At 33.1% G+C, this 54,004-nt stretch overlaps 2 protein-coding genes across 4 annotated transcripts; one reads left to right on the top strand and one right to left on the bottom strand.

The window, feature by feature from the left end:
• Nucleotides 1–437: 437 nt before the first annotated feature.
• LOC117316258 (carbohydrate sulfotransferase 15-like) lies at nt 438–9,632 on the bottom strand. The gene is made up of 8 exons (XM_033870797.1): nt 9,607–9,632; nt 8,813–8,990; nt 7,549–7,759; nt 6,703–6,828; nt 5,856–6,015; nt 4,907–5,060; nt 589–736; nt 438–466 (listed from the first exon to the last, which is right to left on the bottom strand). The coding sequence occupies exons 1-8, from the start codon at nt 9,630–9,632 to the stop codon at nt 438–440; spliced, it is 1,032 nt and encodes a 343-aa protein (XP_033726688.1).
• A 16,863-nt stretch (nt 9,633–26,495) lies between these two features.
• Nucleotides 26,496–52,113, top strand: LOC117316382 (ras-related protein Rab-38-like). 3 transcript variants are annotated; one of them, XM_033870922.1, is made up of 6 exons: nt 26,496–26,591; nt 41,118–41,249; nt 41,787–41,865; nt 43,819–44,000; nt 44,630–44,773; nt 45,250–52,113. In XM_033870922.1, the coding sequence occupies exons 1-6, from the start codon at nt 26,586–26,588 to the stop codon at nt 45,367–45,369; spliced, it is 663 nt and encodes a 220-aa protein (XP_033726813.1). In that variant the 5' UTR covers nt 26,496–26,585; the 3' UTR covers nt 45,370–52,113. The 3 variants fall into 3 exon arrangements, with proteins under 3 accessions (XP_033726813.1, XP_033726812.1, XP_033726811.1); XM_033870921.1 differs by lacking the exon at nt 26,496–26,591 and adding an exon at nt 32,694–33,084; XM_033870920.1 differs by lacking the exon at nt 26,496–26,591 and adding an exon at nt 36,669–37,100.
• The last annotated feature ends 1,891 nt before the right edge of the window (nt 52,114–54,004 follow it).

Genomic DNA, 54,004 nt, shown 5'->3' with positions numbered 1-54,004 from the left:
GAATGTAACATTTTGTCAAAAGTACTCAAAAATGTTATAGTATAATATATATTACTAGTTCAAAACAGTAGAAAATGATAATTTTTTTCTGACTTGGCTTTTTATAACACAATATGCAAAATCTCAATCAAAAAAGGTCTTCTTAATTCAAATAAATAAGGCTAGTATGCTTCATTTCTAAATTGAAAAAAATGTCTAAGTAAATAAATGTGCATATATCTTAATAAGGTTGATAATGAAGTTTACATTATATTCGTGGAGGAAGACAGAATATTGAGAAAATATACATCGACATGGAGTCCAGTACAAAGCGCCGTGAGAATAACACCTGGTGTACCGGAAATATAAGCTTCTTCCTTATTATCAAAGACACTCAACTTGCAAATTCAATCTTAAACAGAATGTCATGCCAAACAAGACGAAACCAAGTAAACATGCTACTGCATGAACACATTATCTGCATTGTCTGCAAATGATAAATGCATATAGCAATTCTTACATTAGGAGTAAAATTAAAGATAGAGGAGAGACTAGAGACACAACTTTTAAAGAGGTGAAATCTGGTTTTCTAGTTATTTTTACACCTACCGACATTTAGAAACGAGAAGACATCCTGTAATGTACGAGAAATGTTTGCTCTGTAGTCTTCGCTCCGTATGATGTGAAGTTGATGTCGTGAAAAAACCTTCAGCCATTCCTGGAGATGTACATGATATAAGCTGGCAGATATTGGCACCTGTTATGACAAAAACAACAAATAAGCTGGCAGATATTGGCACCTGTTATGACAAAAACAACAAATAACAGCGATATAATAACTGATAATTCAAATTCAATATAGATTAACTGAGAGCAAAATTAAAACAAAAACAAAGATTTGTTTGGAGACTACTGACAAAACTACAAAGATATCAAGATCATGCGCTCTGGAAGAGTAAGCGTTTCATGCCTCGTCGACGTCACCAACCATACAAATCTAGGTCAAAGTCGGATAAAGTCACATTCACTCAAATGAAAATTGGGGTGGTGACAACGGAACCACTGGACATATCTACAAGCTTGAAATATGCCTGACTTCATATCGCATAGGGAACCAGATAATTTCAAATGGGATCATGATGTCGATCGTAACAAGAGGCCCCTGGGCCTTAACGGCCATCTGACAAACATTTACAGCAGGGAACATCCCTCAATCCAGCATCATTACCATCAATTATCTATACGCAGCCAGTTATGTTTCAGATCAAATCTGGTTTTTATCCTTTTATCTTAAAGGAGGAGCAGCATCTTAAAGCAAAATGTCTGCCAAGTTCCCATTTTTGGGGCATGTCACTCTGTCCCAATGGGTGGGACAAGCCTCATTTATATCAATTAGGGATTTCCCTTCCCCGATGATGTTTCATACTGAATGTTATTTTAATCAATTAAGGCATTAATGAGGAGAAGCATTTTAAAGCAAAATTTAATCTAAGTGCTCCTTTTGGGACAGGGTGCCCCACCCTTCTTTCCAAAGGACTCAGACCTGTCTCATTTATATAAATTATGATTGCTGCTCCCTTAAGATGTTTCAAACCAAATTTGGTTGTAATCAATAAAGGCATTAAGAAAGAGTACGATTTTAAAACAAAAGTTTTGCTAAGTTCTCCTTTTGGCGCCTCGCTCCTCTGTCCCCAGGGGGCCCACAAGCCTCCTCTATATAAATTGTGATTGCCATCCCCTTATAATGTTTCAAACCAAATCTGGATGTTATCCGCCCAATGGTAGAAGAAGAGTAGGGTTTAAAATCAATAATTCCCCCGCCACTGTGGCCACAAGGGTCAGACCTGCCTCATTTCTATAAAATATGATTGACCTCCCCAAATGATTTTTCACACCAAATTTGGATGATTTCCACCAAAGGGTAAAGGAGGAGTAGTATTTTAAAGCAAAATTTCAGCAAAGTTCCCTTTTTGGGGCCCCGCCCCTGTGTACCTAGGACTCGGACAAGCCGCATGTATAAAGAATATGATTGCCCTCCCAAAAATGATTTTTCACACCAAATTTGGATGAAATCCGCCCAAGGGTTACGGATGAGTAGGATTTTAAAGCAAAAAATTCACCAAAGTTCCCCTTTTTGGGACCCTCCCCTCTGGCCCTAGAGGTCAGGCCAGCTTCATTTATATAAAATGTTAATGCCCTTCCGCAGTTTTGTTTCACACCAGATTTGGTTGTAATCCACCAAAATGTTAAGATGTAGTAAATGTAGGGGTTTTCAGCAAAAAATCACCAAAGTTCCCCTTTTTGGGCCCCGCCCCACCGGCCCCAGTGGTCATAAACGCCTCATTTATATAAAATATGATCGCCCTTCCCCAATGATATGTCACACCAAATTTGGTTGTAATGTACCAAAGGGTTAGGGAGAAGTAGGATTTTATGGCAAAATTTCACCATAGTTCCCCCTTTGGGGCCCCGCCCCTCGGACCCCAGGTGTCACATTTCATTTATATAAAATATGACTACCTTCAACCGAAGATGTTTCACACCAGATTTGGTTGTAATCCATCAATATGTTAAGATGTAGTAGGGTTTTTCAGCAACATTTCACCAAAGTTCCACTTTTGGGGCCACGCGTCTCCGGCCCCAGGAGTCACCAAGCCTCATTTATATAAAATATGATTGCCCTCCCAAATGATGTTTCACAACAAATTTGGTTGTAATCCGCCAAAGGGTTAAGGAGGAGTAGAATTTTAGAGCAAACATTCACCAGAGTTCCCCTTTTTTGGCCACGCCTCTCTGGCCCTAAGGGTTGGACCAGCTTCATTTATATAAGATATGACTGCCCAACCCCAAAAGATGTTTCACACCAAATTTGGTTGTAATCCACCCAAATGTTAGGATGTAGTAGGGTTTTCAGCAAAAAATTACCAAAGTTCCCCTTTTGGGGCCCCGCCCCTCCGGCCCCAGGGGTCACATAAGCCTCATTTATATAACATATGTTTGCCCTCCCAAATGATGTTTCACACCAAATGTGGTTGAAATCCACCAAAGGGTTAAGGAGAAGTAGGATTTTAAAGCAAAAAATTCACCAAAGTTCCCCTTTTTGGGACCCTCCCCTCTGGCCCTAGAGGTCAGGCCAGCTTCATTTATATAAAATGTTAATGCCCTTCCGCAATTATGTTTCACACCAGATTTGGTTGTAATCCACCAAAATGTTAAGATGTAGTAAATGTAGGGGTTTTCAGCAAAAAATCACCAAAGTTCCCCTTTTTGGGCCCCGCCCCACCGGCCCCAGTGGTCATATACGCCTCATTTATATAGAATATGATCGCCCTTCCCCAATGATATGTCACACCAAATTTGGTTGTAATGTACCAAAGGGTTAGGGAGAAGTAGGATTTTATGGCAAAATTTCACCATAGTTCCCCCTTTGGGGCCCCGCCCCTCGGACCCCAGGTGTCACACTTCATTTATATAAAATATGACTACCTTCAACCGAAGATGTTTCACACCAGATTTGGTTGTAATCCATCAATATGTTAAGATGTAGTAGGGTTTTTCAGCAACATTTCACCAAAGTTCCACTTTTGGGGCCACGCGTCTCCGGCCCCAGGAGTCACCAAGCCTCATTTATATAAAATATGATTGCCCTCCCAAATGATGTTTCACAACAAATTTGGTTGTAATCCGCCAAAGGGTTAAGGAGGAGTAGAATTTTAGAGCAAACATTCACCAAAGTTCCCCTTTTTTTGGCCACGCCTCTCTGGCCCTAAGGGTTGGACCAGCTTCATTTATATAAGATATGACTGCCCAACCCCAAAAGATGTTTCACACCAAATTTGGTTGTAATCCACCCAAATGTTAGGATGTAGTAGGGTTTTCAGCAAAAAATTACCAAAGTTCCCCTTTTGGGGCCCCGCCCCTCCGGCCCCAGGGGTCACATAAGCCTCATTTATATAACATATGTTTGCCCTCCCAAATGATGTTTCACACCAAATGTGGTTGAAATCCACCAAAGGGTTAAGGAGAAGTAGAATTTTAAAGCAAACATTCACCAAAATTTCCCATTTTGGGCCCCGCCTCTCAGGCCCTAGGGGTCAGACCAGCTTCGTTTATATAAAATATTAATGCCCTCCTCCAATGATGTTTCACACAAAATTTGGTTGTCATCCACCCAAAGGTTAAGATGGAGTATGGTTTTTAAGCAAATATTCACCAAAGTTCCCCTTTTGGGCTCCGCCCCTCGGACCCCAGGGGTCAGACATGCCTCATTTATATAAAATATGATCGCCCTCCCCCAATTCACCCAAGGGTTAAGAGGAGTAGTGTTTTAAAATAAAAAGTCGTACGCACGGCGGACGGCGGACGACGACGGACGGAACACGATGGTTATAGGTCAAAGGGTCAGATGACCTAAAAATAGAACTGACGATAACCAAAGAATTGAGAACCATCATATACCGCACTAAGGTATGTAGGCAATTTATTATGTATATTATTACAAAAGACCCTTAATTCATTTTCTATAATCACGGAAAATATATTCAGAGGTATTTAATTCCATAAACACCGGAGTTTGTTTAATGCCTGTTCTACATATCAAAATGAATTTAACGTAGGTGACATGCTATTTGGTATATATCAAAATGATTACTTTATATATATATTGATTAAATAAAGATTATATTTTTGGATTCTTAACGTGTTTTATGAGTAAAAAATATTAAGAATGTCAACTAATTCCATGAGTGAACAATATTTGCCTAGAAATAAGATATTAGGAAAACATATTTAACACAAGTGAATATGTAACTATTAAATCATGTTGTAAAATTGGAAAGTAATATTGCAATGTGTACCTGCTTCGAAATCCATATTTTGTTTTCTGTAAAAAATACAGTTTCTATCTACATGATGGTCATACGCCAACCTTGAATTTCTCCTTATGGTCCTGGTCATACAGACATGATCTCAATGTGCGGTTCTTTTGACACGCTTGTAAGTCTCTAATGGTTTGTAAAACGTCCATGTGAAACTGATCCGTGTTGTTACCATAGTTACCATGGAGGTAGTGACTGTATAACCTACAAGTAAGATACATTTTATGACTTTGCAGTGGTCAGAATATTTTAAAAGTCCATCTCCTATGCCGTAACATTGTTTCACTTGCATTTTTTGGAAAACACTCTACAGTGTACGTAGAATGTTTCCTAAATCTACCATAAATAGAAGATATCGAAAAATGGAATACATTCTAAAACTCCCAGAACAATTTTATAAGTAAAATTTAAAAAAAAAAAAAAATAGAACGAAACTCTGGTTAAACGTAAATACTCAGGGAGCTGGCCTCGTATGACACTGACTTGTATTTGACAAACATGTGCTCAAATGACATCTACATACTAAATTTAAATACAAAATGTACATAGTTGTACGGAATAATCTCCTTTTAAAGTAGAAAGTCGTTTTTAATCGTTCTGAACCTTTTTGAAAATTGTGTTTTAATGCTTAATCTAGGTCAGGGGAAGGCGAAAAAATTAGATATATTCTCATAGTCAGATTGCGAAATTTTTATTCGTTAAAATTAAATCTTTCGTTTTGCATTAAAATTGCGAATACATTCGGCTAAACAGTATTTGGTGTGTTTGGCGTACACAATGTTTTCCGCATGATCCAATATCAACGAATTAGCGCAATGTTAAATTGACCCATCTACATGATTTCTTTTTTAAAAGCGTACATGAAGAAATAGTAACTAGTGCAATCATAATCCAGCGCTTATTTCAGTGCTTTTCAAAAAGAAGAGCGAGTAAATGGTGCAAAATTTACCAGCCAGTGCAGTGTGTTCGTTTACAGTAGTTTTGCTTCAAATGCTTTACCTCTCTACCGGATTCCTGAGAATTAGTATAAGTTTGATTGATGGATTGACATATTTGATGAGGAAGGGTGTGGTTATATTAGGCTCCTTCCCTTCGGGGTCATTCTGAGGAATTAGTTTCCAGTATGATTGGTCCCAGAGATCCATCGGTTCACCATGCCCTATATGTATGGTATAACAACTAAACAAATCAGCACATATTTCCGTAATCTAATCAAGTTACTGTCTGGTAAATTGTTTTTCATATCAAATTATTTTGTTACATAACTAACGAGGGTTACATAACTACAAATGTAACGAACAATCCATATTTTAAGAAATACATTATGTTGTTTATTTGACGATATTGAAGATTGCGAGTTTCCTGAGTATTAGTATGTTTTTTTTTGTGATCGTACATTACATATTATTACACATTACATTACGATGTTCTCTAACTTTTGCTGTCTAGTGTACTTTCTAATTTGATTTAAACAAAAATAAGTGAGTAATAATTAATTACTTAATGAGTTAATGTTAGTTAATCAAATAAAACTTGCTTGGGATGGAACAGTTATTTTGACGGTGAAATATCGCCGTTTCCAAGGCTGTATTTATTACATCGTAACGAGAATGTGATGGTTGTTATTTACCGTCTTTTAAATCATACTTCTGTTTGGTCACATGATGAAGTAGTATTATAATAATGTAAATAACAATAATAAATGATTGTATAAGTATACGTATTTCGAATACGGTGGTATTATTCCTTTTCATCACGTGAGTCAATACTATTAGATATGCACATGTAACCAGGATATAAACAATCCCAATAAATAAGAAATGAATTACTTATATCAGTAGCATACCTGTGATAAGGTGGTGGTAGGGAGATCCATCCGAGCGTAACATTTTATCTCGAGATATCGACTCGGAATCGAACAGTTTAGTGAATTGGCTCAAATACATTGTGCCTCCGGGCATATTCCCGTTGCCTAGAAACAAAATAATAATGCAAAAATAATATCATGAATAAGATCAAAATTATATTGTGTCCAATCAGGCAGACTTACTGTTCCTGACTCTTGGTTCAGAATATAGTTTAAATAATAGGTAATCCCTACATGACACTGATTTGGGCAAGGACCGGTTAGCCTGTTGTAACAGAAATGTGGCCAGTGTGATGGCATGCTGCTGTAACAAGGTGAAATGACACTATAGAATCTACACATGTTCATATAACCTAACGCGGAGCTAGTTGCACGGACGTTAAGCTCTAAACAAACATAGTGGCAGTGATCAAATGACTAAACAATTAAGTTGAAAGTAAACTATACACCAGATCATGTGTTGAATGTCAAAACCAAGAACAATTTCATATTAATTAGAATTTTTATCTACAGACACTAAGAATCACCAGAAGATTCAAAGGTACCTTTTAATGGGATGGTATCAATGATCTTAACATAGATATATACCCCCGCAACAAAAGTGTATCATATTGACCAAGGTATCAATAAAATATTCTTGCTAATTCTAACCATTTTCGTTGATGCCAAATTTAATTTATGATCATACCAACGATTTCTTATTTCTTCAAGTGGTTGTTTTTGTTATTCCCGCCGCTGATACTTCGATAAAGAAAGCATGTAGGACATAGCAATATATTCAATACGAAAAGAAATATTTATTTATTTAAATTCCTTTGCCATTACCGTATCGACGCCAGCTCCAGAACCAAGTTTCTTTTCCCATAATGCCCTTGTTCTTTAGTATATGCGGATGTTGAGTAATCCGATAGAAGAGATCAGTAGTTCCACTTTTGCAGGCACCAAAGAGGTGAAAATAAGGAAGGCAGCTCACTTTTCCTTCCGATTCTTCATACCAACATGGATTTTTAAACTGCTTTAAAAATGTCTTTTGTTTCTGAAGAAAAATATAATTGCAGACTTACAATTTGCAGTCCTTAGTTGTCATTGACAATTATTTTTGCTGATCATTTGAATTACGTTGAAGAGTAGCATCTACCGAGTGATTCAAATATAGAAAATGGTGGAATATGTATTGCTTCTGAATAATTGTAGTAGCAGACATCATAATAATTACTTCCGAATTCCTAAAAACAGAACTTAGTTTGTGTCCGTAACGATTAAGATGTTTACCAAACTATTTATGTAAGACAACTATAGATAGGCGATCACGGCATGTGTACAGACTAAATGGAAAGAAAATCAACACGAATCGCAAAAACCTGCAGGTTGATGTAGGTTTCGGAATAGTTCCTCACCCGAGAAAGAACGAATTATGGCCAATTGTATATTAATACACATATTCTGGACAAACAAAACCCAACGTCTATCATGGTTCTTCGAACTCCTCGAAAACGAATAACGATAGCTAAAGTCACGGCTTCTCATTGTGTTTTCTTCGAGGGATATACTAGAAATAAAAGCCACTTTGTAATGCTGTTAAGAACAATCTTCTGGAAGGCTACATGTTAATTGTTTAAATCAATTATTTTAGCAGTATAAACGTACGAGATATCTACCAAGTAAGAAGAGGCAAATGCACTGGCAGGCTTGATCGGGATCAGTGCCCACACCGGCTAATATGACTGTGTTTTCATTGTCAAGTGAAACAATAAAGATTTTTTATTTAACTTTAAATAGATCCATATTCATTTAAAATCATTCTTACTTACTTTAGATAATATATTCTAATTCTCTGACTTACTTTACATAATATATCCTCTGAAAATGTCGCCAACTTCCGTCGCGTACAATCAATTGACAGAATGTTTGATTTATTCGTGTCCCCATTAAGATATATCTTCGAACAATTAATCCAATCATTCCGCTTTTCTTTAAAATATTTCCTGAAACGTTTAGTGGTTTTCTCGTTTATTAGCCTCTTCGTCGTCATCGTAATTTTTGGTGATGTCACTTCCGGTGCCCTGTCTAGAAGATGGCGCCATTGAACCTTCCATGATGCACCTGCATTGTAACTCAATCTCTGTTTATCTACGACCACAAACGAAGGGTAAAGCCTTATGGCCGGAATGTGATATGCCAGAAGGAATAACTGCAAGAACCATATTCCGACTCCAATACTGCTAGTCACAGCTATAGCTGACAATAGAAGAGCTTGATCGGTGGTTCTGAAATAAATATGTACATAATTATAATTATAGTCTGAAGGAAAGATTATAAAAATAGCCAAGATTATCAACTCTGAATGACGTAACTTCTAAGTATAAAAATGTGGAGACATGAGATTCAGAACAGGTACATTGTACCTACATATAGGAAGGGAATTGGTAGAAGGACGGGAAAACAGTGAAACCGAATATTGACTTAGATTGCTAAAGCATGTATATAATTGTTGATGTCATTAGATTTCCTACCAGTAAAAAACATCATGTTAGTGAAACAAGAAATGTACTAAGTAAGAGAGTTGGAATGCATAAGCAATTAATACATTAACTAGAAACGCTTAAGATTCCACTGATTGTATAACTAGACACGTGTGGAAAAGGTCCTTTCTCCATATTCTCCTTTTACGGGATAGCAGATGCCAATATCACGTATAAGACTTAACAAAGAGGAGATATTTGTTAAATTAGTTAAACTCCTTTTATGTCATAATGTCGTTAGGAAATCCTTAAAGCAATCTCATGAATATAGCCGCTAGGCTTGAAAATGTTGACAAAACGTAAATGCAATTTAAGTGTATGTGAGAACACCACAAGATTAATTAACGTACCGAATACGTACTTGTATCCCAAACTACCCGCGGTCATTGTTTCTCGTACCATATATGATCGAATCCAGATTCATTGGCCAAACCTTCAGGTTGTAGGGCCTTGGAAGGTTAACATATTGCCACATGTAGATTATTGTCCCAATGTGGTATGCAATCATTGTTGATGTCGTAGTTATTTGTGGAATGATTGATGGAATGGTGTGGTCTTTTTAAAAGTATTTGTTTTTTAAACAACAAACGTCTTTAGTTGAATGCACATATTCTAATGTTTTATATAACATACTACATGTATATGCAGAAAAAGGTGCATTCACGTGAACGAAAGCCTGTGTAATGTAGATACCGACGTAATAATAAACATACATATATCTATATATACATTGTACTTATGCATACTAGTCCATTTTTACGTATCGCCCTTGCATAAAGGGATACTGCAGGCAAAATTCTTCACGTAAAATTCATGAGAAATTTTTCATGTGAAATTCACGTGAAGTTCATCTGAAATTCACGTACATTTCACATGAATTTCACTTGAACGAATTCTGCCTGTGTAATGTAAATGTAATAATAAAGCTTTTCATACATTGTACATCTTAGGCAGTATTCCAGGACGCATCATCGATGTTTTGTGGTTGCTATTAATATACTCGTATCTAAATTCGTTACACATGGGTCTCATGATATTTACAACATAACCTCAACGCAATCAATGTGAAAAGAGCAAATATGGAACAAATACATAACTTCTGATACAAGGTAGGACAGTAAGTCTATGGTTAGGTATATTTGATACTGTTTGTTAAGTGGGAGGTCTGAAACACAACCTTCTAGCACCTGATTATTGTGTAATCGAGCATGCTATGTAATGTGCAATACACAAGCTCTGATTCTTTATACGGCAGTTTGATAAAAAGTGACAAAAAATGAACTGCGAACGCTATATATAACTGGAATGTATGATGGGCTCATACTATATCTAATAAAAATTGCTTAGTTGTAGAAATTTTAATTTGGTGAAATATCAACATGCGCTAATATATATGTTATTGTTTAAAGGTTTGCTGAAAATTATACAGTATGATTTTAATTACTCCAATATATACCATATCTTAACGTTTTGACCTAACACCAATCGAACAGGTTAATGCATTCAGACACGCACATATGGGTAAATTCAGGGGTAATGAAATTGTGTTTTGTTCCGTTTTAATGAAAAAAACGTTACCAATTAAAGGTTATCGCAACTCGTTGAAATCTCCCTGCTTTATTCTAATAAAAAAAGTACAATATGGACCCCAGTTTACCAGTATACATATGTTAAAGTTTAAACGCATTGTCAGGGTTAATGGATACGGACACGCACGAGGGTTAACTAAGATATCGATGGTAAATGTGTTTCATTTCAAAAAAGGTCATTATTAGAAAGAAAATCAAGATAAAGTTTTGATTCCAATTTATGGTGATCAAAGCACTTTTAACCTCTCCGATTTATTTAAGCAGTGCAAATGTATAAATAATTCATTGTACTAGTATGCTAATATATCAAAGATCTGACATATGATCAAAAATGGATAAAAGTAAGTTTTATTTAAAATGTTAAAATGACATTATGGTATCATTTAACATACGTTAATTTAAGTGTAGTTAAATTATTTTACTCTTTATCTTTACTTTGATGTTATGCATAAAAAAATGTCCACTTTTGTAGTTATTGACACAGAGATAAAACAACCATAAAGAAAAATATAATTCCAATGGAGCTAGGGAAGTATAGGTTGTTTAACAAGATAGAATAATTGTTTTGTTTAGTTTTGTTAATTTAACGTCTAACCAACAACTAGTTTAATTTGAGGACGCTCATCCTGTCTATGAGATACATGCGTGTACTCTTTCATTAAACTTTTATTTCCTTCAAAATAATTAAGAGTGCAATGAAAAAAAAATGAATTAAATGCAGATAGATATTCAAAAATTAAAAGTTGCAGACATACATTGACATAAACATTGGATCATTAATGATAGTTATTATGAATGGCAAGCTATGATGGCCTGGTATAAGATTACATACTTTTATATAAATGACAGTGTGTTGAAAATGTACACAACATTCACTGAAATGTCATATTACAATGTATGTGCCTTTTCAGAAAAAAATTAGGCTATCTTTAGTTAAGGATATAATGAATATTTCATCATACTGAAATGCAGCACATCCAGCTCCACTTGGGACACCCAATAAATTAGAAATTTGAACACCTCTGTCCGCTAGATCGACGGTCGCATATACATGAATGGGATATTTGTTGGCAATTTTTTTTAAACAATCCATCTCGCAAATTAGTAATGTTTGACTCTCTGCAGTCTAATAAACAGTGAACAACTGCATCCTCATAAAAACCATTACTACGTGTGCACATAAAAGTTCACAATCTGGAGGAGTTATCCACATTTTACTTAAGAATATATATATTTACATTTGATGAAATTATCATACGGGCGACATGAAATATTTATCTGTCACCCAAATTGTAATAATGGTAAATAAATAAATGGTAATAATACACCCGTAATTATTGCTCATCAGTATTATAACAATTAGATGCTATATTGTCCTTTGACACCGCTTTACGATAAAAACCACAATATCTATATTTGGAATATCCAGAAAACAAGAGATTAACAAAAAGTCATTAGATACAGTATGTTAATCAAACATTAGAATTGTGAAAAAGTTGCATGCTGCACGTTCTATTTTAAGCCTAAAAAATGCCTGTCCAAAATGATAAAATTGATTATGTCATATAAAAAAACAAAGTGATTACAATGACAACAAATTAGATCAAAACAGGAAATATATTTCAAAAAGATAAACGGCATAGTTTTAATGCTGGTGGTTATAATTTAAAACTGCTGGTGAAATCAATTAACGAACTAATCAATAAATGCGTTTCAGCACGGATAACAAAACTATATCAGTTTGAATCATTTTTGGTGATAATAAGACTGCATTTGAATCAGGAATATATTTTATTAATGTGCCATTTGATTAGATACATCTACTTATTCAGCTTGCATTCGATCTTAATTTAGTTTCGTCTTTAACTGCATATATGCATTTTGCATTTACCGCTACATTGACCAATCACATACTTCATCTTGACCAGTAACGCCATCTGTCGCGTCATATCCGGGGCCAAAAGAAAATTATACGGCTATGCCGAAAATGTAGTTAGTTTTTACAGCTTATCATACTAACCAGTAACAATAGTTATTGTCTGGTGATCAAGTATATCTGTAAACATTATCTAGAGTCATCGGCTTTTCAGTTCAGCAACGTTCATATCGAAAGTCAATGAAATATCCCATACAACTTAATGATATGCAGCAAATAAACCTTAATATCAAAGCAAAACGATAATATTATGAATATATACACCGCTGCAGAGAGCTGCATTTAAGCAACAGGATAATGTTGTATTTGGGGCCAGATAGTGTATTTTTATATAACCCAGGTGCTCGAGCTATAATGTATAAATAAGTTTTATATAATCGCGAGAAATAAGATACCGTAGATTACTTGGTGTCAAAGGACAATTTAGCATCTAATTGTTATAATACTGATGAGCAATAAATACGGGTGTATTATTACCAGTCATTTACAATAGCTAATACAATGCTTATATGATATGATATAATATAGTATAATATAATATTATATAATATAATATGATAGCAATATTATTAAGTTTTGCATCCAGATGACGACAATCGTCTGTATAAATGAATAGTCATTTGCAAAAAGGATAGTATGGAAATAAACAGATTTTGTATTGTCTATCATATAAGCGAGTGAACCTTAAACTTGTGCAAATTTATGGTATGGTTGACCTGTCACAGCGTAAAGGATATTGTTTCGAATTATCCTGAACATGTACAAACTAAATTAAAACTAATTATGCAATATCACCGATTTAAAGATAATTAACATCAGAGGTAATGCTTACAGCTCGTTAACCCCTAATAGATTAAATCTCTATATGTATGACTTGGGCAGACGTCAATACATGAAACAGTACACTATGTGTTGAAGATGTCATTACATTTATGTAACATTAGACCATGGAAGTGAAAGCAGTAGGAAACTAAATCAACAACAAAAACTCATGTAATCAAAAACAAATTAATTTGAACAGAACAACCACGTTGTGGAATATTTCAACAACATCACGCTCAGTGCATTTGAGGTTTTAGTAAATAGTTTTAAATTGAGAGTATTTACATGGGGCAATATACAGTTTTGTTTCTTTTCGTAAGGAGTGTGCAATAGGCTATCACCTTAAATATAAATTTGATGAAATATACCTTTAAAAATGATTTTGATAAATTACATCTTTAAAAATGAAATTGATGAAAATCACATCTTTGAATATAAATTAAGTAAAATGCACCTTCAGATACGAATTAGTAAGATACAAGTTTTAAGCATTAACTTTGTAAAATGCATCTATAAACATTGATTTAGCAAATTACACCTCTTTAATGACTTTTGATATATTACACTTTTAAATATGAATTGAGTAAAATAGTAAAATACATCAAAATTGAGGCAGTGTCAAGGAAGATATTAGGCAGAAGAAAATTGTTAAGAAGGAAACGAAAAGATAAGGTTCCATATTTAGTCGCCTCTTATTATCATACAATGGCAACAACATGAAAAACTCGTTTGCCCTATCTACTGGACGACACCGAGGAAAATATAATTAGACATAAAGGTCCTTACTCATACGAGGGTTGATTGATATGTTGTGAGCCTGGTATTGAAAGAGGTACTCAAGGGTGTGCTTTTAAGTCCTACTATTCTCTGACTATATAGGGCCGTGTACCCAAGGACTGGTCTCATTTGGTAAGTTTATATCGACGAGGTAGCACTCTAAAGTAAACAAGACAAGCGGCTTTTGCAAATGAACAAAATCGGTTAGGGTTAGGGTTAGGGTGAAAGAGTCTGTCATTGGCATAGCCGCCGTTCACGATTGTGGCTTTAAAATGATTGAGCATCCGCCTTATTCACCTGATCTCGCTCCATCAGACTTTCATCTACATTTGTATTTCCAAACCTGAAAACATCTAATTCATGTCCCCTAACCCTAATCCTAATCCTAACCCTAACTCTAGCATGCAGTGGATGACTTTCTGAACTGTAGAGAAAAGTGGCACTGAGGCCCTTAAACACCGCTGGCAAAACTGTATAGATACTGAAGGGGGTAATGTTGAAAAAAAAATTACAATATGTCTGGCAAAATTCAAATCCTTCAATATGAAGATCACAATCCACTAATCAGCCCTCGTACCTCACTAGAGATATCCGGATATTGTGATAAATGAAATCGAAACAAACCACTAAGAAATATGATAGACTGTCTATCACTATCAATACCAATCTTAACACGCCCGTAGTGTCTAGGTTGCAGGACCTTAAATTATACTTCACAGACCGGTGGTTTTTTAACATATAGCTACTGTTATTTCTAATCAGCAAATAACCCAAATTCCACATGACGAAATTTTAGAAAATAAGCACATCAAATCATGAAACACAATCATGCAGGTATATCAATATCTCCACAAACATTAACAAATTTATTTTGTGTTAATAATAACTTACGTTTCGGGTCATTTCAACAATCTTATCACATTTCAAATTATATCACAGTTTTTTTTTATCACTGCATGCACCTTGGTCTAGCGGACCACCTGTGCAGGTGGTATGGCATCAGTAAATCTAAACATGAAAACATTTATGCTGAAAGAAATACGATTTGAATATAATCAGTCAGATTGTTGGATAAAGCAGAATGCCTATGAAATAATTCGGTAGCTTAAAAATTACCTATATGTCAATATAAATGTATTTTCATATGAAGTACAGTTGAAATAAGAGGTTTACTTTAGATCTTGCACAAATGAGTTCGATACAAAAACAACGAAAATACCGACATGATGCATGTTTAAGTGTTAACAGATAGTTCACAAGCGCAGGAGGAAAATATTTTTATATCGATTTAGTGCACTTGTTTTTGTTTCAAAAGATCGCGAATGGAGGACAAAAATAGATATTACCAAACCGGTAATTCATTAAAACAAATATATGAATTATTATCTTGTATGTAATATTTATATATTCCATACATATATATTACATGTATATAGTTGGAACGTTGCAAGAATAAAAACTATAAATAAGTGAATATTTACTTACCTTGTCTTATGCATCCTGTAAGCGTATCATTTGATAAAACCATATGGAACGCTGTAAGAATGAAAACATTTGGTGCTTCTCAAAAAAAAAAAAAAAAAAGAAGAAGAAGAAGAAGAAGAAAAACAAAAGATGTCTACCATACTACGATATCCCAGACCGGAATAACGAGTTAGGACATCATCAGAGATGAAAACATTCCAGCTAGGCCGACACCCAATTGGAGTGTTTGACCGTTCATTGGTGTGTGACTGGATTGGTTTCTATTTGCTGTTAAACAGGACCCGAGTGCGTACCGGTAGAGTATTGCATAAAAATGTATTGTTAGCTTACACAGGTGCGAATTCTGTCTTAACGTTGCAGTGTTTAGATACTTTTCAATGTTACAAAGCAATATTTAATATCATGGTAATATTTCTCATATCTTAGAACAAAAGATTTACTATCATTGAGGCTCTCAAAGATAGTTTAAGAGTACTTCACTATTTGATGTATATTTTACATTAAGGGGATTACCAAAAGGTGTGTTAAAAATTGCCCCGAATCAGATGAATTAATTGTGGTAATTTCAGTTTTACTGGCGGCGTATCTTGGAGCCTGTAAAACAGATATTTGTAACAGTGACGTCCTTGCTGGGTAATGCCGGGAATGATGACGTCCATCAGTTTTGATTGTTTCAACACGTCATCATCCCCGGCATCACTCAGAAAGGATGTCACGGTTACAAATATCTGTTTTACAGGCTCCAAGATACGCCGCCAGTAAAACTGAAATTACCACAATTAATTCATATGATTTATATTTATATTTATAATGTACATGTCAGTTAAAACGACATGTAAATTAGGTGACCTCTCTAGAGGTGTCAAATACAGAGAAATGTGTTACCTTTCTTACATACAATTGTCAATTAGAACAAGTAAGTATTTTTTAGATCAATCAAAACTCTACATGAATTTTGGGTGATTGGAAATTCCAGTTATCCATGTGTTAAATATTGATATGATAGGATATTGTATATGCAATTTATTGAGTACAAATGTTTATTACTTGTGTTAAAATGTGGTTTGTTATGTGGCGTTCATGTTGTAACTAATCATTAATGTATCTGACCAGGAATGTTCAGAGTTATATCCACTAATTTGATTTTTAATTTGGTAGATACATGTACATATATATACAATGTATGTCATTCGATAATTTGCTTACGTTGTAGTGCATACTCAATTACTCATCAAAAATAACTGTAAAAAATGTGGTTTTTTTTTTTAGGATAGAACAAATTCAAGGAAAACTATGATACCTAATTCACAAAAAAAAAACTTGCTTTAACCTTTGGTAAAATGATAATGATTGGCAGCAATGAAGAAGAACGAATTATGGAATACAGAAATGACTAAAACATATCCTGTTAGCTACATCACAGACGGCCACATTCAGCCTCTTTCCGCAAACAGTATTACTTCAAGTACAAACGGTGAGCCCTATGCATCACCGCAATTGACATTTGAAATGTGTGACATCATCAAATGCTTAATTTGTTAATGTAATAAAATGATAGTCATTCTTCCCTAAAAGTGTTGATTTTTCAGAATAGGTATATGTCATATACATGTGGACTGTCTCTCCTTACGTAGGTTATAGTTCGAGGTTATAAGAAATAAAACGATATGGATTTCCTATTACGTATGCACCGATAAGCGTGTTGATAAACCTTGACCTAAATGCACTGCAACACCTGTATCTTATATACCACACATGAAAGAGTGCATACTTCTCATACCGGAAGTATGTTCTACAGTTCCGTTATTGTTATGTACATTCAGATTTAAATATGAAAACAGACGCAATCATTTTAAATCAATTTGGCATATTAAAAAAATACATGTCCACAGTACAATAATTTTAACACGTATATTTATATTTTTATGCTATTCAAATCCACTAAGTTCACTTTAACCATTTACACTTATACTGTTGCGTCTAAAATTATGAAATCATATCGATGTTAACATTTCGCTCAAAATAAAAGAAAGTATGGTTAGAAGCAGATTATAAAATGTACACTTTTGCAGGTAATTTGTAATAAATGTCAATAAAAATTAGTTTTAAATGCTATTAAATAGATCTCTGACTATACGGTGACATAAATAGCGACAATAGGGCCTTTAAAGCCATGCAATCGCGTGTTAACGATAATTAGGAACACAAAAGGTAACTGTGAAAAATATCAGATCAAGTTTAGATATCAACACTAGCGTGCTGCTTCAAAAAAAATCTTTAAAAATATCTGATGAAAAGTCTGATTGATGGGGTCACTTAACTAAACATACAAGCTATTTCCAATGAGACTCTGCTTACGGGAGAATTTATATATATTTTTCAAAATAATTATACTTCCTAAACACAGCAAGTGAGCTATATCGTTCCAAACTACACATTCTACCAATGAATAAAATGACAAAGCATTGTACTTTTTAAGCATATCCCGACAACTATCGCGGAAGAAAGTATAGGTATATCAGGACGCAATAAATAAAAACATAAGGTGTTTAAAGATACAAGGTTGCTGCAGTAAATCTGGTAACTACAATGGTGAGGGAGAGTGTGATTTAAGGACACACAACAATACAGCTGATGTTGAGCGAGAGAGGGGGGACCTGAACAATAGGCTGTGAAACCCCAGATTAGTAATTCCTTCCTGTTTGCACCTCGCGCATTAATTACTACACATTCTGTATTTTTATAGGAACTTAGGTATTTGTATTTGTTTTCCGAATCTTTAGCTCTAACTCTTCATTCTGGTATCAATGAAGTACCTAATTCAAACGTTAATTCCTCAATAAATCCACATAAACAGCAGCAAATTATAACTTTAAGGGACTTGGCCGATAGGTTTATTCTTTTCCCGCCAAAATTTTGAATTATCCAAAAAATTGAAATTGAATTTTTTTTTTTTGTCCAATAATCTGACATATACTGACTGTATAATAAGCACACACACAGTACTTCATTTATTGGCAGCTACTTAAAAAATATGTTGAGTAAAATCGTCCAATCTATCGCATGGAATTAATTGGGTGGCCTGAACCTGTATACTATGAACTTGAGTGTTTGATTACCGTATCAATGTGCGTTGTATGTATATGTTTTTATGGAAAATTTTAAATGAGATATGCTAATGGAAGAGGTACATAACTGAATCTGGTGTTCAGAAAAAGCTCTCAGGAGAACTTTTGATATGGGAGGTAATTTGAGAGCTTGGAGAATTTCGTGTTGGTTCCCGCATATTAATTCAATTTCGGTTTAGGAATCGAACCCCAACATTTTGGTGAAATGCGATAGCACTATCCACTAACATGACCAGCATATCAGGCGAATGTATGTAGCCCCTGGAAACTTTGTTTTCTATTATCTATACTGAATTGTATTGAACATATTGAATTACTACAGTTAACACTAAAGGCTATTGTAAATTGATACAGATAAAACTATACTAGCCTCAGTATAGCGTTTGTTCATTAAAATGTCACATGTGGCGTGGAAAATAACCTTAGACAATCAACAATGGTGGTTATTGATTACTGATATATATGTACCATAGTCTACTGTTAAATCAGTACCTGTAACAAGACATTATTTAATATCTAGAAGGAAGGGTGTGGCCAAGGAATACAAATGCCTTTTGTTTAAGGGTGTAAATAACGGAACCATTACGCCTCTACTACATGTAAATAACTGTTGCTGATTTAAGATGGGTTTCGGGGTGACTGCTGTATTCTTGGTGCACTTATTATCATTATTAACATTATTATTATCAACATTTTACGCTTGGGATAATATTGTGTTTATTCCGGATATATATAATGTTGATCTGTATTTTAGTGTATACTGATGGTCTGTATTTAAGTATATTTACATTTACTCCCCATTTTCCCATTGACACAATGCTAACTGGCAGTTGCCACCATACGCCTATAATACCCATTGCCTCAGGCTATAACACCCAGTGGGTCATGTGACATTAGAAATGGCAGGACCGTTTTTGTTAGTTTAGTTTATTTTTAAGTTGACGAAAATGGTAAGACAATGTAAATTTAAGTAATGAACAGTGTTTTTAATGTTGTTATAGTCGATATGACAGCAAGATGTATGGTGGGCAAATGCAGCATGGGAACCCGGGTTTCCATGCCATTTGTCCTCCATACTACATCTGGATGTCATACCGAATATAACAACATTAAAATCACTGTTCATTGCTTAAATATAATGATGACTTGTGTTTTAGTGTATAATGATAATCTATATTTTAGTGTATAATGATAATCTGTATTTTAGTGTATAATGATGATCTGTATTTTAGTGTATAATGATAATCTGTATTTTAGTGTATAATGATGATCTGTATTTTAGTGTATAATGATAATCTGTATTTTAGTGTATAATGATGATCTGTATTTTAGTGTACATGTATAATGATGATCTGTATTTTAGTGTATAATGATGATCTGTATTTTAGTGTATAATGATGATCTGTATTTTAGTGTACATGTATAATGATGATCTGTATTTTAGTGTATAATGATAATCTGTATTTTAGTGTATAATGATGATCTGTATTTTAGTGTATAATGATAATCTGTATTTTAGTGTACATGTATAATGATGATCTGTATTTTAGTGTATAATGATAATCTGTATTTTAGTGTACATGTATAATGATAATCTGTATTTTAGTGTATAATGATGATCTGTATTTTAGTGTATAATGATGATCTGTATTTTAGTGTACATGTATAATGATGATCTGTATTTTAGTGTATAATGATGATCTGTATTTTAGTGTATAATGATGATCTGTATTTTAGTGTATAATGATGATCTGTATTTTAGTGTATAATGATGATCTGTGTTTTAGTGTATAATGATAATCTGCATTTAGTGTATAATGATGATCTGTGTTTTAGTGTATAATGATAATCTGCATTTTAGTGTATAATGATAATCTGCATTTTAGTGTATAATGATGATCTGTATTTAAGAGTGTAATGATGATCTGTATTTTAGTGTATATTGATGATCTGCATTTTTGTGTATAATGATAATCTGTATTTAAGTGTATAATGATGATCTGTTTTTTAGTGTATAATGATGATCTGTATTTTATAGTGTAATGATCTGTATTTTAGTGTATAATGATGATCTGTATTTTATTGTATATAAATATAATGATGATCTGTATTTTAGTGTATAATGATAATCTGTATTTTAGTGTATAATGATAATCTGCTTTTTAGTGTATAATGATGATCTGTATTTTAGTAGTTAATGATGGTCAGTATTTTAGAGTATACTGATAATCTGTATTTTAGTGTATAATGATAATCTGCATTTAGTGTATAATGATGATCTGTATTTTAGTGTATAATGATAATCTGTATTTTAGTGTATAATGATAATCTGTATTTTAGTGTATAATGATAATCTGTATTTTAGTGTATAATGATGATCTGAATTTAAGTAGTTAATGATGGTCAGTATTTTAGAGTATAATGATGATCTGTATTTTAGAGTGTAATGATAATCTGCATTTTGGTGTTTAAGGATGATCTGCATCTTAGTGTATAATGATGATCTGTATTTTAGTGTATAATGATGATCTGTATTTTAGTGTATAATGATAATCTGTATTTAAGTGTATAATGATAATCTGCATTTTAGTGTACATGTATAATGATGATCTGTATTTTAGTGTATAATGATGGTCAGTATTTTAGAGTATAATGATAATCTGTATTTTTGAGTGTTATGATGATCTGTATTTTAGTGTATAATGATGATCTGTATTTTAGTGTATAATAATAATCTGCATTTTAGTGTATAATGATGATCTGTATTTTAGTGTATAATGATGATCTGTATTTTAGTGTATAATGATGATCTGTATTTTAGTGTATAATGATGATCTGTATTTTAGTGTATAATGATGATCTGTGTTTAAGTGTATAATGATGATCTGCATTTTGGTGTTTAATGATGATATGTATTTTAGAGTGTAATGATGATCTGCATTTTAGTGTATAATGATAATCTGCATTTTGGTGTTTAATGATGATCTGTATTTTAGAGTGTAATGATCTGTATTTTAGTAGATAATGATGAACTGTATTTTGGTGTATAATGATAATCTGTGTTTTGGTATATAATGATGAACTGTATTTTAGAGTGTAATGATGATATGTATTTCAGTAGTTACTGATGATCAGTATTTTAGTAGTAAATGATGATCTGTATTTTAGTAGTTAATGATGATCAGTATTTTAGAGTGTAATTATGATCTGTATTTCAGTAGTTACTGATGATCTGTATTTGAGAGTGTAATATGGCAAGCCGTTTGGGTTTTTACCTATTAAATACAGATATCTGTATTCAAAATAAAGATCATTATTAATATAAAAATTAAAGATATCTTTAATTCAAATAGAGATATCTTTAATTTAAATAGAGATATCTTTAATTGAATTAGAGATATCTGTATTTGAATTAGAGATATCTCTATTTAAAATGCAGATATCTCTAATCAAACACGAAATAGAGATATCTCTAATTGAAATACAGATATCTCTAATTCAATTAAAGATATCTTTATTTTAATTAGAGATATCTGCATTTCATTGTAAATAAAGATATCTGTATTTAAAATAAAGATATCTCTAATTCAAATACAGATATCTCTAATTGAAATACAGATATCTCTAATTCAATTAAAGATATCTCTATTTCAAATACAGATATCTCTAATTGTTGCAGAAATACAGATATCTTTATTTTAAATACAGATATCTCTATTTGAATTAAAGATATCTTTATTTGACATGAAATAGAGATATCTGTATTTAACCATCAAATAGGAAAAACGACTGCTCCCTTGATTCTCCCTTTTGCGCATGACGGAAGTAAAACACTAGTGACGCAAAATGGCGGGAAATGCAGACCGTGTGCTGCTTTCAATGGTACTGCGTATAGCCGCAACAGTTCGCTCTATTTCCCGTAGAACATTTGCCATGTTCTGTTCTTTAGAAATCCCCTCCAAGTAGCAAGTTTATCGGTTTAGACCTACATCTCTCATGCATGCATATGGGATCCGGATAGTCAAATTTAATTACAAGTGTTTCGTAAACACTGATCAGGATTAGGGAGTAATCATTATTTTCTTTGTGTTTCAATATTAATCTTCGCACTGAGCAAACACGTGTAAATACAGATATCTTTAATTCAAATAGAGATATCTGTATTTGAAATAGAGATATCTGTATTGCAAAGTAATTGCAGATATCTCTAATTCAATTAAAGATATCTCTATTTAAAATAGAGATATCTTTAATTGAATTAGAGATATCTGTATTTGAATTAGAGATATCTGTATTTAAAATGAAGACGTCTCTATTTAAACAAAATTAAAGATATCTCTATTTAAAATAGGGATATCTTTAATTCAAATAGAGATATCTCTATTTTAAATAAAGATATCTTTAATTGTTGTAAAATTACAGATATCTTTATTTTAAATACAGATATCTCTATTTGAATTGAAGATATCTGTAATTCAAATAGAGATATCTGAATTTGAAATAGAGATATCTGTAATTTAAAAGAAGATATCTCTATTTTCAGTAGAAATAGAGATATCTGTATTTAAATTAGACATATCTTTATTTAAATAGAGATATCTTTATTTAAATTACAGATATCTCTAATTAAATAGAGATATCTTCATTTTAAATAGAGATATCTTTAATTAAATAGAGATATCTTCATTTCAATAGGTAAAAACCCAAACGGCTTGCCATAGTGTAATGATGATCTGTATTTCAGTAGTTACTGATGATCAGTATTTTAACCAGATTGGTCTCTTAAAGGTTTCTAGTGTTTCATAACTAAGGGATAGTCCAGTCATTTTCCCCCAAAAATGACCATTTACTTCTCTCGTAATAAAGACTTATAATGTATAACTGTCACAGGATTGTATTCAATATTTCATTTCTATCATGCTAATGCATGCATGGAAAATAGCACTTAGCAGTGAAAATAGTATTTTTCGTTAATTCGTTAGATGAGCCCTTTTTACGGAGAACAGTTAAAAGTGGAGCTGAAATAGGTCGACACCTGTCCGAAAATGGGGGAAATTAATAGTTTAAACGATAACACAAGATTGAAAATGATCAAATGTATGACAAGCTCAGGGGAGATAACTCTTGCAGATTTATAGCTAATGGACCTATGTCCTTATCGAGATAACTACAAAGCATAATGTATATATATAATAAGTTACTGTATAACATAATTTTTTGCGAGTGTTCATCTATGATTATTTAAGCAATAAACTGCCTAGATGCGGCAGACCTACTGGTATAACTGCCACATGTGTCACAGACAAACTGAATGGTGCGCTAGCGCGCACCATTCAGTTTGTCTGTGACACATGTGGCAGTTATACCAGTAGGTCTGCCGCATCTAGGCAGTTTACCGCTTATATTTACGTTCTATTAATGAATCGCAAAAATAAAAAAATATGAAAAAAATCTTCCAAAATTCAAATTTTCCGCTTTCTACCGTCAGGTCAGGTGAATATCTAGAACGGCGCACAAGTAACAGCTGACGTCACGCGCAATTTCCTACACTATTTGAAAAGACGAAACAACGCTATCTTTTTATATTCATTTGTTTTAATACTTAGAACATATTTAATTCAATATTGAAAAACAAATCACATTCATACAATAACTATTGAAGTGTCATAGAACATGTTAACAACTGTAGCAGTGCGGCCTATATTTACCCTCAGGGCAACTTCAGTTATACTCTCATAGATGAAGCTGCTTTTGGTAGGGATTTACTAGTAATATATAAGGGCATTGCCACACCAAATGTAAATATTCAGAAATAATAGTTTTATCTTTGACAACATTCAGTCGTAATTGAGTTGCTTCATAAATCAACGACTCGATAGGAGAACAAAATGCTTCCTAGATTCTGATATTGACCACTGGTCCTGTTTATATTATCAATTTGGGAGACGTTTACTTTCTGCTTACTTTACTATCATATATAATTTACTACTTTTAAAACAATTACAGTACAATGTAGGGTATCTCCTCTGGTCCTGTGGTATCGTAGGGTTATTTTTTGTTTTTTGTTTGTTTTGTTTCGTTTAGCGTGTTTGTTTTGTTTTGTTTGCTTGTTCGTTTTTTGTTTTGCTTTGTTTGTTTGTTTGTTTTGTTTGTTTGTTTTGTTTTGCTTGTTTATTTGTTTATTTTGTTTTTTTTTGTTTGGTTTGCTTGTTTGTTTTATCTATTTTTTGTTTGTTTTTGTTTTGCTGTTTTCGGGGTGTTTCAGATTTTTTAATCCAGAAATTACTTTTTGCCAGCGGTGTTTGAGGGCCTCAATGCCACTTTTCTTGACAGTTTAGAAAGTCATCCACTGCATGTTGTTACTGTCGATATGACAGCAAGATGTATGGTGGGCAAATGTAGTACGGGTTCCCATGGCATTTGTCCTCCATACATCTGGCTGTCATTAAAATCACTGTTCATTGCTTAAATATAAGGATGACTTGTATTTTAGTGTATAATGCATATGATGATCTGCATTTTAGAGTGTAATGATGATCTGCATTTAATTTTGTTTGCAAACTGTATGAATCCGCGTAGCGGATTCTTACAGAAGTTTGCAAACAAAATTTGTTTCATACCCCGATGAAACCAAAAAAAATTGACATCAACGCTTATAATTAATTTATGAGAATGATTTTCTAATTTAAAACATGTTTTATGTACAATTTTACTGGTTTTAAATGGGATTCTTTTTCTCAAATCAATACGCAACGTCAATTGTCGTATTGTGACGTCACATTTTTCGCGCCATTCTCGGAATTTCTTTCATAGAAGAATGAAAAGAATTTTTCGACCAATCACATTTGAGTATTTACCATGAAAACAAAGAAAAAATAATTATTATATATATATACACACGTGAAGTGTACATATATATACATACATGTATGCACGTGCCAATGTACACTATGTGTTTGTATATACATGTATGCGCGCAGTCCGCGTCCGATGAACAGTATACAAAAAAGAGGCTGCATGATAACCCCGATTTTCATAAAGTTCCAGAATGTATAGTTGTTAACCGATGTCTTATGTTACTCAAAATTCCGAAACCGAGCCCGTGTGTCAAATGTCTGACATATGGCCGTCGTCATAATATTCTAATTTGTCATCGTTAAAATATCAAGCAGTTGTTTTAAGTATTATAAATAGAGTAACAATTGACTAACAAAAAAAGGTACTGGTGAGTTTCGAACTATGGCGCGGGAAGGATGTCTTTCTGCCTAGGCATAATTCGATTTCAAGCAAAATATTTAAATCTGTTGTCGTAAATACGTTGTTACAGCGACGATTCACGTCAATTTGAAATATCTTTCTTGGATCTTAAATATGTATGGTAACAGTCATTTCTTGTTTTTGTTGCATGATGCTTTGTACAAAAGCGTAAAAACAAATAGGGCAAATACTAGTGATTAATGCGACATCGCTTCAATACAACCGACTACTTTACGGTATTTATTTATAGAAACATCAAGCTGGATTCAGATCATGTGACAGACCCAAAACATTCGTTGATAAATACTGAGGCTGATAGCAGTGACGAAATAGTCATTCACGTTCAATGATGGTAAGTTTGACATTGTATAACGTAATTAACTAATTGTATATGTGAAATTAGTGATCGACAGGTGCTTGTTTAAAAAGTGATCTCGTTTCATAAGTTGTCGGAGAATGTGATGTACCTGTAATTTTGACCGGTAGCAGCTCAGGTGACCTGACGGAAATTCGTTTGCTGTCCGTTGTCACATGATTCAGACTGCCCCATTAAACCTACAGTCGTCTTATATAAGTAGTTAATTGTCAACATGTGGTATTGATCACCCACTTTTAATGTAAAACATTATGAATGCAATTTCTGCGAGATGGCGAACGTCTTTCGCAGTATTCCTGCATGGTTTTAGGATTTGATGGGCATTATTTATACAGTAAATATATATATATGTATGTCGGGGTGTTTATTATCGCTAATATACTAGATATTGATGCAGATACACGTATGTCATTCACGATATATGGTAATAGAGGGCACCAGTAATAAGGACAGACACTTGCAGCTCAACGTTTTGAGGTCATTATATAGGATGCTGTCTGTTCACTGATCTCATGAGTATTACAATGGGGAATCGAGTGAACACTGTCTGTTTTTTTTTTCTACCAGTAAACGATAATTTTGAAACAGGACTGAGCTAAATTGTACTGGTCAGGTAAATGTACAATGTTAATTAATACTCCTTTCACCTAATTGGATCCCTAATTGGATGTGAGAATATAGGTCATGCATGAACACCTGCCTGACCTCCTGGGTTTTCCCTGGGTACAGTTGGTTTCCACCCAAAGTAATTATAAGGCACCTCACGCTTCCATCATATATGGACCAATAAGAGTGATTGATATAAGTTGATACTTATTTCGCAATATTATTGTAAAACGAATAAAGTTTAAAATTCATATGTACTTATGTAAAGGAAATTGTACCTCTGCTTTTGAATTGGTTGATCAAGCTTTCGGATGAACTGCATATATGACCAATAGGGATGAAAAATATTCTGCCTGTGCATGCATGGCCTTTGAGTGTGTATAGATACATTAAGTTTTCATACACTTTTCCTGTGTGGTATATACAGTATATACACCATACTCGGTCAAAAAGTGGTTGCCCCCCAAAACTCGGAGGCACAATGACCAGGTACCCAGGTTACGATGTATCTATAAGCCCAAAGGATTAGCGTCTCACAATCACTCAACTTTATAGTTTACACTTGAAATGGTCATGGCACCAAATCTGTATTTGGAAAGAGTAATGAAAATTCTCCTGTCGGGGATTGAGGGATTGAATTACTTCACCTCATGCTTTCTGAGTGAATCCTTTAGTTATTTGAATTAAGGGAAATTTTTGTAGCCTAAGTAAGGAAGGTGACCTGTATGATATCTACTTTTACATACATATGTATATACCACTGAGTTCCATACTGATCAGTATATAATCCTTGATCTTCTTTATATTCTGTTGATGCAGGTCTTTTCCGAATTCTCAACAAATTAAAAAAAAATTAAAGTAAAATTACCGACCTGTGCATGACAAGACATTAATTAATTCACCTTATGTTTATATAACTCCACCCAACAATATGGGCAAACATATGAATTAAACATCAACATAAAGAATATATACCTTAATTTCTTCTCTAGCCTATATTATACATACTTGTGTAAAAGTCACTGAGGTTTATCATATATACAGCATCCACCGATTTTCTCCCTTAACAACCCTTATACAATGTATATTACAATTGTAGCTGTTTCCAATTCAAGCGTCATATGTTTTGAATAAGCTGGCCGTATATCATGTCACATCAAGATCTCTGATAAAAGCTGTTATAGATACAGAACTAAATTCAAAACAAAAATTATATATAGATTTCAAAGGCAAATAATTTCAACTTCAGACTGGCTTTCAGAAAACCAACCTATAGACAACTTTAACCTTTTTGTGTCTAAAATCCTTTAAATAGAAAGACTTTGTAGATAGAGTTGTTTGCAGAAATAGATCTACTGTAAACATTCATGCAAGTAATATCATGCATAATGCGCATGCTGAACAAATCCATATGAGATATACAATGAGCTGTTTGTGAATGTCATTTGAACGAAACCAATAAGCATGTTCAAATTCATTAATATCAGCATTCATGTCATATTCTGTTTTGAAAGATTGCTTGAATGAAATTGATTTTCTTTTCTTCTTCTCATCGACTTCAAAGAACAGGATATATAAACATAACCACACAAATTGATATAGGATGGTTGTCATTGTAAACATGCTGGCTGTAGAAGACAGAGAGGGGGACACTGATAGGTCCCTGGTGGTTGAATATATATATATTTCTTGATCATCAGATGGAATAGTTGTACTGATCTAACGTACGTCAGTCTAGCCAGAGTTTCCTCTAGCCCTGCAGACACCAGTGCATGTCTGGTGTAGGTGTCAGATCGAGAGGAAACTTGGGTTAATATCCATTGACAACACTATCAGACCATTATAGTGCGCCCAAAAGAAATAAAGCAAAAGTGTTGTTTGGTGACTGTGTACAAAATATTTAGTAGACCAGTAAAAGATATTCCAGTTGCATGGACATAACTCTGGACTCCACCAACCAATTGCAAGCTTATAGTTATAGTTTTAATTTCACTACCATTTAGTGGTTAATTTGCAGCTAGTAAAACTGTTAACAGGCTTGAGCCAAGTTACCAGTGGTATTATAATACTGGCTACAAATATGGCTTAGTTTTAATAGTTAGAACTTCTCTTTAGCTTGATTGATTGGGTATTTTAATAGACATTAGTAATTTATCTATAGGTTACGGGTTTGATCTCTAGCAGAGGTATAGTGATTTAATTGTTTGTTTGATGGGTTTATGATTCCATGAACAGCCAGGATCATTTTGAGGTGGGGTAAAGGTCATTCATGCTGTCAACCATATGACACCACAGACTGCTCTGGTTTTCGACAGTTTCAGAGAGACGTAAACTGGTACAGGTACATTGTAGGTCAGGGAGTGTCCTGAACCATGCATGCACCTCAGATCTTCACCTGGGATTACTTCAGTTAATGACAGGTGCTCTTACCAACTGAGCTATTGCGACTCCTGGCATTAATTTGAATTTGATTAATCATCCATTTTGTTCCACCAGGAATTCAGTAATTACAGGGAGACATGTTACAAACATTAGTTCCTTGATTTTCTGGGATGAAGGGCTTCCATGTCTGTTCAAATGAATGACCTTGCCCTTCAGTCAAGGTCACATGGGTCAAATACGCTAAAATTTTCAAACGACTTCTTCTCAATAACCAAGAGTCCCAGAGAGTTAATATTGGGCCTGTAGAATATTAGGTTGAAGGTCTACCAAGTTTGTTCAAATGAATGACCTTGACCCTTATTCACGCTCACATGGGTCAATATGCTGAAATATTCAAATGACTTCTTCTCAATAACCAAGAGTCCCAGGAAGGTAATATTGGGCCTGTAGAATGCTGGGGTGAAGAGCTACCAGGCCTGTTCAAATGAATGACATTGACCTTCATTCAAGGTCACATGGGTCAAATAGGCTAAAATCTTCAAACGACTTCTTCTCAATAACAAAGAGGCCCAGGGACTTGCTATTGGGCCGGTAGAATGCTGAGGTGAAGGGCTATCATGTCTTTTCAAATGAATGACCTTCAAGGTCACAGGGGTCAAATAGGCTTAAATCTTCAGAGGACTTCTTCTTAATAACCAAGAGGCCAGGGGACTTGATATTAGGCCTGTAGCATAAAGGGCTCCAAAGTTTGTTCAAATGAAGGACTTTGACCTTTTATTCAAAATCACATTTGTCAAATAGGCTAAAATCTTTAAACAACGTACTTCTACTCAATAACCAAGAGACCCAGGGATTTGATATTAGGCCTGTAGCATGCTGGGTTGAAGGGCTACCAAGTTTGTTCAAATGAATGACCTTGACCTACATTCAAGTTCATATAGGTCAAATAGGCTAGATTCTTCAAAAAATGATTTCGCGATAGCAAAGAGACCTGATATTAGGCAAATTGTATACTGGAATGAAAGACTAGAAAATTTATTGACATGAATAAACCTAGCCTACACTGATATTTGAATAAAGTGGTTATCAGCGTATTATCTACAGAAATATCCTAAATCAATTTCAAAGCTGCTGTAGAGCCAGGTGAGTGATACAGGCCCATTTGCCCTCTTCTTTTTCTGGAAGGGTAAGTTTTTGAGTGAAATTTACGCTTGATATTCATGTTATTAAAGAACAGCTAATATTTGAACTGATTTATGATTTATAACTTCTCTAACATGACTGAATAATTTCCCTCTTGCGTATAACCTGGACCCCGAGTTATTTGAATAACAAATTTAAGTAAAGAATATGAATACAGGATCATATTACTCTCTTTAAGAATTTGGGCATAAGGAAATTAAACAAAACTAACGTTTTCCCTGTAATACATATACAAGTGTACCAATCTTTATAATTTATTTTAATTGAATATTTTATTGTTATATAATTTGCATGTAATTATGAATTCAAGGAAGAACTGTTATCTATACAAAGATAGTTTTGAAAATCAGTTTTTACCTCCATCAGTCACTACCCTGTCCTTATTATTCAAACATATGTAACATGAAACAAACATATTTTTGTTTTGCCTTTAGAAATGATTGAGAAGTGATCTCAACTATGTTGATTGAGCTTTGATGACTGTTGACCTTCATAGTTGATTGACCTTTAAAGACAGGTGACCTCTACTGTTGATAATAGACTTTTGTTTTCAGGTGCCCTTCAATGATGTTTAACTTTTACAGCCAGGTGACCTCTACTGTTGATTGACCTTTGTAGACAGATGACATCTGCTGTTGATTGACTTGTGTAGACAGGTGATTTGAACTGTTGTTTGACATGTTTTAGGGTGACCTCCACTGTTAAATCACCTTTTTTGAAGTGACCTCCACTATTGATAGACCTTTGTTGACCGAGTTGATCTTCACAAAATTGACCCTTGGTAGCAGATGTCTCCAACCTAAAATTGACTTTCAATTCAGTACCTAGAGTTTTCTTCCTATTTGACCTTTTGCAACAGTTGACCTCTAGAATTGATTTGTTTCACCTTTAATTTGGTCTCAGATTTTATTGACCTTTGGCCACAGTTAATCAGTGACCTTTAGATGCAATTGACCTTTGGCCTTAGGTAACAGGCTACCTTGACCTTTACATCATTTACAATGAGAGATGAGGAGCTACCTTAGACTGTAATGAATGACAGTTAACTGGTATACAGTAGGATATAGTGTATTTAATGTATGTAAAATATATGTCATCCCATGACTGCGCATATTAACAACCTAAGAGACATGCAAATGTATAAGTAAGTTTGTTTCAACTATCCCGCATCCATATAATAATGTACAGTGTATCACAGTATCTTATTGAGCATAGCATATCTCATCTACCTGTATATTCCATTGAAATAAGTCTTCCTTTCAGATCAAATGATGGATGAATGATTTTTAAACAGGTTCTCAGTTACATCTTTAAGTGTAAAGGTGCATTATCCACATGAGTGAAGCTATATATAGACTGATATGGTCATGTGCAGGTTGGTTTTTAAAACAAAATTCACATGACTTATTTCTCTCATATTGGATGTGTGGAGTTTAAGAGTTTGCATGACACTGATTCCAAACCTCACGCTCCTCAAGACTGTCTTATGACACCCCCGGGGTCTACACTTCAATGTAGGACATATTTGTATACATACAGGTACTCTATGCTTAGTGCAACTTGTGGTTCAACCTGGATTGGAGTATTCAGATTCAAAGCAGTTTCATTATGGAATTTCCATGTTGTGGATGTTTAAAGTCCAAGTGATTCCAACTGAATTAACATTTGATATCCTAATACTAGCTTTTGGTACAAAATTGTTACATATAGATTATTACATATTGGATGAAGGTGTTAACATGAAAATTGCTACATAAATTTATTAATTTTTGTGTTAATTTAACTGCGATATATTTTTTGATGATATTGAAAGATATAGAAAGCTTTATAATACCTGAAGTATTTTTTTGATTTTTTTGGTTTTTTTGAAAATATTTTTTTTCATTAAGTGAATTAAATATTTCATATTTAAAGTAAAAATCTTAGATGTAACTGATTTTGTTCTTAGTTTAGTAAAATATTTTTAAGCTCAAAAACGAAACATTTAGTACATGCATGCACATGCAGTATAAGAACGTAGGTGTACACGTGATATAAATTGCAGGTACTGAATCGAAGATTGAAACACCACGTTATTATGTTTTAATCATATTTCCGGATATTTCTAGTTCCTAAAGAATTTAGTTCCTAAGATTTATACAAGACAAATATTCAGGAAGATTATATTTTCTATATAAATTATTCTAAAAATTGAATAAGTGAATTCTGTGAGATGGCTTTGTTGGATCCTGCTGAAATCACCGACCAAGGCATCCACGATGTACGTGCTACTGCCATAGTAAGTGGAATGCTGTGAACTTGATTATATATGTCCATGATATTGCATCCCTCTATCTGATCTGTTCATCCTTTAAGGGTTTGACAATTGCATGCTGATGGCCATATACAAGAAAATGCTTTAGCAAAAATGACAAAAAATTTACATGTTTATTTTCATCACAACAATTACAATATGAAACAAGCTCATAAACGGTCTTTATAATATATGTGAACATTGACTTTAAATTGTTACATTTACTGTATTTGGGCTTACATCCGGTAAAATACTGAGTACATGTAAGCCTAAACAGATTTTGTGATAACATGCTTTATATTTTACTTAACCTACATGTATATACATGTACTATACAATATTTTTTTTTAACCTACCTTGGTATTACTTTGTTTTGGACAAAAGATGTTCATCATTATAATGAAGGATTTTTTTTTTCACAAAGAAATTATTTTATGATTTTTAATAGTGAAACAAAAGTGGAAGAGGGACTTTATAATTATAAAATATATTAGAATTAGTAAATAGGATAATTAATATATTTTGGATACGAAGTATAATAACAGTGAATTCTGCTTTTATGTCAGAATTGCATAAGAAATGTGGCCTTAAATTACTGTGTGCATAATTTTATCATGTACGTGTATATAGGAAAAAACAATTTCATCATATATGTTACAAAGTTTAACCACCAACTTACACTAGCAGCTTTCACTCAATGACAGCTAACTATAGTTCTTCAGGTAAATTGATAAACTAACTTACTATAATTAAGCTTTCACCCGTTGCCGGGTTCTTCAGGTCACAACGTTTATACCTTAACATGAAGAGGCATGGTAACTGACGAAAGCTGTTGGTAATTAATTAGTTAGTCATTGAACTTTGTTATTTTGTCCTACATTTTCTCACTCCATGAAGACATTATAAACTTTTTCTCACTAATAAAATGCATAATTATGCAATTGATCAAAAACCGACCACTGTCTTTTGATCTAGCATTAGTATTTTGGTAATACTAATAATAAAAGTAACTGCTTGGTAATGCTTTCTGTTGTCACTACCTCACTTTCATCTACAATGTATTTGGATATGCCCTAGATTCAAAATGGGGCCAAGGTGGCCGGTGGTCGAGTGGTTAAGGTGTCCCGACACTTTATCACTAGCCCTCGATCCACCTCTGCGCTGCTTGTTTGAAACCCACGTGGGGCAATTGCCTGGTACTAACCATAGGTCAGTGGCCTTTCTTCGGGTACTCCGGCTTTCGTTTCCTCCACATCCGAAACCAGGCATGTCCTTAAATGATCGACCCTGCCTGTTCATAGGACGTCGTTAAACAAAATATACCAAACCAAAGATTTGAATGGCGGATGTCGTTGATTTGATGTAGATTTGTATTTCTTTTGTCATCGATTTGATCTAGATTTGTATGGTGGGTGTCTCTTGTTCTTCCAGATACAATTTTTTTAATTCTCTTTTTGTATTTTCTCCTTGCAAATATTGTTCATATTTGTCCTGGTATAATCATATTTAATAATTGCCCTCATTTAATGATTTTAAATTTGGAATAATAGTTTTATTTTTTATACAGTACTGTATATATATTGGTATTCTTTGTTAATTTGGTAATATAGATCTTCTTGAATTGATTGTGTTGGTATATATTACCACATTTAGTAACATACAAATGTGATATAACTAACAACGTTGCCTAATGGTTGTTTGTCATGCAAGTGTCTATACATCTCGCTTCATCCAAAAGTAGGTCACTATAACCTAGTTCTAGTGGTTCAATGACTTGAGCAATTTTCAGGTTTCCTTTTTTTTTTTTATAAATTGGTAATATTATATAAGTTTAATAGACATATTACAAATAAGTAACCAAAGTTTGCTTATCATTGTAATGATAATTGTACATTACTAATATCAATATTACATATCACATGAATATACATGTAGGTCACTGTGACCTGTATAAATGCCATTTTTCTGTGACTTTGATAGTTTCTTGGTGGAGAATTTGTCTTTTCATTTGTTAAAATCATTTACACATAGGTGGTAATCAATCAAATATAATATATTATATTGTTTTGAAAATTTTATCATGCATGTGTTATGTATGCCACTTTAAGCTTAATTACTGCTTTAAAATCAATGATTCTGCAAAAATGAAGAAGGGGGCTTCATACTATTTGGCATCTTCGCTAACCAAGGGTTACTCTACGCTAAGCTCAGAGTAACCCTTGGTTAGCGAAGATGGAGTAACCCTTGGTTAGCGAAGATGACTATTTGGTGAATGCTGATACTTACGTTCATGTTAAGGTAACGTTTTAGGGGATTATCATTAATCCGTATATAATTGTTATATTAGCTCTTTAAATTTACATTTCTTCTTCTTTTTATACTTGAATTTTTGTGGAAAAATGCTTTAAGATGGAAATGTCAACCTAGTATAAAAATTAATATTTAATTAACCCTAATTGACAAGTGGATAAATACTGTAATAAGAAAATATGACATGTCAGTCTCACTGTGTGGTACAGTGTACATGGTTCGAGTATTTATACCGCCATCCAGGCTACAGATCTTTTCAAAGGGAAGTAACTGTCTTTGTCAGCAGTCATCATTTATATCACATGCTTATCTTATGACTAATGATCATATTGCCTGATAGCTTAATGTGCCAATTTGTATCAGAAAAAAATACTTGAATTGGAAATTCAGTAGTGAAATTAAATTGGGACTTTTAGGTAATTGTCAATTTAAAAATGTGTATTTTAATTATAACTTCTGAATTGTACCAATTTACATGCATATTGTTTCACAGTTCAGGAGAGTGTGACTATATAGCTGTGTTTATCTTAGTTTTATGACTTTATATCAGAGAGATCAGTAGATATTTAGCTTAGTTGTTTCCAAAATGCTTGTTGTTATTAATTAATTTTGTTGATTATTTATTTTATTGATTATTTCTTGAAATTTCTATTCAAAACAAAATTTAACAGGCTTGCAATTCATGATTGAAACTGGTTTTTAGCTGCCTGTGAGGTCGATCTTCCTTGGTGTCATTCTAGAAACCCTGATCAATGTACTATTCATTATAATGCGTTATATATACTTATAAGCTTTACATTCACATCACAGGATCGAATTGGCACACATTCCAAACTTATACAACCCATATATTATAAGGGATCATGAGGTTGAGTATTTGTACCAAGCACCTGTGGTTGACATATTCTAGCTAAAATCATCCATGTTTTGTTAGCAAAAGAAATTGTAGTTATTTAAATTGAGGAATAGAACAATTTCTGCCTGTGATCACACATTCTTGACTGACAGGAAATATTCCACCACAAATAATGTCTGGACAACCACCTTCAACTTGTAATAAACATGTGATAATTTGTCAGTTCAGGTCACTTTTCATTCCTTGAAAACAAAGTGGATGGGCTCAAGATTAATGTAAGGAAGATTTCATTATCAAATTTTAGGGGTTAGCATGGGTCAGTTAGATGACGTACCTAACTTGACTTCCAAGTTCTTTTTAAATTGAAGGATATTAATCATGTTGTGAGCGAATATTAGATTTTCATAAGTCACTATGGACATCAGTATATATATATTCACATTGTTTAACTCTGACTGGTGGAAACCATTTCAAAGACAAACAAATGTTGAGTCTGATCTTTAAATTACTCTATACATATACAATTCTACATGGCTTTGTCAGGTTACATTTGGCGACTGACGTTTTCTTCGTTAAAAACATCTGAAAAATCATCTGATTCAGAGGCAAAGTCACAAGTTGTTTCAGCATCAACTGAATGTATTAAGGGTTTATTTTGAGTTGGTTGAGAATATCTCAATTCATTCTTATCATGCCAAGAAGAAAATTAGAGACAAACAGGAATCTGTCGCTGTTTGAAGTTGGAACTTCTGACTTCAGTCGGAGGAGATTTGGAGACAGCGCTTCCTCTGAGTTTGAGGAAATTGATTTTCGTGATTACAGTAAGGCAGTAATGGTTTGTATATTGATGGTTCAGTTAGCTTTTCTTTTATTTCTTTAATTCTCAAAAATTAGCATTTTAGGGCTTTATTTTAATTCTGTTGTGACATTTGTCAGTCTGTTATATTTATGCAACACATCTAAAAATATAATGAAATTTTACTGTAGTAAAAACAGTTGTACACAGTAAATATATGTATGTCATATTATAGTGTATTATATTTTGAAATATGAATACATATGTACTTGAAAAAATTGAATTTTGTATTTTGAAATGTCAAATGTTGATGTTTAATTTTCAAAATTAAATGAAAAAAAATATATAGAGCATTTATATTGCTCTGTTATTATATATTATAAATCCAAATTTGTGGATAATAATGAATGCATGGAATTAAAATCTAAATATGCACCTACAATATTCTGATAAAAAGATGGTTTCATCTTCATCTAAAGCAAAAATTATATGTATACTATTAATATTGGTTTTATAGTTATAATATCCTTACATTATAAAATTACTGTTAACAAGGAAGTTTTGTCATCAAGTCACATGACATTTTAAACTTTGATCATTCAAAGTTTACTCTACGTAGGGGGATGTTTATTTAAATGATATTAAAAAAATGTTCGCTTTCTTATTGACAATTAGTTTTAATCAGATAAAATTTTGTTGCAAATTTGATAATTGTTTTCACTTGCATGATTTCATTATGTACATGTTGATATATATATCATTGTTTAATTTTAGATAAAATATATCATTGTTTAATTTTAGATAAAATATATCATTGTTTAATTTTAGATAAAATACAGGAAGTTTTAAAACATAGAAAATATACATGTGACTGGTATGTGTCACATCTGTAAAAATCTAGGTACAGTATTTAGATATGATTGTATGACATAATACACGTAGTGCATTATAACAGTATCACTATACATACTACATTTTGTACCTGGTATACCATCTTGATTCAAACCCATATTTAATGGATTTATTTTTGTATTAAGGGGGTAACCAGGTATTCCCCAATTGGAAATAAGCCATAAAGTAAATCTGGTAAATCAGAAAGAAATAAATAGAAAAGATATTAATTTGTGTGTTATTTGTGACATCATCTTAAAAAAATGAAGATCGAAAGTCTTAAAAATTCCTATAAGTATTATCATGGGTCAACAACAAAAAATTACATTTTTTAAAATTCATTTTCCTTATATACTGAACCAAGGATTGTGGTTGTGATCCTGACTTTAAAGTAGACTTTGGTCAAGATCATTCACACTAAATTGTTGTCATTGACAATTACAATGTTTAACTTAAATGATGGACTTACAACAATTGAAATTCACTCTGCATCTTGTTCAAAGGTTGATAAATTAACAAAAAAAAAAAACCCCAAAAAACAGACAGAAACTAGTAAATGAAATTTGATTCAAGAAACAAAAACAGAAAAAAATTACATAAATAAATAAACTTAAATAAATATAAATACGTCAAAGTGGAGCTGTCAGATACACATGCCTGTTATTTCGCTGATTTGAATATAACATTATTATACACAATTCTATAAAGTACAACAACAATACCCTGGAGGTATGTCACAGTGACTTGGTTTTAATTCATCTCTTCTTGCTTTTTATAATGATTATACACATATGTCTGACATGTAAGTTATTCTCCATTTTGTTTACTGTTTATTTTATGTAATGTGTATATATAGAACCAGATGTCACATCTACTGCATGTACATGTAGTCAGATAAGGATCTTATCGTTATGAAACATACATAATGTTATCTTAATGATACACACATATATGTATAAGTTTATGTCCAGTGATTTGTTTATACTTCTGGCACAGGGACTTGGTACTGTAATTCTCAACCTTAATGATACACACATATATGTATAAGTTTATGTCCAGTGATTTGTTTATACTTCTGGCACAGGGACTTGGTACTGTAATTCTCAACCTTAATGATACACACATATATGTATAAGTTTATGTCCAGTGATTTGTTTATACTTCTGGCACAGGGACTTGGTACTGTAATTCTCAACCTTAATGATACACACATATATGTATAAGTTTATGTCCAGTGATTTGTTTATACTTCTGGCACAGGGACTTGGTACTGTAATTCTCAACCTTAATGATACACACATATATGTATAAGTTTATGTCCAGTGATTTGTTTATACTTCTGGCACAGGGACTTGGTACTGTAATTCTCAACCTTAATGATACACACATATATGTATAAGTTTATGTCCAGTGATTTGTTTATACTTCTGGCACAGGGACTTGGTACTGTAATTCTCAACCTTAATGATACACACATATATGTATAAGTTTATGTCCAGTGATTTGTTTAAACTTCTGGCACATTGATGATTATTTTAAGAGATTTTTGCCTAATATAAGGGAGATTGATGATTATTTTAAGAGATTTTTGCCTAAAATAAGGGAGATTGATGATTATTTTAAGAGATTTTTGCCTAATATAAGGGAGATTGATAATTATTGTAAGAGATTTTTGCCTAATATAAGGGAGATTGATGATTATTTTAAGAGATTTTTGCCTAAAATAAGGGAGATTGATAATTGTTTGAAGGGATTTTTGCCTAAAATTATATGAAAGGAAGATTTTTGCACAACATGAATATCATGATTTTGACACAATTTTAAAACACTAAATGAATTTTGAAAGTTTTTAAGAATATTTATATTCATTGAAGATAAATCATAAAATATGAAAAGTTGTAAATCACTTAGATTCTGTGAATATTTTATTTCACAAACATATGCCTCTTCAGACCTATTTTCGAATACATGATGTCCTGAACACTGATCAGTAAAAGATTTCATTGTATTGGCCACTGTTTTGTTTATGAGAGATGTATAAGTACCGGAAAAATGACCAGATTCATTCATGTTATACATGCTATGATTGTATTACCTTGTACCGACTGACTCACACATAATAGTACAAAAAAAAAAAAAAAAAAAAGAATCCTACGAATGTTAACGCTCTACATGCTTTCATGTCTGGAGAATGATGTGAGTTGTTTTCAAGGTAACTAACAGACATTAAAAACTTACCATTGATTCACAATGTCAGGAAGATGACAAGTCTACAATCGACCAGACTTGTTTGTGCAGTGTTTAAAAAAATTATGAATTGTATAGTTCAACCAAATTGACCTGTCGTGTTGAACTTTGATTAGCATATTGATTGCAGATGAGTTGATAATCATATAGGGAAATATGTGCATTGGAGTCGTGTACTTAAGCAACAGTTTTAAATAATGTACAAACAGTTGTGCGGTACAAAAATATGGCACGTTGCCAAATTACTGGTGACAGTGTTATTGGTTCGAATCCCATAGGACATTTTTCCCATTATAAGATATTTTTTTTGCATGTTGTTAAACATGTATCAGTGCGTATTAACATTTGATTGTTTTGCAATTCGTCATTCAAAAATGTCACACATCTGGCAACTAATTGACTGTTTGACTAAATTATTGACATATCATGCCAGACATCAAGCAATTTGTAATATGACAGAATTCTGTTGATGTGATCATGCATGCAATTCTGCACAGTTTGTAATATATTTTGCAAATGTTTTTTTTAAGTAACGACTTCTAATGTTAGAATTAGGTTGAAACATATGTACAAAGGTATAGAGTTATCTTTCCATCTCATGCAGATTTATCAAAAAAAAAAAAAACACACACTGAAATTCTTATTACATCATTATTACAAATTGCGTGGTAGCAATTAATGGTATGAAATATTTAATATATATATATATATGTTCCTGTGACAAAACTTTGTAAAGATAATGCTAAGTGTCATGATTAACTGTTGTTTTTTTAATGTTTATGAAGCAATTGTATCTTAATTGAAGCACATAATTTTTACTTTTTCTGAAAGAATTGTGAATTAAATCTGAAAAAAGATATTGAACTCAAAATTCGGCTGGCTTAATTATGTTTTAAAAATTGCTTTTTTTCCCTACAGGCTGGAGCCACAGAGAACGCTAAGAAAGAACATTTGTACAAAATCTTGGTCATCGGGGAGCTTGGGACCGGGAAAACCAGTATCATTAAACGCTATGTTCATCAGTTCTTCTCCCAGCACTACAGAGCTACAGTATCCTTATACTTATCAATATGTATACACAATAGATTGTGGAAAATTAAACTTTAAGCATATTGTACATGTACAATATTATATGTTATCATTATTGCATTTTTCAATTGGTACCCCTTTAGGATCTTTTGAATAGCATGCAACATTAAGTCATTTTGTCTTTTTGCAATCGATCTATAATATGATGTATATCAATTGATATTTGATAATGAGAAATGGGATGTAGATTAAAACTAATTAATATTATTGTACAATTGTATTAATTTGAATTTGAGTATAATTGTGTTATAATAAATTTACGGAAAAACCTACATTGTACAATGCCTGTGTAGAGTTGTAACTGTAGGTAAAATACAAAAAGTTAAAATATCAATTAAAGAAAAAAAAAAATATAAGTGATTAATTTCCTCTCATGATCACTGGTTTAATTTTGTCATATTGATAGAGTTATTTCCCTTTGACCTTTTTGTTTCCCTATTACAATAAATAGCTCTGTAATCTTTACTGTCAGTTATATTATCCTTAACTTAGTGACAGATAGGTGTAGATTTTGCATTGAAAGTGTTGAATTGGGATGCTGAGACGATTGTACGGCTTCAACTATGGGATATTGCAGGTAAGTTACCAATTCACTTGTAACCATGGCAATATATTGCTTATCATATTTTAATAACCTGTATTTAAAAGGTCATAGGTATAAAGTTCACTATACAGCTGATTTTTCCCAGTTCTTTCATTTAAGTAAACTTTTTTTTTGCTGGAGCACACACATAAAGCCTGGCCTAAAGTAGGAATTATATCATTTATTTGTATACGCCCGACGAAAGACGAGACGTATTATGTTATCATGTTGGCGGGCGGGTGGGCACATATGGTGTCCGGACCATAACTCCAATACTACTCGACCCAGGCTCTCCATACTTGATACAAATATACATCTTGATGAGCCGGAGTGTCGCATACCAAAATCATGCCCCTTACCCCCGTATTTGCGGCGTTATTCCCCTTTGATGATTTTATTGTCCGGACCATAACTCCAGTACTACTCGACCCAGACTCTCCATACTTGACACAAATATACATCTTGATGAGCCGGAGTGTCGCATACCAAAATCATGCCCCTTACCCCCGTATTTGTGGAGTTATTCCCCTTTGATGATTTTACTTGTCCGGACCATAACTCCAATACTACTCAACCCAGGCTCTCCATACTTGACACAAATATACATCTTGGTGAGCCGGAGTGTCGCATACCAAAATCATGCCCCTTACCCCCGTATTTGCGGCGTTATTCCCCTTTGATGATTTTATTGTCCGGACCATAACTCCAGTACTACTCGACCCAGACTCTCCATACTTGACACAAATATACATCTTGATGAGCCGGAGTGTCGCATACCAAAATCATGCCCCTTACCCCCGTATTTGTGGAGTTATTCCCCTTTGATGATTTTACTTGTCCGGACCATAACTCCAATACTACTCAACCCAGGCTCTCCATACTTGACACAAATATACATCTTGGTGAGCCGGAGTGTCGCATACCAAAATCATGCCCCTTACCCCCGTATTTGCGGAGTTATTCCCCTTTGATGATTTTGTAATTGCTCACCATTCACTTAATAATGGTATTAGGAGGCTGATTGTTTGCAAAGAGGTTCTTTTAATGTATATATTCTGTATATAAACATGTGAACTAATTTTTGTGTTGTTGTGTCTAAACCAAGGTTTCCCATATTTGCAACATATATACATCTCATCATTTAAAGTTGCCATTCGGTTTCGACTACACACCATTATGTGTATCAATATCTCCTTCCAACTTTCCAACAATGATACTTCATTTTAAAGCATTACAACCTGTGAAACTACCCCCTTCCAAGTGTCAAATATTGCGGCGGGCGTATGTTGTGGCCCTCCAACGGGCCCTTGTTTCAATTATAAATTTGGTTTTTATATTTACAAATTTTTTGTTGTTTTTAGCTCACCTGGTCTGAAGGACAGGTGAGCTTATGCCATGGCGCGGCGTCAACTGACCATACATCTATTGTTAATCATCGTCTAACGTCGATCATCTGTCTAACATCGATCATCTGTCTAACATCAATCATCCGTCCATCATAGTCAACTTTTACTTAAAATTGCTACTAATCCTAATATACTGGAGGGGGATTTTAACCGAATTAGGTCAGAAGCATATTTTTGAAAAGGGGGAAAAATTTTGTATCAGTGGTAACTCTTCCAAAAGAGGAAACAGCAATTTTTTGGAAATCCTTCTTCCTCTATAGAATTGTAGAGTGTCACAATCACTGCTATATCTATATGAGTGATACAGTGCCTCTGGGACTCGCTTTTTTTTCTTTTTTTGTTATTTCATTTTTTTTCTTACTAAATTTAAGCTCTACCTAAAAAGAAATTCATTTTTTTATCCAAACCACCTTACCGGAAAATACAAATGAACAAATTCAGCTAGCTTATGTCTATATATCTAATTAATCTTATATCTCTTGATCTTATTATTAATAAGCTTATTCCTGTAGATATAAACATTTATCCCTTTAATTTCTAGGCCAGGAGCGGTTTGGGAACATGACCCGGGTTTACTATCGAGAGGCTGTAGGTTGTATAATAGTTTTTGATGTCACAAGAGCGTCCACATTTGATGCAGTCACAAAATGGAAAGGTGATCTTGACAGCAAGGTCCAGTTAGCGGACGGCAGCCCAGTACCCTGTGTTCTACTTGCCAATAAGGTAATCTAGCTGCCTTTTAACTAAATAATTTCCTAAATATTAAGGAAATTTCTGATTAAGTTATGGTTGAGGTGTCTTTCTCATTTCCTAAATAATGAAATGTTTTATTAACAGATGGTTGAGCTATCTACTTTTTAACAGATGGTTAAACCATCAATCTCATTTACCTAAATAATGTAATTTCTAATCAACTGATTTTTGAGGTGTCTACCTTGATTCCTATATTCAAGGTAGTGTTCCCTGTGTTCAGGGTGACATGAATTTATATCCGTTTTTCGGTGTGACATAAGTTGAAATCCTGCTTTCAGAGTGACATAAATGTATGTCTTGTTTTCGGTATGACATGAAGTTATGTCCTGTTTTCAGGGTGACATGAATTTATGTCCATTTTTCGGTGTGACATAAGTTGAAATCCTGCTTTCAGAGTGACATAAATGTATTTCTTGTTTTTCGGTTTGACATGAATTGATGTCCTGTGTTCAGTGTGACTTAAGTTTATATCCTGTTTTCAGTGTATTAATAGGTTTATGTCCTGTTTTCAAGGTGACATAAATTTATGTCCTGTTTTCAATTTGACATAAATTTATGTCCTGTTTTCATGTTCTGATAAGTTTGCTTATCATTTGCAGTGTGACCAAGCAAAAGAAGGACTAGTCAATAATTCATCACATATGGATGAGTTCTGTCGAGAAAAGGGATTCGTCGGCTGGTTTGAGACCTCAGCTAAAGAAAACATTAATATTGATGAATCCACAAGATTCTTAGTAAATAAGGTAGGTATCACCTAAGGGAAGAGACTATAGTATTAGTGGCGGCCACGTTAGTTCAGGGGAATATTTGGGGTGCATGGTTCGACTCTCCTTACATGTTTTGGTTTAAATTTCTCGGGAAGCTGAGAAACAGGGTGGTTCAGTTGCTGTTGTGATTGTGTGCTTGGGCAAGACTCTTTACCTTATTGCTCTGGATGGCATCTCACAGAACCCCCTGTTTCTTGTTCAATAAAGGTCGTCACCATCACAACCTCAAAATAACACAAGTTGTTCACGGGGTGATAAACCCAATAAACAAATATTGATGTGAATTATGTGGTGTTTGGCAAAAGGTTCTACACAACCAAATAACCTCTGAAAAATGCTTATTATAGCTCTGTATGACTTAAGACAGAGGCATACTGTTTTCCCCATAATTACATCTATCATTTAGCGGCAGATTAACGGGTTTCAATTGATAATTATTTTCCATTTTACAGATATTACAAAACGATCAAAACATACGAGGTGAAGATGAAAACGACCCCAGCAAAATTGATTTAAATGATGAAGATCGCTTCCGAAAATCCAAGAAAAGTGATGGTGGTTGTTGTTCTTAGCAACTAGAAAAAAAAATAAAATGCAAAAAAATTCAATCCTCTTGTGAGCTAGCAACATCTGGGTAATTATATAAACTGATGTTTTATTACCACTTGTGTGATACATATGTTGTTACTGTCTGTATGATAAATTTGTTTCTGAGGAACGGATTACCAGGTATGTGAATAGATGTGAGAAACAGAATATGTAAATAGAATGGGAAGTGGCTGTAAGAGTAACAGATTATATGAATGAGCATGCATGGTGAAGATTTTAAGAATAAGAAAACAAGATTCAAGCGGTTGTTTACTGTTTAAATACCATTGCCATCTCTCCCAACATATATTACCTACTCAAAGGAAAATGCTTGTGTATTTTGGCTGATTTTGAGATCTTAAGTGGTTTCTGCAGTCAACCTGGTTAATATCTTGTGATGTCAACAAATATGCCAGGCATTTTGACATGTGAACTTTTGTCAATGAATTTAGGTATATTTATTGAATTGACGACCTGTAAGTGTTTTTAAAGTACCACAATTAAATTTTCATGATATAATCAATAAAATATCATGATTTAAAAAAAAATTATACTCCAAATATGTTGCACCACTGTCCTTGGATAGAGATTCAATGAAAAGAAAAACCTTGAAAATCACATGAAAATTCGATGAAACCTTCAAAACTTATTACCAAGATATGAAATACTGATTTAACATTTTCATGATGTCATTAAAAAGTAATGAGATATACTGCCAATGAAAAACTCAACAATGTGAAATATTTTCATGGTCATGATTTCCTGTGATACCTTAATTAGTACCTGTATTCATAGTCATTAAATAAACATTAATTCAGGGTCATGAACAGAAGATGTAGCAAGGTATTTTCATTTCATTTTCATAGACAATTTTTCAGAAGGGTTGAAAGTGATATATAAAATTGGCTCAGGGGAGAGAACTATAGTAGACTTAAATAATCGGTATATAAAAGCAGTGCTTATTATTACGTTTGTTTCTTTGTATATCAAGGAAACCCTGTCTGAAATGATATACTTTGTTAACACGATTGTTTCAATTGCATGTTATTTTATTTCTGTAGATGTTATATATGTTTTGATGGTTCAAATTACCAAAATTTTACAAAATATTTGAATCAAAATAGATATTTTCAACAAAAGTTTCCTATTTCATTTATTTTAAGGTATCTTTCTTTTGCAATTTCATTTGTTGCAGAAAAACTGTTTTAACAGTAATTTGATATTAATAAACTCTTTTGGGTAAAAATTTAGTCCCTTTATTTTTGGCTTTGGTATAGGAATTGCTGGGTGCTAATTAAAACTGAAAGAAAGTCATATTATAAAATTGACTTTTAATGTTTCTATACCGATTTATACAAACACCAGGTCAGAAATATGATTGTCTATGATATAAATCTGTTACAACGATAACAAAAAAAGATATTAAAGATAAAATGTTTTTTGTTTTAAGTTAATTATTGTAGATATGTGTATTAGAGTATTAAGAGACAAGACATATTCTGCATGAGGATTATTCCCTTTGAAATTGTTACTTGATTCATGAATCAAACCCCAAAAGTTTATATATGAAAATAAATTTGAAATACATGTAAATCTTTCCCCATTGTCAATATTGTAAAAGTGATTCTTTTCTTCACAGATACAAATGTACTTTAAATATATCTCTCTGTTTTACTTCAATCTTTTGGTAAAGCCTGAAAAATTCAACCATCAGAAAAATATAGTATCTTTATTGTTTTTAATTGATTGTGTAAACGTTTGTATGCAAGGATGTGTGGACTTATTTCAGTAAGATTCGTAGGTTATGAGTATTATACTCAGTGGTGCGGTTATTGCCTATGGTTATGATTTCTTTGCTAATTTAATTCTTTAAAACTATAAAGTGATTGTATAATTATATATACATGTATTTTATGCAGTATTAATATATACCCCCTTTTTACTCACCTTAAATAAAATCAGTAATTAATTATATCTGAATTTCATTTTGTCCTTGATTCACTATTTAGTGAATAAGTCGTCTACTAGCATGTGCTAGTCCTACATCTAAAGAAAAACTTGTCAAAATATCTTCCTTTTCCGATTCTGTAACATTGCTAGGATAATATCAGAATGGATTAGGGACACTTTTTGCCATCCGTTAATATTGAGACCGAAAAACCAATATATAAGTCTCCCGATAGTTTTTTTTTCCAAATACTCGATTATTCACCAATGTATATAAAACATGAGAAAAACATATAATGTAAAGAGTTTTCAGATAGTGTTTACCAATCTTTAATTATGTGTGGTTTTGAAGGAGTATGATTTTTTTTAAAGAGTGGTTGTTAAGAATTTCTCCCATTTCTTCAAAGAAATACGACGTAGTCATGGGGATTCAGAATCTTGTTCATATACAATTGCAAGTTACTTCAGTATTACAACAAAGCCCTTTCAATACTATTACGTCATATAGTAAGAGCAAAATGAAATGTGATTTTGGGATTGGTTGAAAATACGTCATCCGATGAAAAACTAAAATGGTCAGAAGGACGTAGATATTATGTACATGTAGTACGAATTAGGATGAAATTGAATATCACCACGTCTGCTCAGGACAATGGACAAAGAATCGCTGTTTCGGGAAATACAAATAATATACTATATGTAATATATTCGTATAAAAAATAAACGGGCTAAAATTAAATAAGATTTTAATTGCACTCCTCTTTAAAGTTGGTAAAATTCGTAAGAAATTTTCACACATAAGTTTAACTGCTTTACACTAAAAGGAGTATAGCCGCAGTTCCAGAGATTATTTCAGAATAATTTACATGTTTTGATCTACAGATCGACCTGTGCGATACCTTAACGGTTAGCCCGAGTTTCCTCTGGCCCTGACACCATGTCTGGTGTAGGCAGATGGTGTCAGGGCCAGAGGAAACTTGGGCTACATAACGGTAAATTTTACAACATCTATAAGTATGTTTTCCAGAACATTTTATTCTCCCCAAGTCTGATGATAATCGGGTATTTTGTTTTGTTTCTGCAGATGTATTTTCAAAATGTACAGTAACGTTAACTTTGCCGGCTATCTTTTTGAAGAAACAACTTGTTTTTGTACCTGTCTTTTATTTATTGCGAATTTCTCCTACTCCTGATAGTCAACCTAATAAAATCCTCAAAATGTGATATGAAACAATTTTGACGTAAACAAAAATACTGTTGTTTTTTTCTTTGAAAGTAAAGGTTTCCTCAAAACACATTTGGTGTTAGACTCAAATTTGAAAATCAAAAGCCCTCATAAATATGTAAATCAATGTCTGAGGGACTGGAGGCAATTTCAAACTAATTGAAAACACATTTCCTTGAACGGAAACTTAATGTACAACAACTTACAATAGAGTATATATACCATGTTCTTAAAGAATCATCAAATTGCTGTATTCTTTATAATAATGTTATATTTACCAAAGTGTAGAAGTAAGTCACTGCATCTAATAGGAATTTTTATTTTTACCATTATCATTGATTTCTTATTTCGGTTCATTTGCCTCAAAACTGTCGGTAAACATCTGCAGCCAAAATATATTGACTGTGTTTTTCAAAGTTCTGAATAGTTCAAAAACTTTCTATTAATGACAACTGTATTTTTATTTTACTAGAAAAAACATAATCTGTAAAAACTACTTTGCATTCACCTGTGTATATTCTATGCAATGATTTGAAGATATCCATCGTGATAAATTAATGTTATAAACTAACCCTTCAGTTGATTAGTCGATTCATCAACTGTTTTAAACTATATTTTTTAAAAGATATAATTCGTATGTTGATGAATTATCTTCTCGCTGCAATTCTTATGCTGATTCTTTACCCTTAAGAAGATGATAGATTTAAATCATTTATGTTCTGTTAATACTTTTTCTCACTGGAAAGTCCCCCCTCACTCAAAGACAGATCTCACGATTTCATCAGGGTTCCCTTATAAAGGCATGCAATACTTAGAATGTTTCAAAAAACAAAATCAAATTTCGGAATCTAAACAAATCTTACCAATGTTCTAATTTTCATTGAATATCATCAAATCCCAATTCCTAAATAACAAAATTATATAATGTAGTCTTTTAACACTTGCACTCTGATAGTTATGGAGTAAAATTGATTTTAAAGCTTTTTGAAAGCATTTGAAACAAACTTTCGCCCAAATTTCGAAGGTATATATAAGGTGTCATTTCATCACTTCAGATTGGCCATACTGCACGCATCCATGTTTGAAAACGAATGAAACCCCGTGCTGAAACGTATTGTTAATATATAACTTAGTACGTAGTGATGCTATGGAATTTGATGTGTTCTTAAGAGTTGAGAGATTATGTATTGTGCTTTGAGTAAATCTCAAAAACAGGAGATGAATTTAGCACAAGTCTAAGCCGTTGATACATTGTAGATGTTTTAAATTGTTTTTAATGTATACAGTTATTAACGTGATTATTTTGTATTTGTTAGATATACATGCATAACATTTGCAAATATTCATATTATATACATGTACATTTTGTATATATATAACACTTTGATTTCTTGTGCATTGCCCGTGGATTTAAGACAATAAAAATGTCATCTGCGGGCTATGTGGTGAAGCGGGATATCTGACAATTTGTCCCCCCCCCCCCCAAAAAAAAGATAAATGAAATAAAATAAAGATAAATGCTGCAGGCTATAAGATATCTATCGATTCCACTATTCGTGTTTCCTTGGTGTACTAAAGGTACCGATGTTGCTGTTTACGACAGAAATATGAATGGCACATATACCCGTGTGGACATATCAAGTAAATACATTTAAAGACATTGTTTTCTTGTCAAGGCAATACAGGTCTCAGCAGTGAGAGCTTAACTCACAGAGCGAGGTTTTCTCCTGATAGTTAACATGTACTTAATTGCGTAACAGATAACCCGCTAGCAATGCTGGACCGAGCGCCTGCAGATTTTAAATTATAACACCATAATTTTGGCTTGTGCGGGTAGTCTGACGAAGAGGACAATTCACAGCGAAATAGCGTATTATATGTACAGTAGTGAATTTGGTATTCCACGGCTCGCCTTCTAAAATTCAGGTAAACTTATACATGATGAAGGTGGGAAATCAGGTATAGTGTTTTAGAGATATTAACTTTATTTAAGATATTCCACAAATTATTCCAACTTAAGTCTTTTTAAGCTTTATCTGGTTTCTAATACTTACATGTAGTTGTACAATGCATGTAATGGATTAAATGTAGTCAACTGACCTGTAATAAGTATGTAACCAATACATCAAAGAACAACTTTGATGAACAGTAGGGTTTATCATTATACAATGTATCATTTTTTTATGAATTTGCAATTATATTTGTGTTAATGGAAGACCATTGAGTCCATGCAATATCATAAACAAACGAACTTCTAACCTAGAATGTTTATTTATTTGTTTTATTTTTTATGTGCAAATGAATATTCATTTACACTGTAATTCTAGATACATGTAACACTAAACTGTAAACCAACAAATCTTAGCATGTGAATTATTTTTGCGTTTTTCGTAGGTGATCAAAATTCATGAAGATTTATCCCGCGAAATAGTTTCAATCACACGCACAGTAGGCCTTTTTATGACTGTAACTCGCGAAATTAAATCTTCACGAAAAAAACGTCATGAAATAAACATTAGTTGGTTTACAGTATTGAGTTATTTATCATATTGTCATTTATGATTTACAGCATAGAAATGAGTACTTTCGGTGTATTATTTGTATATTGGCGTACGTAGCTCGTAAAGGCTATGGTTACAGGTCAATCACCTTTTTACGTTATCAATATACATGTAATGGTGTGTTTGGAAAGACAGTTCATCTCTACGTCTTTGGATAATATGGGAGTCTCCCTCAACATGTTCACTGAGGTAGCCACCAGCTAGTGCAAGCGGACTCCCTCTCAACATCACAAATAGACATTGGCTATTCACTGAGATGATGAACGCAGTAAAAACCCAACAAAAACAAACAAAACAAAATCCTAATTTTAATTTTTTTTTACTAATGTAATTGTCTTCCAAACGAATATATAAAGAGTAATTTGGTGTTGTTGCTTTTTTGTATGTTTTTGAGTACATTACTTTAACTAGATGAAAGAAATGACTCGGTTACTTAACGCTGCCCAGTGATATTAAAATGTAATTTTTCTTGTGAGTATTACTTTGAATATTAGTTAATGCGAAGATTTCGTCATTGAATCACAAGACATTTTCTTTTTTTTTTCATTCTGTTTGCATATGTTATGTTTTGTTAGATTCGTATATTTCCACGTTGTTTGGTGCTACAAACATAGCGTGTAGTATTCCATACTATTACTGCATAGCTCGTAAATTCACGTGAGATTCGATCGGGGTAATTGATTACAGCGTAAAATAGACGTAGCGAATATAGAAATGTTTGCTGCATGACGTGTACAAGGCATGTGTGCGCGAAATTTAATAACCACGAACTATAGTGTTCAGTGTTAATCTGACAAAATATAAGCCCAGGGAAATTTACCAACGATAGAGTAAAGTTTTATAAAATGTAGCATGTTATGATTTATTACAAACAGATATATTTATTTTATCATTATTATTATAATAAGTTGTATGTAGACAAAACATTTAAATGATGTAATAAGAATGGAATCATTTGTGTATGTATTATGTAAGTAAAATTCTTATGAAGAGAGCATTGTGCTGTATGCTTTGTTTGTATTGTAATATTAAGCCCATCATAGAGGCGGACTGTGCTAGTTTATACATATTTTGGAAGTAAGAAGTGATAATGAAAGATAAGACAAAAGTAAGATAAAAAATTTACATATTATGCCAGAGAAGATTAGAATCAAACATACTTACCGGTATATAATAAGTATTGGGAGGTTACGAGAGTCACTGCAACATAATAACAGTACATGTGTGTATGTATTAAGCGATTAGTGTTAAAAGGACAAAGCATATTGAGTGTTACACATAATACTGAAATGATAAGAACCAGAGGAATTTGGCAGAGGAGAGCTGCCATGAGAGAAAAGAGCTTTACCTAAACAGAGAGTCTGCGCTCCCGTTGTCACTCTGAGGCAGAGAGGATGGAGTCCATTTGGGAACATATATATATATATCATTATGGTATCATTTTTGTTGATGTACGTTGTATATGTCTACTTTTAAGTCCTTTTGTTCTAAAAAAAATTAATGGATATTGACCAAGAAATGGACCCGGATGAAGAGACATACATTTTACCTGTAAGCATAAATATCATTTTATTAAAGATATAGTACAATGATACTGTGTACTTATTACTTTAATAATAATGATTTAATATTATTATTGTACTCAAAGTCTATTATATTTGTAAACAACAGGAAGGGCTAGATTCTAAACACACATTAGACTACACTTGTGCCTCGTCAGCCATCATAAACTACGGCAACCCAGCATAATCGTCCAGAATACTGCGGCTTGCTCAAACAGATCCCATCTGCTATACATGTTGCTTACTTTACGAAATTATAGGATTTTCTTTTTGCAAATTTGGCCGTCTTCTGGTGCCTCCTGCTGTTTTTCTACTGGTTCAAAGGTCAAGGTTACTGTTACTATAATTTGAAAATCTGTGCAAGCGACACACCCACTTCCCTGGATTTCTTGTGTTTTGTAGCTGACGCTATAGCCATTTTAACCTGCAGACGATTCATTGGAGAAACCATATCTGTTTACATATGTTTGGTTTGGTATTAGCATGCGTTATTATAATTACATGACGCAAAAAATGTCCATACGTTCATACACTTGATACGTATTTGCAATAATTAAAATAACTTTCAAAAATGTTAAAGCTAGCCACTGCTTTTACATGTAATCACCTTGCCCGAAGGCCGTTCGTCCGTCGCCGTCAATATTTGCTTTTAATCGATACTAGTCACAAAATGCTGAATGGATTTTAACCAAATTTGGTCAGAAAGATCCTTGGGGTATGGTTGTAGATTTTGCATAAATGGTGACTCTGATCCTCAAGGGTCCAAAGGGGCGGGGCCTAATGGGGAAAGTAGATATAATTCAATTAAATCGCTACTAATCATACAGTTACGAAAGGATTTGATGAAATTTAGTCTGAAGCATTATTAGGCAAATGGAGGGTATGTGTCACTTGGGACTGGAGATAGTGGCCTAATAGGGGGAACGTTGCAAATTGAAAACAAAACAAAAAACAAGAACTTTATGGAAAATGCAGCAGAAAAGGTAGAAAATATTTTGACATGATTGCTGAAATATCAAGGTGTGCAACGCAGGCCCTCTGGGCTTCTTGTTTAAACATCCGATTTGGAGGGAAAATTGAATGATGTCCTCTCTTTCATAAGATTAAATCTTAATGAAGCTCTGTAATTCTCAGGGCATCCAGTAGACCATCGACTTTTAGCAATTTCGGCAGTCAAATCACCATTTCTCAGAAATATAATGGGTCAAAACATATGTCAAATAGACATGCTCCTTCAAAGTCAAGAGTCAAATCTGATTTTGGAGAGTCAAAAACATAATCTCAGGGGTCTACTGGATGCCCTGATTCTTTGTTAATAAAATTG

Source organism: Pecten maximus, chromosome 18, assembly GCF_902652985.1.
Source record: "Pecten maximus chromosome 18, xPecMax1.1, whole genome shotgun sequence".
In the NCBI taxonomy this organism is placed as follows: Eukaryota; Metazoa; Mollusca; class Bivalvia; order Pectinida; family Pectinidae; genus Pecten; species Pecten maximus.
Note: the sequence above shows the minus strand (reverse complement) of the source record. Positions and strands in the feature narration are given on the sequence as shown.

Coding starts and splice junctions, on each gene's coding strand:
- LOC117316382 (XM_033870920.1), top strand. CDS start 36,957: ATGCCAAGAAGAAAATTAGAGACAAACAGGAATCTGTCGCTGTTTGAA. Junction 41,250..41,786: donor CCCAGCACTACAGAGCTACA/GTATCCTTATAC, acceptor ACTTAGTGACAG/ATAGGTGTAGATTTTGCATT. Junction 41,866..43,818: donor TCAACTATGGGATATTGCAG/GTAAGTTACCAA, acceptor TTTAATTTCTAG/GCCAGGAGCGGTTTGGGAAC.
- LOC117316258 (XM_033870797.1), bottom strand. CDS start 9,632: ATGACCGCGGGTAGTTTGGGATACAA. Junction 7,760..8,812: donor ATGCAGGTGCATCATGGAAG/GTTCAATGGCGC, acceptor ATTTTTCTTCAG/AAACAAAAGACATTTTTAAA. Junction 6,016..6,702: donor CTACCACCACCTTATCACAG/GTATGCTACTGA, acceptor CCATACATATAG/GGCATGGTGAACCGATGGAT.